Source organism: Tamandua tetradactyla, chromosome 11, assembly GCF_023851605.1.
Source record: "Tamandua tetradactyla isolate mTamTet1 chromosome 11, mTamTet1.pri, whole genome shotgun sequence".
Taxonomy (NCBI): Eukaryota; Metazoa; Chordata; class Mammalia; order Pilosa; family Myrmecophagidae; genus Tamandua; species Tamandua tetradactyla.
Window position 1 is genome coordinate 79,201,004 of NC_135337.1, and position 52,653 is coordinate 79,253,656.

A 52,653-nucleotide genomic window follows, 5' to 3' on the forward strand; every position below is an offset into this window, starting at 1 on the left:
CACACTTACACAAGCTTTGGTTAGGCATGGCTACCTACCATAACTTGCCAAATTCCTACCAAAACCATTCCAGCCAATCCTAAAGAATATCTAAGGCATTATATAAAATTCTACAAAGTTTCCATGTACGGGGGTAACTTTCCAGAAACCTACAACCTCCAGATGGGTCCCCGGACCAGATAAGTCCTGAATACAGAGGGGACAGCCCTTCCAGAACATCAGCTAGTTTCACCCCCCCATCCCATATTATCAACAGTCCCTTCCAACATGAAAAAGTTAGAATGGCCATAGCCCAAATACCCCTAAAGAGTGGGAGAAAGACCCAAGGTGATGGTGGAGTTATACAGAGAAGATAGGGTTTAACAAATGAGTTGATTGCTAAATCATTATATTGATTAGGGTAGCTAGAAATGCAAACCGAAAATTGTGGAATTGTAACCCTTACCCAACTCTGAAATCTGTTTGACAACTAATTGTTGCTATGTCCTTTGAAATTTACTGCTTTTTTGCACTGATGTTATTTTTCACAAAAAAGAAAAAAAGAGAGAGGAGGAGTATAACAGAGAAGATAGGATTTAACTAATAAGTCTACTGATGAATCATTATATTAATATTTCTATTTGTCTCCAGTGTCTTGGAACAGCCAGAAGAAAAAATGAAAAATCGTGCAACTATAATGAATACTGAACTTTAAAATTTGTTCTATAACTACTTGTTGAAATGTACTTGGAAATTTAATGCTTTTTTGTGCATATGTTTCTCACATACAAAAAAAAAGTTAAAAGGAAAAAAAAGCACGAGAGAGTCCTGGGGAAATCGATGTGCAAAGAATAAGTCCATTTACTTGAAAATAAACGAGGCAGAACAGAGCCCTGTGTTCCTGGAGGAAGAAATATTTATCCAGGAAAAGGTGCGATTTGGCTGTGGAGTTGAAGAGACCAGCTCAGTTACGAGGACGTCCAGCCAACCCTTAAGAGTCCACTCAGCTTGGCTCCCGTAGGGAAAAGCTCAAGAGCAGATCAAACCACACTGTAATATATTCGTTTCCTATACTGGCTGTGATGGATTATCATCATCCTGTCTGCTTAAAATAAGCCAGATGTAATCTTTGACAGTTAGTGAGGTCAGAAAGTCTGAAATGGGTCTCATGGGTTAAATCGAGGTGTGAGCGGGGCTGGTTCCTTCTGGAGGCTCCGGGGAGGAGCCGTGTCCTGGCATTTTCGAGCTTCTAAAGGCCACCCTCATTCCTTGGCTGGTGGCCTCCTCCTCCCTCTGCAAAGCCGGCAGTGGGGCATTTTCCAATCTGCTTCCATCATCGCGTCTTCCTTCTCTGACTCTGCTCCTCCCACCCCCCTCTTATAAGGACCCCTGTGATGACACTGGAATCTCCTCCCCACCAGATAATCCAGGATAATCCTTTGTCCCTCCTGCGAAGTCCCCATTTACCATGTCAGGTGCAGTATCTGTAGAATCCAGGGATTAGGATGCGGGCATATCTCTGGGCGCCGACCACAGAAAGATTCAGGGGTGATAAAAAAATCAAGGATGCAGTCATAATAAAAGTCAAGCTGTATATGTGTGTGGGTTGATAAGAGGAGTTCCTTGAAGCTTCCTGGGGCTGCCAAGCTGATTTCTGGACTTTGAGAAGTGGCTACAGGTATGACTGCTTTATACTGTGTGCCAGTTTGAAAATATTATGTACCCCAGAAAAGCCATATTTTAATACTGATTCAATCTTGTGGAGCAGCCATTTCTTTTAATCCTGATTCAATAGTGCAGGCTGGAAAATGTTGATTAGATTATCTCCACAGAGATGGGACACACCGAATTGTGGGTGTGACCTTTGATTAGATGGAGATGTGACCCCACCCATTGTAGGTGGGTCTTAAATAGTTTACTGGAATCCTTTAAAAGAGGAAAACTTTTGGAGAGAGTCAGAAAGGACAGAAACCTCAGAGCTGACAGAGACAGCAGAGACACAGATGTTTGGAGATGCTTGGAGCCCAGCAGATGTTACTGTGTGCTTTCACATGAGATGTTAAGCAAGTCAGAGCCTGGAGAGAGCCAAGGGAAACCAGGTCTGGAGAACCAAAGTGAGGACCCCCCATGGGAACAGAGGCTGAAAGCGACGGAGCCCAGGAGCAAGGGACCTGCAGATGCCAGTCGCATGACTTCTCAGCTGACAGAGGTGTTCCTGACCCATCAGCCTTCCTTGAATGAAGGTACTGTTCCCTGGATGCCTTAATTTTGACATTTTTATAGGCTTAGAACTGTAAACTTGTAACTTATTAAATTCCCCTTTTAAAAGCTGCTCCAGTTCTGATATATCACATTCCAGCAGCTTGCAAACTAACACACCATGTGATTGTGAAAACCTTGCGTCTGAAATTCCCTTTATCCATGGTATGGACAGATGAGTAAAAAACTGACAAAAAGTAAATAAAGAACTGTGGGGGGTATAAGGGGTAAAAAAAAATTGGGTAGATTGCAATATTAGTGGTCAATGAGAGGAATGGGTAAGGGGTATGGGATGCATGAGTTTTTCTTTTTTCAATTTCTTTTTCAGGAGTGATATAAATATTCTAAAAATGATCATGGTGATGACTACATAACAATGACGAAATTAAAAGAAAAAAAAAGAATCAAGGGGTTGAACAGTGGAGTTCAGTTCAACAGGGAAATGCCCTTTTCATGGGTTGAACTTTACCCCCCCCCCAAAAAAAAAGACATATATAAGCCCCTAATTGCCAGTGCCGTGTAAATGTGACCTTATTTGGAAACAGGGTTAATTCAGATGGAATTAAATTAAGACGTGGCCAAACTGGATTAGGGAGAGCCTTGACTTCATATGACCAGGGTCTTTACAATAAGAAGGAATTTTGGATACGGAAACATGCAGAAACAGAGGGAGAAGCCCACGTGGAGATGGAGGCAGAGGTTGGAGGGAGGTATCTGCAAGCCAAGGAAGGTAACTATCACGAACTGGGGGAGGCCGGCAAGTGCACCCGCCCTGGAGTGGACAGAGGGAGTGTGGGCTGCTGACATCTGGATTTGGACTTGTGGCCTCCCCAACTGTGGGGCAGCACATTTCTGTTGTTTTAAGCCAAGAAATCATGGACTCTTGTTCCAGCAGCCACAGAAACCCAGCCAGTCCCCCAGGTCTTTGTACCAGGTACTTTCCATCCCCTTCCTTCAATTTCTCCAAAGAACAGACAAAGATCTCTGGGCTCTCAACACTCTCCACCCTGCCTGCCTTTCCCTAAGTTGGGAAGAAGGAAGGAGGCTGCCAACCGAAGACGTGGCTCTGGCTACCAACTGGACAGCCTCTTAACATCTTCGTTCCTGACCAGCTCTCTCTCTCTCTACCATGCCATGGCCCTGTCCTGAGCACAGGATGTGGTTCCAAGGCCAGAAACATTGACAGGGTCCCAAGGGGATTCTCTGCACTTTAGGAGTCTCATGTCCCTTCCCCTGCCCCACTCCACAGGGCCAACATGTGTCTATGATGAGACTCCGCCCTTCAAGCCACCTGCCTCAGCAGGATGTGTGAAAGCTTTGTGCTGGGAATCTCAGGTTTGGGGCGAGAGTCGATGAAGCCACCCTCTGTGGTGCTGAGGATGTGACCCATGTTTTCATGTCTGTGTGGACATAACACGTGGGGGACACAATTCGGCCCATGACAGTCCACCCTCCAGCCCTCTTCCAAGGTTCATCTCTTTCCCATGCACGGAAGACTTCACCTCGTTCTGAAGCCCTTACCCATTCCAGTAGCATCTCCAAGTCCAAAATCTTGTCTAAACGCCAACCACCCAGAAAGTCCCAAATCTCAGTGTATTGTAGAGTTGAAGCTGGAAATTGCCAGTGGCTTTTTCTCACCTTAGAATGGAAAACGGTTGTCCAAGTCTCGTTCTCTAACTGAGGCAGCCCAGTGTGTTCCTGTAACACGTGATCTGAACTGTGTGGGCTTATATATGGCATGAATCCACTGATGGTCAATGTCCAGGACAGGAAGCCACATGCAGAAAGTAGGTTTGAAGTTGCCAGGGGTTGGGGGTGGGGACACAGGGTGAGGGGTGGGATGTCACCAGCCATGGGCACGGGGGCTTCTGTTAGGCATGAGTGATGAAAATGCTCTGGAATTAACAATCTTTTTAATGCACTAAAACCCACTGAATTGTACACTGTGAATGGATGAATTTTATGGAATGTGAATTATATCTCAATACAGGTGTTTTTAAAAAATTGTCTTTAAACTGTGCAGGTTTGAATACTTCTATGATGGCTAGGTTCTGGTGTCAACTGGGCCGAGTGATGATGCCCAGTTGTCTGGCCAGGCGAGCACTGGCTTGACCGTTGCTTCAAGGATATTTCGTGGCTGGTTGATAAACTGGAAGGCTGGTGTGTTAAATCATCCGTCAGTTGATCGTGTCTGTGGCTGATGACATCTGCAATCAACCCAGGCGTGTCTCCCACCAACAAGATAATGCAATTAGTGGAAAACGTTTTTAAGGAAGAAGGGAGACCTTTTCATTGCTTCTTAAGCCAGCGAGCCTCTCCTGTGGAGTTCGTCCAGACCCTTCATCAGAGCTGCCAACTTCACAGCCTGCCCTGCAAATTTTGGACTCTTCTGTTCCCACGGATGCATGAAGCATCTTTATAAATCACATATTTATAGATCTCTCCTGTTGGCTCTGTTTCTCTAGAGAACCTTGACTAATACAAAACCCCCTGCCTCCTTTTTTGCCATACATCCTCTGATGAGATATGGCACCTCTCTGAGGCTCCCTTACTTCCTTGGTGAACTGGCAATAAGAGCAGGAACATGATATCAACTAACAAATGTAAGAAAATCACCATTTGGCATTGGTCAGAGTTGTAGGTGTTCTGGCCAAGAATTCTCAATAGGCATTCAAACTAGAGGGTGAAAACTGAGGGGCGCCTTTGTGTCCTTGAACTACCGTGCAAAGTACCTCAAAATTTGAGTTAAGTCTTTAGGTTGGTTAATTCTATTGCATCAGTGTCAATTTCTAGCTTTTAGTGATTATTCTCTGATTAGGGTAGAGAGTGCCCTCATTTGCAAGAAATACACTTAGAATTATTTAGGGGTCAAGGGACTCACGTCAGCAACTGATTGTCAAATAGGTCAAGGAAATAAAATATATATATATATATATATATATATATATATATGGAGAGTGTTTGGGGCTGCACTGTGTTCCCCCAAAGATAAGTTTAGGTCCTAACCCCAGTATCTTGGAATGCGACCTTATTTGGAAATAGGGTCGCAACAGATGTTATTTAGTTAAAAATGTGGTTGGGTCTAAAATACAGTGATTGGCGTTCTTATGAGAGGGAAATTTGGATGCAGAGACACAGAGGGGAGAAGGCTGGGTAATGCGGAGGCAGAGGATGGAGTGACGTGGCTACAAGCCAAGGAAGCCAAGGAGAAACTGCCAGAAGCCAGGAGTGGCAGGCAGGGAACATTCCCTTCAGATTTCCGGCCTCCAGAATTGAGTGACAATAAATTTATTTTGCTTTGAGCCACCCAGTTTGTGTATCTTGTATGGCAGCTCTAGGAAACTGAGGGAGGAAGGGGAGGGAGAATAATGTTAAACACATTTGCAGAATATGTGAAGAGTTTAGGGGGTTCTTTGCAATATTCTTGGAACATTTTGGCAGGTCTGAAATTATGCCAAAAGAAAAACTAGAAAATGTTTATTTGTTACAAAATTTACATTTTGACTAGTGCATTTCCTAATATAACTTATGTAGATAGTATGATTGAACGCCATAAGTACTTGGAATCTCAGGTAGGACATGAGATTTTGTTGGTTTGTCCAGAGAGATGCCCCAATGAATCCCAGAGTGATTCGATCAGTGAGTGGAAAAGTATTCGCAAAGCCCCCTTCGGGGAACGGTGAGAATGGAGAGAAATTCAACTTCCCCAAGTTGAATTCTTGATTTTCTCACAAGCAGTGTGGACAACCAAAGCTATAGGCTGAGCCCCCAGTCTTGGGGTTTGTTCATATGAAACTTAACCCTACGAAGGATAGGTCAAGTCTACTTACAATTTAGGCCTAAGAGTCACCCCCAAGAGAGTCTCTTTTGTTGCTCAGATGTGGCCTCTCTCTCCAGCCAACACGACGAGCAGTCTCACCACCCTACCCCTGTCTACATGGGACACGACTCCCAGGGATGTGGACCTTCCTGGCAACGTGGCACAAAGACCCTGGAATGAGCTGAGACTCAGCATCAAGGGATTGAGAAAAACCCTAGAATGAGCTGAGAATTAACATCAAGGGATTGAGAGAACCTTCTCAACCAAAAGGGGGAAGAGTGAAATGAGACAAAGTGTCAATGGCTGACAGATTCCAAACAGAGTTGAGAGGTTATCCTGGAGATTATTCTTACACATTAAGTAGATATCACCTTGTTGTTCAAGATGTAGTGGAGAGGCTGGAGGGAACTGCCTGAAAATGTAGAGCTGTGTTCCAGTAGCCATGTTTCTTGAGGATGATCGAACAATGATATAGCTTTCACAATGTAACTGTGTGATTGTGAAAACCTTGTGTCTGATGCTCCTTATATCTACCATATCAACAGACGAGTAAAACACATGGAATAAAAATAAATAATAGGGGGAACAAATGTTAAAATAAATTTAGTTTGAAATGCTAGAGATCAATGAAAGCAAGGGGTAAGGGGTATGGTATGTATAATCTTTTTTTTTCTGTTATTGTTTTATTTCTTTTTCTGTTGTCTTTTTATTTCTTTTTCTAAATCGATGCAAATGTTCTAAGAAATGATAAATATGCAACTATGTGATGATATTAAGAATTACTGATTATATATATATGTAGAATGGAATGATATGTTAATATTTTTGTTTGTTAATTTTTAAAATTAATAAATAAAAATTTAAAAAAAAAAGAAAGAAAAACTAGAAACCAAGAAGTAAATGACACTTATTTAGTCCCGGACAATGGGCTATTTCTCTGTTATAACAGTGCAGGTGAGTTGGCCTGGGGGAAGCGCCCTCCTCAAGGCACACTCCAGCTGCGAATGTCCCTGCCCTTTCATCTTCCCTCTGCTCCCTGAATCTGGAGGCTGGCACAAGGCTTGGATTAGCGATTGCCTTGTGCATCCAGGGTGACTGGTGGTGAAGCCCCCCACCATTTCTCTTTACCCCTGGCCTCACTCAGTTCTTTTTTACTTTTTTTTTTTAGTTCTTTATTTTTTTCGCATGGGCAGGCAGGAATTGAACCCAGGTCTCCAGCATGGCAGGCGAGAACTCTGCCACTGAGCCAGCACAGCCTGCCTCCTGGCTCAGTTCTTTCTGCCCCTTCTTTAGGCCACAAGGGTGAAGAAAATAATTGATAAATCTCTGGACACTGACTGAATCACCAAAAGAAGCTGTGAATGTATCCCCCCTGTTCTCTGTTATTGGCCAAAGTTTTACCACAAAGAAAGAGGACACAAACTAGCACGTGAAGTGAGGGCTGCAAACTTTCTCTGGAAGGGACTGGGTTGGAAATATTTCAGGTTTGGTGGGCCAGTTGGCCTCTGGCACGACAACCAGCTCTGCCTTGGAGTGGGAAAACTGCATGGATGACAAACAGGAGTGGGTGTGTGCCAATAAAGCCTCATTGACAAAAGTAGGGAGCCTGTGGAGGGAGCACGGCCCTGTCCACACATGGATTTTCCACTTCTGGCCTCTACATGGGGAGACAGTCGGCTTCTGTTTCAGCTGCCCAGTCTGTGGTATTTCATATGCAGCCCCGGGGACAGGACCTGCCTTTGAAGTCTGCACCCACATCAGCACCTATGCGTGCCTCTGTCCTCGCTGGATGTCCTCATGCCTCCACCTAGTGCGCGGCAAACTCTGACACCACCTTTTGTCATTCAAAGCTGCCTCTTCCAGGAAGCCTTCGGTGACTGCCACATGACCCCCGACACGTGACCAGGGATGGGCAGGAATGAGGCGGAACCCACTCACAGTGCACCTGAAGCGGGTAGGCAGTGTTGCCCTGTTTGGGCCACACCCTGAAGGGTGCTGGGCCTCCCGGTGGGGTGGGAAGTAGGGGGGGACTGCCGGGCTCAGGAAGCTGCACAGCACGGATGTTGTGTGTGTGTGCTGCCATTTCTCTGCAGGCCGGGACCTGTGCTCCTGTGTGGCTGACAGTCCTCCCTCCCCCCACTTCTGCGGCTGGCTATAGTCTTTCCTGGGGACGATGGTCTGCAGCAGGGGGGCGGGTGGGACCCCAAACCCAAAAGGCCCCCAGCCTCCCAGAGAAGACACGGGCAGCCAATCATTCAATATGGCTTTATTTTCTCCTCCTGGCCACAGGCCACAGCCAGCACGAGCTCTGCACAGGCTGCCTGCTGGCTGGCCCAAGGAAAGAAGGAAGCCGGCTCGGAAACATGGGTGCCAGCAACGCGATGCAACCCAGACAGAAGTCCCCTGACCCTGTGGCCGGGCTGGCATTGTGACCAGCCTCTGGGCAGGCAGCTGTTAGGTCTGTGGGGCCACCAGGCAAGGCGGGTGGGGAGGTCAGAGAAGGGAGAGAGCAAAGGAGCCAGAGGGGGCCACCCTGTGTCCCCACCGAGCCTGGCCTGGCAATGACCTGGATGCCAAGATGGGCAGATGGTGCCGGGGGTGAGGGACAGGGCAGGGACAGGAGCTGGGAACACACGGTGAGTTCAAGCTGTCCCTGCCCTCTAGGCCCAACATCCCCATGGACAGCAGGGACCAGGCTGGGGGTGGCGGTGAGCAGCACTGGCCCAGGACGCAGTGGCCAGGCCAACAGTCCTGGTGGCTATGAGGACCTAGGGCCTTGGGGTCCCTTCTTGCCCTGCTGGCACTGAGCTAACGCTTAATTAACCATATTGCTAAAGAACCAATGATCCCGGTCACCCTATGGCCAAGGCCCCTCCCTCCAGCCCCCCCCCCCCCCCCGCCGGAGGAGGCTGCACCCCACAAAGGGCCTGGGGTGGCCAGAGATTCCTACCCCCTACCCAAAACCAAACCTACCCGGCTCCCATGCCCTCCTCGGGGTCCCGGGGTTGGGGCTGGGCAGGATCAGTGGCAGTGGAGGACATGGCCTGGGGGAGACAGTCTCCACTCAGTTACCAGGCGTGGGCCATCTTCCTCCATGCAGGTGCTGACTGGACGGAGAAAGACGGCGTGTGGGCTTTGGGAAGGGACAGAGCAGAGGCGAGGGGCGTGAGCAGGGAGGGAGGTGAGGAGCAACCTATCCCGGGGCCCCCGCAGAGTGGGCCTGGTCACGGCAGTCAGGCCCAGCTGGAGAAGGAGGTGCTATGCAGGGAACTTTCCCCTGGGCCGGAGCTGAGCTCACAGGCCAGAGAGAGATCAGGCAGCAAGGGCTGGGCCCAGGGTGCAGGGCAGGGGCTGGAGGGCCAAGCACAGCCTGACGCAGGGTCCTGCTGGCTGGAGCAGGAGGGCCAGGCAGCAGGTAGGCTCGGGGCGTCCCGCCGTGCTCTCTTTAGTCCAGTTTACATGGCTCGAGGGGGCTCAGCCCGAACCTCACGCCACAGGCTTTCTACTGAGCTTTCCTCAGGAAAAAATATAAGAGAGAATCCCCCAAATCCTAAATAGCAAACCAGACAACCTCTGTAATTCAGTGTTTCGGGAGCTGTGCAGAGAGTGAGGTGGCTGGCGCCTGCCAGGCATGTGTGTCCGGCAGAGGGGGGTCCCGGAGGTGTGACCGGGTCTTCTAGGCAGTGGGTGAGGCTGGTGGAGCAGGGAGGGGTGGCAGCACAGGCAGGGGGGCTCATGGCTCGGGGGGCCCCCGTCACTGAGTCTTGGCCTTCAGTAGCAGCCTCTGAACTGTCTTGTAGAGGAGGTCGAAGTGCTGGGGGACACAGGGGGGTGGGAGTAAGGGGCGGGTGCTGGAGGGGACACTGCTTGAGTTGGGCCTGGGTACTCGCAGCACCCAAGCCAGTCCACCCACCGCCCAGACTATATCAGCAGCCCCCAGGCCGGCCCACCCACCACGCAGACATCATCGGCAGCCCCCAGTGCGGCCTACCCACCGCCCAGACTATATCGGCAGCCCCCAGGCCAGCCCACCCACCACCCAGACATCATCGGCAGCCCCCAGTGCGGCCTACCCACCGCCCAGACTATATCAGCAGCCCCCAGGCCGGCACACCCACCACCCAGACCTCACCAGCAGCCCCCAGCCCATGTGCCTACTCACCTGGACAGCCGTGTAGGCCATTCCGAGGTAGGCACCGATGCAGACGGCCAGAAGCAGGTCAAAAATAGCTGGCTTGACTCTGGAGAGGGAGAGGGCCGCGGGCTCAAGGGGGGGGTGCGGGCTGGGAGACACAGCCCAGCTCACCACAGTCCCCTGGGCTAATGCCCGCACAGGATGGGGGTGGCTCAACTGGGAGCGCTGGGCTCCCAAGGGGACCCCAGATGGCTGCTCACCTGTATGCGTTCATCACCTGCTTCAGCTGGTCGTAGAAGACAAACTCGGGGTCTCTGGGGAGAGAGAGTGTTTTCAGGGGGCTTACACTGATGGAGGACCCAGCCGGCCACATCCTGTTCCCAGAGCTCGATTTCGAGGCCGAGGTGGATCCCATGGCCTCTAAACACAGGCCACGGCCCGGGAATGAGAGCCCTGCGTGTATGTTGGCACAAGGCCACCTGCTGTCTCTTCTGAGAAAGTAATGTTATTCTGAAATAACATCCCTCCTCATTTTTTGGAGTGTTAAATGTACTTCTAAAGATGAAATATGGTGACTATAGAAATTCTGCTGATCTGGAAGCATTTCTGTAGAGGAAGAGGGAACACAGCTGAGGAATCAGAGACCAGGGGACAGTGGCTGGAAGTCCACTCTGAGCCCCAGTTTCTTTTTCTATCAAAGATTTCTATCTCCTGAGAGAGCTATGAGTGCTCATGAGACGAGAAGAGGGTGGTGAGCCAGTGCAGGGGTGGGGTGGGGGGTACAAAGTGGTCTCAGGGACACATCTTGCCTGTAGGTGCCCAGTGGGCACCTCTTCCACCCTAGGTGCCTGAGGTGCTTGTTCAGCTCACCTGGGAGGTCAGGAATATAAAGTACAAAAACAAAACCAAAAACGAACCTTGGGGGGGTGCCCACACTGGGGAGGAACAACCCCAGGGTGGATAGGGGACCCGACCCCAGGATGAGACTCGGGTAAACTGAGGCCTGGAGCTTGAGAGAAAGGAACACTGAAGACGGGTGAGGTGTGTGGCATGACCTTATAAAATCCCGCACACCCAGTTAAATTTGAATTTCAGGTAAACAACGAATAATTCTTTTAGTATAAGCATATCCCAAATACCGTAGGGGATATACATATACTAAACCAAACCAAACACACAGAATTTGTTGTTGTTTTGAATTCAAATGTCACCAGGCATCTGCGGGTTTTTTAACCCCTTCCCGTGTTTTCATCCGCGGGATGGAGGCTTCCAGGAGACGCAGCGCAGACGCACGGTGTTCAGACTCCCCCGGTGAGGGGGAGCCGGGGAAGGGGTGGGCGGGGCCTCACCGCTTGTCGGCCTTGGCGTGGTGCTGCCGCACGTCCTTCAGGTAGCGGCCCAGGTAGTGCTCCAGCGTGCTGAGGAAGGTGCTGTCCTTGCCCAGCAGCTGTGCCGCACGGGGCTGGTGGGTGAGCCAGTCCATCACCGAGTCCAGCTGCTCCTGCTGGATCTGCTGCAGGGGAGGGCTGCTGCGGTCATAGCCCCCCACCCCCGGCCCCCACCCTCACCCCCACCCGGCCCCCTTACCATCTGCTCGGTGAAGACGGGCATGTCGGGAGGCGTTCCCTGGGGAAAGAGGAGGGCACAGCTCGGCGCGGCGGGCTGGGGCAGGGGTGGGGGGTGCTCGCGGCGGCGGCGGGGAGGGGGGGGCTCACCTTCTCGGTCAGGTTGTAGATGACACGTGTCAGGGCCTCGGCGATGATCCTTGTGTTTCGAGTCAGGGTTTTAGAGTCGACCCGAGACCTGCGAGGGGCGATGGCAAAAAAAAAAAAAAATGTCTTTCTTAAAGGGGACAGTTTGTTCGGTTCAACAACCCCAAAGCAAACAGTAAAAAGGGAGGAAAGCGACCGCTTCGTGGGTCACTTCCCTGGGCCTCAGGTTCCTCTTTAGAATAGGGGAGGGTCCTCCCTGCCCCTCCATCCCGGGCTGCCTTGAGCCCCCTGTGGGTGCATCTGCAGAGCGTGGAGGAGTGCGTGGGGCCAGCCTTCTCTGAGCTCAGGGTCCGAAGGGGCTCGGGCTCCACCAAGCCTGCAGCTGCCAGACATGGCTTTACTACTCAGAGCTGGGAGAACGGGGCTCACTTGAGTTAACTCAAAGACTCAAGTTTTGGGCCTGGAGAACGGGGCTCACTTGAGTTAACATAACAGGGCTGAACTGTGCCCCCCCCCCAGATGATATACTGACATGCTCACCCCCACCCCCACGAACTCGACCCTCTTTGGAAATGGGGTCTCTGAAGAGGTGAGTACTTAAAACAAGGCCAAACTGGAGAAGAGGGGCCTCATCAACTATGACAGGTGGCCTTACAGGAGGGAAATCTGGACAGAGACATCTAGGAAGAGGCGAGCTGAAGACAGAGGCAGAACTGGAGGCCACAAGCTACAAGCCAAGGAATCCCACGGATGGCTGGAAGATACCAGAAGCCAGGAGAGAGGCAGGGAAGGGATTTCTTCCCTGGAGACTCCAAAATCACACCTGAGACCCTGGGCAAGGAGGCCTGACCTTTGTCAGCAGGACACCCTGTTACACAATGTTGTGAAAAGGGTCGTTTTGCAGTTTTCACTGACTTGGGAAATTGTACTGTGATGGTGAAAAAAAAACAGGCAGAAAACAGCTCCCCAGCCTCATCTCAACCACGTACAGGAAGCCAGAAGCAACGCAAGACAGTGGCAGGGGACAAGCTGTCAGCAAGGAGGTCTTGGGGTGATGGGACGGCAAGAAAGCATCTTGTCCTAGAACAGGGGGTGGTAAACGATGGCCCACGGGCTAAGCTGCCTGGTTTTGTATGGCCCACGTGCTAAGAATGCTTTTTTTTTCTTGCATTTTTAAGTGGCTGAAAAAAAAATCAAAATAATAATCACAACACATGAAGATGTATATGAAACATCACATTTCAGTGTCTACCAATAAAGTTTTATTGGTACACAGCCACAAGCTTATATTCTCCTCTAACGCTGGAAACAAGTCCATAATATTCTCCACTCAACACTCCAGTTCAACATTGTGCTGGAAGCCCTAGCTAATGCAAGAAGACAAGAAAAGGAAGGAAGAAATAAAACTGCCTTTGTTCCCAGAAGACATGATTGTCTAAGTAGAAAATCCCAAAGACTCGACCAAATAATTCCTAGAACTAAAAGCCCTTATAATAAGGTCATAGGACTATAAGCCCTTATAGTAAGGTCATACGTTAAAGGTTAATATCCAAAACAAACTGTTGTCCAGTACACTAACAATGAACAGCTGGAACTTGAAATTTAAAAATGCAACACAGTGGGTGGGCCACAGTTGGTTCAGCAGGCAGAATTCTTGCCTTCCATGCCAGAGACTTGGGTTTGATTCCCGGTGTCTGCCCATGCAAAAAATAAAAAGAAAATAAAATACAACACCGTTTATATTAGCATCAAAGAAAAAGAAAGAAATAGTCATAAACCTAACAAAATAAATGCAAGGAAAACTAAAAAAACTCTAATGAAAAATCAAAGGTGTATTGACTTTTCAATACACCTGATGGAGAGGTATTCCACGTTCATGGATAGAAAGACGCAATTTGATTAAGATGTCAGATCCTCCCAATTTGGTTTACAGATTCAACGTCATTCCTGTCAAAAATCCCAGTGAGTTATTTTAAGGCTACCGACCAAACTGATTTTTAGAGTTTATAAGGAAAGACAAGGGTCCAGAAACAGCTAACACACTCCTGGAGAACCAAGCTAAAGGACTGATACTACCTGACTTTGAGACAGTGTGGTCCCAGCAAAAGAACAGAAAACAGGCTAAAGGAACAGAAAAGAGATGCTGGAAATTAACCCACATGTTTTTGGGACATTTTCAGGGTGTACAGATGAATTAAGCAGATAAGACAGAGTTCCCATCACCCCAATTTTCCCTATTATTAACATCTTGCAATAGCTTGGGACATTTGCCCAATATTGATCCATTTACCAGGAACTCAAGCCCAGAGTTTCCATCAGGGTCCCCTCTTTGCATTGTCCAGTTCTCTGGGTTTTAAAGAAGAGTGTCATGCCCCAGGCTCCCCCCTTCACCTCTTCCCCCGAGCCCTTGATCTTTTTACTGTCTGTATACTTTTTGCCTTGTCCAGAACATCACGTGATTGGAAACACACAACAGGCTGCCTTTGCAGACAGGCTTCTTTGCCTTAGCCACGTGCACTTAAGTTCCCTCCGTGTTTTTCTGTGGCTGGAGAACCCCTTCTTTTCATCCCTGAATACACTCCCTTGAATGGAAATGCTGTAGTTAGTTTATCTGTAGTTGCTTCACCTCTCAAGGAACATCTTGGTGGCTTCCAGTTTTGGGTAATTATGAACAAAGCTGCCCCCAAAGATGTGGGTTTTCATCTCCTTTGGGTCCATTCCTAGAAGCATAACTGCTGAATTGTATGGTAAGTTCTTGTTTGGCTTTGTAAGAAACTGCCAGACTGTCTTCCAAAGTGGCTGGATGGTTTTGCATTCCCACCAGCAATGAACACTGCCAGTATTTAGCACTGTTTTTTTTTTTTTTTTTAATATATTAAATTCTGATAGGCACACAGTGGTATCTCATTGTCATTTTAATTTGCAATTCCTAATGACATGTGATGTCGAGCCTTCTTCATGTATTTTCTTGCCATGTCTATATCTTCTTTGGTGAGGCATCCCCATTCAGATCCTTTGCACCTTTCTTTAAATTGTTGAGTTTATTGTATATTTTGGACACAAATCTTTTTTCAGATACATATTTTTTATTTTCTCCCAGCCTGTGGCTTGTCTTTTCATTCTCTTAACAGTCCCATTCACAGAGCAGAAACCTTTGATTTTAGTGAAGTCCAACTTACACATTTTTTTCTTTCATAGATTGTGATTCTGGGGTTGATTCTAGGAAGCCTTTGCCAAACCCAAGATCACTTAGATTTTCTCCTGTCATCTTCTAGAAGTTTCACAGTTTTCCTTTCCACACTTAGGTCTGTGGTCTATTCTGAGTTCATTTTTGTGAAAGGTAAAAAAACCCGCATCTAGATTCTTTTTTTTTCCCAAGTGGCTGCCCAGCTGTTCCAGCGCCACTTGTTGAAAAGACTTTTCTCCACTGAATTGCTTCTGCCCCTTTGTCAGGTTCCCTGGCAGCTGGCGGTGGCTGCTCTGCCCAGGCTGACTCTTGAAGAGAACCCGGCTCAGTACGGAGACAGCCTGGTGAGAGCTGCCCAGGCAGGACAGTGGGGACCCCACAGGCCCCCAAGGGGAGCAGAAGCAAGGAGCAGGCCCAGCAGGGGACAGAAACTCACCTCTAGAGATAGGCCCAGGTCCAGGGTGAGGCGGGCGAGGCACGCACACTGGATGCAAGATTTAAGGGGGAGCCCAAAAAACTCAGCCATTGAAGTAAATATTGTCAGGTGGCATATTAGTTTGTTAATGCTCCCGGAAACGTAGTATATCAGAAATAGATTGGCTTTTATAAATGGACTCTATTAAGTTACAAGTTTATAGTTCTAAGGACATAAAAGTGTCCAAACTAAGGCATCCAGAGACAGATAGATACCTTGACTCAAAAAATGCCGATCTGGGAAGACACGTGGCTGGCACCTGCTGGTCCTTTGGCTTCTGGTTTCAAACAGCTTCCCCAGGGGCGTTTTCTTTCTGCATCTCCAAACGTTTCTGTCTCTATCAGCTCTCTCTGTCGGCACTCCAAGCATCTCCAAATGTCTGCACCTCTGTGGGACCTGAGCAACTATTTTCTCCAAAATGTCTCTCATTTTAAAGGACTCCAGTAAACTGATCAAGACCCACCTTGAATGGGTGGAGTCACAGCTCCATCTAATCAAAAGGCCACACCACAGTTGAGTGGGACAATCTCCATGGAAACAATCTAATCAAAGGTTTCCAACCTACAATATTGAATCAGGATGAAAGGATATGGCTTTTCTGGGGTTCACAACACTTTCAAACCAGCACAGGTGGTGTTTTAAAAAACAAATAATCGGGTGGGCCACGGTGGCTCAGCAGGCAAGAATGTTTGCCTGCCATGCCAGAGGACCTGGGTTCGATTCCCGGTGCCTGCCCATGTAAAAAAACAAACAAACAAACAAACAAATAACGAATGCAGAAAACCCACAGGGAACAAAATGAGAAGATGGTAAATCCTGCCTGACCTAATCCCCCAGTAGCCTGACATGCCTCCCCTGTCTTCCCCTAATCCCGGCCCCACAGGGACCTGTCTTCATTTAGTTTGGGTGTCTTGCCAGCCACAATGCTTTGTACCCATTCTGATGGGTTTTTAAATGCTGCGCTGCCATGTCATTCATGCTGACCTGGGAGTTTTCTTGGTGCCCCCCTAAACCGTGAGCCCGAGCCTTGCCCCCCCTGACCAGGTCGCAGCCTGGTCCCGGCCCCACCTAAGCCTGCAGGAAAAGGGGCACAGCAAAGAGATCCCCACTTTGCTCTCTTGTCAAATGAGGGTCAGAGGAGAGCACATGTGTGTGTGTGGGGGGTGGTTCTAGAGGCACAGAAGGGGGGTTCCACCCCAGGGGTGTGGGCCCATGCACAAGGCTCAACTGCTGAGCCTTGGCGTCCTTGCCGCCCTCGTGCCCAGTGTGTGTGTGTTCCTGGCTGCCGTGACCCACTCTGAGCCCTTTGGCTGCAGCAGGCGGCATCACCATCTCCCACGAGTCTCATCACAAACTTGAGGCTTAACGGAATGGAAAACAGATTCTCCCGCAGCTCTGGAGCTTGGAAGTCTGAAATCAAGGTATCAGTGGGCCACATTCCCTCTGGAGGCTGACGGGCTCTGGAAGGGGTTGGCTAGCCGTCCATGATGGGTCTTGGGCCTATGACTGTGTCACTGTGGTCTTGGCCTCCACCCATGGCTGTCCAGTCTGTGCCCAAAGTTCCTTTTCTTATGAGGCCACAGTAATATGGGATCACAGCCACCCTAAGCCGTGGCTTCATCTTAATGCATCAGAGCTTTAAAGATCCTATTTCCAAATAAGGTCACACTCACGGGACTGGGGGTTAGGACTCAAGCATGTCTTTTTGGGGGGACATAATTATATCCAGAACATACGTGAACCCCCACTTCATTTTTTTCTGCCCTGTAGAGGACTGCCTGGAAACATTTTAAAGCTTAGTTAAATGATTTGAGGAGCCACTGGCCCGAGGACTCAGAAAACGGCGAGGGAAGCACTGGGGAAGGAGAAAATCCACCTGCTGGGCCTCACGGCCCAGGAGGAATGTTGGGGACGAAGCAGTCTCAGTCCAAGCGAGGCATGAGGTGGCAGTGGCCTGGAAATGCTCTATCCCCTTCGCTATGGGCTCTGACCCTGCTCCACTCTTACCCACCCACCTTTCCCCTGACTCTCCTTGGTTTGCTTGCCTCTCTCCTGGCTCACGCCCCTTGGTTCTGATATCATCTCCTTCAGGAGGCCCTCCCTGACTGCCCTGAGATTTGGCTGAGCTGTCTGTGCTCTGAAAATGCCCCTGCCCCATGCAGGCTGGGACGGTGGTTGTTAACTACAGCCCTCACCAGAGGTGAGAACCTCTTCCAAGAAACCCCTCCCCATCCCCAGCAAACCAGCATCAAGGAGCTGGGTCTGCCACCCGGTGTATGCCAGTAAGCGTGCACTGGGTGTGCAGAGTGTAGTCCCAGGTCCTGGGACACGGCAGTGGACACTACAACACAATCTGTCTCCTGACCCCATCAAGGGACAATACACAAGGTGGAAAAGTAAACCATAGGAAATTCAGGGTCATGGAGGGGAATGACACAAGGTGTGTGTGTGGTGGGGGCTGGGCATGTGGGCAACTTTAGGCAGGTGAGTGGAAGGGTGGGGAGGACTACTGAGGAAGTGTGTGAGGCCAAACTGCATGGGGGTGGGGTACATGAGCTTTCTGGGTGTGGGCGCAGCACATGCAAAAGCCCTGGGACAGAGACACTGGGTCTGAGGAACTGAATGGAATCTTAGTCACCTGGCCCTAAATCAGGGGCCACCAGGGGCTAGCAGTTCCACGTGAGGGGTGGGTCTCCCCAAGCTTCCATTTTGCTGTTCCTACAGAGGAAAGCTTGGGAACTGCCAGGCTCTAGCCCCAGGACCTGTCCCTCCCATGCTCATGGGCTTCTGAACTGCCCCCTCTTTGTCCCTAACTCCTCCAGCAGCTGCCCATCCCACCCCAGACCTCACCACTGGCCCCTTCCCTGCTGCCCACAATACTCCTCCCCTGGGGTTGGGTGCCTGGCAGGGAGTAGTGCCAGGATGTACTCACCGTACATCCATAATGCTGCTGCGCCGGCCATCACGGTGGCTCTCCAGATGGGAAAGCGTGAAGGCAGGCAGTCGGCGGATGGCGAAGCGCTCATGCTCCCAGGCCAGGATGTCCTCTGCCAGGTTAATCTTCTTGTGCAGCATGGAGAAACGCACAGCTGGAAACTGGTGGGCAGCCACCTGCAGATGGGTGGGCAGGCAGGGTCAGAGGGCCCGGGGGTCTGGTCACCCAGCCAGAGGGCTCAGCCAGGCCCCCGCCAGCACCTCATGCAGGCAGCTGCCCAGGTCCCCCTGGTGCACTCCATAAATACCTGCCGGTCAGGGAAGTGTTGTCAGGCCAGAGCCCAAAACTGGCTGGGCCCAACTTCCCCCAGAAGTTTCCTCACCACCTAAACCTCCTGCATCTGGAAAATGGGGAGTGAACCACCTGCCCCCCAGAAATGCTGCCTGGTATGGCTGGGGCAGAATGAAGACATCCCAGGGAACAAAGCTGGGTGTTGGGGTGCAAGAAAGAGTGAGGGGTTCGATACTCACAATGGACAAAAGGGGGTCGCAGCCCAAGTGTCCATGACAGACGAAGGAGAAACAAACATAACGGGGTACCCCTGCATGATGGACCATCACTCAGCCATAAATAGAAATGAAACTCTGATTCAGGCTATAACATGGGTGAGCCTCAAAGACCTCGTGTTGGGTGAAAGAAGCCGGACACGGAGGGAGGGATATCACAGGATCTCATTTACAAGAAATAACTGGAACAGACAAATTCATAGAGACAGAAGGGAGATGAGGGGTTAGCAGGGCTGAGGAGGTGGGAAGGGGGAGCCAAGGCTCCGTGGGTGCAGGGAGATGGAAACGTCTGGGTAATAGATGGAGGGGATGGGAGCACGACAGGATGGATGGAATTAGCACCACTGAACTGCACAACTGAAAGGGGTAAAAATGGGAAATGTTAGGTTGCGATCGCATTATCACAACAAAAATGTTTAAAGAAAGAGAGAGGAGCTGCGATCAGCCTACAGGGTTGGGTGTGTGGCCCCCGCCAGGCATGGCCCCCCAGCCCTTCCCCCCAGGAGGCACCTACCATCTCGAGCTCCCGCAGGAAGGCGTGCTGCAGTGTTCCCTCCCGGGGGGGCTTGGACACATGAAGGTACAAGCTGTTTCCCCGGCCCAACGTATCCAGGCAGAGGACAAAGGCCACGTTGTCCTGCAGCAAGCTGGAGTCTGCATGGGGGCAACGAGCGCTGGTCAGGGTGGGGGGCAGCAAGACAGAGAGAGCCCCCCACTGTAGCTCCCACCCCTCTACCCCTCCACCCCCCCAGAGCACTCACCTGTGTGGTCCAGGTTGTCTTCCAACCAGCGCTTGGTTCCCTGGTAGTTAAACTTGCCCCCTCCGGAAGCAAAGAACAGGAGATTGTACCTGGCAGGGGAGGACCAGGTGTGTTAGCTTTGACAGGTGTGCATCCTGGGATGGAGGAGAGACAAGGCCAGGTCGTAGAGCCCCCAGAAGACAGCAGCAAGCTTGGAAATATCCCCCCGCCCTCCCAAGGTGGGAAACCCTCACCAGCCCTTCACAAGGCACGTCCCCCACCTTGGCATGGCTGACATCAAAGCTGTGTCATACTCTGGGGTGGGGGCATCCTAGGCACTGGAAGGGTGCCGAGTTGCCTCCCAGGCTCCCCCCACTCGATGCCAGGTGAACCCACCACCCCCCATTCTGACAACCACAAAAGGCTCCAGACATTGCCAAGTGTTCCCTGGGGGGGGGGGGGGGGGGCCGAGTAGGCTGGCGAGAACCACAGCTTCAGGGGAACAGTCTCTGAGCTTCCTCAAACCCAGGAGGAGCTGTGCTAAAGGAAAACTGAACACCTGCTAAATACCCAGGAAAACAGAATGAAACTGCCCTTATAAGGAGGAAAGCTGTACTGCTTCGCCGGGGCAGGGGCAAAGCTAGAACTGTGATGGTGGATGGGTGGAGGCCCCACCGCCTGCCTGCCTCTCCACTTACTGCCCGGCCCCCTTCATCCTGCTGGCTTCCTGCACATTTCACAGCAGCTGAGGTACACGATGCAATGCCCAGGGGACCTCAGCCCCTGCCAGAAGCCCTCCATGGAGAGCCCTGGGACCCCAGCCTCTGCCCTGGGTGTTTCCAGGCTGCAGCTCACGGGCCCCCCTGCTAACCTGTCCAGTGTCAGCCACTCTCCGGCAGGCTGTAGGTGAGCGGAGTGGGTGGGGCTTAGACAGGATTCAATGGTTTGCCCCCCACTGAGATCAGCCTCTAGCCCGCTGGCCTGTGTCCTTGTGCCTGTACGTAAGGCCCCAGGAGCAGCAGGAGGTTGGCTGTTGCAGACTGAGGCTTGAACCCTGCCCCTGCCCTGGGGTGGCAGGTTAAGCCAGGAGGCCAGGGAAATTTCAATTCCAGATAAACAAACTTTTAAAATATAAGTATATTCCAATTATTGCACAGGATATCCTTAGCCTTAAAAAAAAGCAAGTTTTGTTTCGCTTATCTGAAATCCACATTTCACCGGGTGTCCTGCATTTTCATTTGCTAAATCTGGCCCCTCCACCCGCTACATGCTGGCTGAGTTTACATAAGTTTTTCCATCACTCTAAGCCAGCTGCCTCACCGGTAACGCAGAGGACACCACCAGCTGGTTGACCCCAAGTCGTTTCCAATCCCTTCTCGCTGTCTACCCTACACAGAGGCGACAAACGCTGACTGCCTTCCTGGACCTGGAGGAGCAGCTAATAGAGAGCCCCAGCCAATGAGACAAAAGCAGGCAGCTGCTGGGGGCAGGTGCATGAGGACGACCGTCTATCCCTTTTAAGACTCACCCCTCCTTCCCACCTGCACCCTGCCTGAACTTGGATGCAACAGCTGGAACTGGGCAGTTACTTTGTGGCCACAAGGACAAGGCACTGAAACCCTGAGATGTGTCCACACAGCCTGGACCTTTTTGAGCTGCTGAGCCAATACCTGCTGCCACCTGCCTCCAGCTCACTTGTCTCCTAGAGGACACCAGCTCTGTTAGTTGTTCTCAAACACGGGGGTGACGCTGCTGCCCAGGGAACACTGCACAGCATGTGGGGACATCTGGGGTGGTTATCATTGGGGGAGGGGGAGCACTGGGACTGAGTGGGTAGAAGCCAGGTGGTTGATAGATATCTGACAAGGCACAGGACGGGTCTCTCTAGAGGGCGATCCGGCCCAGGGTGCCAGCAGGGAAGGCGACATGCTGACAGCCAGCTGGGGGCCCCCGTTAAGTGCAGCCGCGAGTATTCCCGCCCCACTCACAGAAGCAAAGGAAGCACCAGCCACGCGGGGTGGCGGAACTCGGCAGGATGGAGCCTGCCAGGAGCTCAGCTCCCTTTACCCACAATGCCAGCATTTCTGCAGTTGTAAAGCCCCTAGGCCACCCCCGCCCCACTTACGCAGCATGAGTGCGCTTGTATGTGTAGAGTCTGGAGAAGAGCCGAGCGAGCTCCAGCAACACGGAGATGCCGCTTCCGTTGGAGTCTGCGCCGTGTGACAGCCACTGCAGACAGGGGCCAGGTGGGCAGGGAGAGGGGCCCGCGGTGAGTCTTCCTCGGGAGGCCCCACGGTGCTCCTGCCTGGTGACTCCTCCCACTCCCACCCAGCTGTCTGGACCCCCAGCCTGGCCACCCCCACAGCTGCCCTCGCCCCCCTCTGGCCTATCAGTTGTCAGCTCTGAGCTTTGGGGACGTGGCTGGGCTCACTCCTCTCTTCACAGAACCCCCCAACCTCTAACTGGGGGTGCCTGCTGCTGGCCTGCGCCTTGCACCATCGCACCCGCCTGCCACAGAGAAACCAACGCAGCCTTTCCCCCAGCCTGATCATCACTCTCCTCCCTCCTCAGGGTGCCAGGGAAGTCCATCTGAGTCTACAACGGAAACCACATGCCACCCAGGGGATGAGAACCGGTTCTGGGGAGAGGGAAAATCTCATAGATGCTACCCAGATTCCCAGGAGATGGGTGGTATGAAAACTGATGAGGAACAATGTTACACCAACTGATCAATGCCAGGAGCCGAAGGCCAGGTGTCATGTTACCGAACATACATAAATTTCCAGAAAAGACAACTCCACAGAGATGGGAAGCAGAAAAGGGGGTGCCTGGGGTTTGGGGGAATGGGGGAGGGGTGATCAGGGCAAAATGTCTGAGAGGCTGCTTGGGGGTGACAATGGAAGAAAGGCCAAGAAGCCCTGTTCTCAGCTGACCGCCCCGAGTCCACCTGTGGGTTCCGGCAGGCTCAGGAGCCCTCAAGAATAGAGGTTGTGTCCACCTCCCCAGCACAGGGCCCCGGACAGAGCACCCCCCGTAGCTCACGCCAGAATGCAGGACAACACCCCACCTCCCCCCAGCACCCTGCCCCCTCCCACCCCGACCCCCTCCCACCCCGAGAAAGCAAGACTTTCTCAACACAGAAAGTAGAGCGCTGGTTCGCTGGTGGGGACCCCAACCTTGCTGGGTCTGGTGCTCTAGGCAGCCTGGAACCCTGGGAAGGAACACAGCTTGTGTCAACTGCTGTGCAAAAGAGAAGCCATGTGGGAGGACCCAAGGCACTGCCCTCGGAAAGGGGTGGCCCTCGGCTGGTACAGGGAACCTGAGGCCCGATATGGGGGGCTCACAGTGTTTGAGCTATCTGCACAAACAGTGCAGCTCATGCCGAACGCCTGCTGTCCTCCCGGGGTCTAGATGGGTCTGTGCGAGGCAGAGGTGCCTATGTGACCAGTCCCAATAAAAACCCCAGGAACTGGGTCTCTAACGAGCTTCCCTGGGAGATGGCACCTCACACATGCTGTCCCCACACACTCCTGGGGGAACTGAGTGCATCCTATGTGCCCGCACGGGGAGAGGACTCTGGAAGCTTCTGCTTGTCTCCCCTGGACCCAGCCCCAAATGCCTGTCCCCTTTGCTGATTGTACTCTAGGGTCTCTGGGACCCTGACAGACACCGTGGGCTCAACTCCTGGCCTGGCTGCCTTTTTGTCATGAGACCGCCCCCCCCACCAAGAGACCCCACAACCCAGCTTAGCCTCAGGTCCAGCTATGCAACGGCCCCTTCCCCAGGGCCCTCAGCATGACCCGACACTGCACCACGGGCCCTTGGGGGAGGCTCACACCACGGACCTTGATGGGCTGGGGTCCAGGGAAGGGTGGTACGTACAGGGGCCACTCCGAAGGCGTCGTAGTGGGCCACGATGACGATGGTGGGCAGGTCCTCTCCACCCAGCCCTGTCAGCCGCCCCTGGAGAGAGAAAGGCTGTAAACAGCTTTGCTCGTGTCTGGGCACACCAGGGACCACCAGGGTCACCGCCAGGGCTCATCACTGCTGTCAGGAAGAAAGGGTGTGGGTGACGACTCTATGGAGGCGTCTGTACCTGACCCTCAGAGCCCCAAGGGAGCCCCCAGAGGAAGGGATGGAGTCCAGGAAATGGGAACCCCACCCCTGCTTTGGCCAGGACAGCTCCACCTTGTACATTTTCCTACCAGGGTCCTGTGTAAGCTGTGTCTGAGAAGGAGGTGTTTTCCCATGGGAAAAGGACCTTTACCCCAGCAGTCAGGACCCTTTGAGGTCCACCTGTCCTTTTCCCCATCTCTCTCATAAGGGGCCTGGCTTGAATTGTCTGCTCTATCCCAGGGGATGGCAAAATTTCTGTGAATGCTCAGAGAGTCAGTAATTTCAGCTTCGGCAGGCCAGGTGAGCTCTCGTGAATGCTCAGCTGGCCGGGGAGGATGACAGCAGCCAGAGGCAGTGCGTGCACAAAGTGGGAGAGGCTGTGTGCCAATAAAGCTTTATATATAAAAGCAGGTGGCTGGCCCCTGGGCCTAGTTTGCTAGCCCTGCTCTAGCCATGGGAATCTGGTAACTGCTCTTGCAGTAGGCTTTTTCACCTGGAAATCCTGCCCACCTGTCAAACGCTGAGCTCACAGTCTAACATCTCTGAGTCAAGACCACCTTGCTCAGCATGCCAAACAGAATTCTCTAGTGGGGCCCTGGGAGGCCTGGGGTCTGGTCTTATACATGCCCACTCCCCGGCTGTGGGACTGAGGCCAGGGCACGGTCCCCTTCCCTAGAAAGTGGCCCTGCTCACAGCACCTGGCTCATGGGCTCTCGCTAGAGTTAAACGACCAGATGGAAAAGACGCAATGGAGCCGCATCCTCCTCTCCTCCTTTCTGGGGCGCCTACTGGACACAGAGGCAGGACCCTGGGCACCGAGAAATCAAGGGGCCCTCTGTCCTAAAGCCGTCCAGCCCCGGGGTCTTTCCCGGTTTACTGCAGAGGGTTATGCTTTTCTTATTTTCACACCTGACAGCAAACTCTGAAGAAGCAGAGCCAGGTTTCTAGACACACGAGTAGCTGCTGGTGACTTGCTCTCCCGACCCACCCACAGGTAGCAGCCCATAGGAGGGGGCGGCCCAGGAGCCCTGGACACAGCGAGGGCAGGTGCGGGTGGGACCCAGGGGTGACAAAGGCCCGTTGCTTGGGCCTCCTGCCCGAGAACCAGGGCTGATCCCATAGTGGTCTAGCAGGCCCCCAGGAGTGTCATGAGAACAGGCCTGTGGTGTGCCAGCAGGACCCAGAGGACCCCACTGCCTCCCCACTCCTGGTTCCTGTGTGGACAACAGGCAGGGTACAGGACACGCGGCGGCGCAAATGCTTCTGGAACAAAAGGCTGGGGCTAGCAGGTCCAAACAGGCCCCGAAAGTGAGAAGGTTCTCGGCAGGCCCTCGGTGGCTCCGCCGGCTGCTGGCAAACCCAGGCTGGCCGTGCTTGTTTCCAACGAACCTCTGGGGAGCGGGAGGAAAAAGGACCCCGCTTGCCTGGTTTTCTATGCCCAAATCACTGACACATTTGATGCAGTTTTACAAAATTAATGATTGGCTTCACTTTAAACATCTCCATCCTCTTGTACAAAAGACTCAATCGTTGGGTGGTGTCCCCCCATCCTGAACCAGGCCCCCCTGGCCTGGACTCTGCTCAGTCACTGCATCCCCAGTCCCCAAGCCTCAGGCCCCCTACACACAGACCCACCTTGGGAGAGCCTTTCCTGACTTCCACCCACAGACCGGGGGCGAACGGCCACCTGGCCACAGCACCCAGCGCCTTGTAAAGCCCTCACATCACCACGTCCACTAGAACTGCCTATTTTGCCGCTCCAGCCCCCACCCCAAAAAGTGAGCTCTTTGGGGTGGGGTGGGTGGTAGCATCTTGGCCACCACTGCCTCCTTGGTGCCTGCAGAGTGGGGTCACCAAAGACACCAGAGTGGGGCGCTCATGCCTAACAGGGCAGGGGCTGTGTGGGTGAAAGGGAAATTCTGGTGATGGGTGGTGAAGAGGGCACCCTGACATTGCGAATGGGCCTGATCCCACTGAATGGGGGTGCCTGGGAGGGGGGGAATGTACGCTGCGTGTAGGTTGTCACACTAAGAGTGTGATGACAGGGAAACACAACTAGTAGTCCTGGATGGATCTAATATCAGGAGAAAAGGCCCGAAGGACAGCATTGGGAAACGTGAAAAAATTGGAATATAGACTGTAAGCTTTATGTTAAGTTCCCTGACCTTGATAACCTAAGTGAATATCCTTGTTCGTAGGAAGTGTGCCCTGCAGTAATGAGTGTTCGAGGAGCATGTGCATACAGCCTACTCCCAAACGCTCAGAAACAGGCAGATGGAGGGAAGGAGGGATGGATGGATGGAGAGACAGGGGTGTGGGGAAATGAATGTATAGAACGAAGGGTGGTGAATGGATGGATCAACGGATGGATGGATGGACACATGGACAGAGCGCTATAACAAATGCGGCAGGATGTTAAAAGTTGGGGCTCTGGGTATCTGGGACAGGGTGTGTGTTGGCATTCTCTGTGTTGGTTTCATATTATCTGTTACAACTTTCTTGTAATCTGAAACTAGTTTAAACGTAAAAGTTAAAGGCAAAAAACACTTGCAGGGAGGCACCCAATTCTCACCTAGCTGTGCCTGAAATGGTGCTCAGGAGTCTGGGGGTGGATGGCAGCTGCACTGCTCTAGGCCCACGTCCTGACCCCACCTGTGAGCCCTGAGAATCTGGCTGGGCAGAAGCCCAGTGAACATCAAAGGGGGTCTGGGGCAGCCCCACAGGGGAGCTAGCCTGCTTGTCCCCAGGTGCTCGCTGAGGCCCTGTGCATGCTGGCACCCAGGCCGGGCCATGAGAACACGATGGAGGCCAAGATGAGCATGCTCTTGGCTCTCATGACACTTGGGTCAGTAGGGAAGAAACAAACCATGCCCGAGTTGTGAAGGTTTCAGGAAGGCGCAATTAGTAAGGAGAATTACTAAGGGGAAAATAAAGTCAGATGACGGTTTGGGGGTGACAGGGGAGTGCCCAGCCACAGAAGGCCCCTCTGAGGACGAGGTGATGTGAAGTGATGAGAAGAGCAGCTGGGCTGGAGGGAGCACCCCATGTGAAGGGTGAGGGGTGGGGAGCAGTGCAAAGGCCCTGGGGCGGGATAAGGAAGCAGTGCATGTACCTGGGGCAGCAGGAAGTGGGCCAGAGGGTCTGACAGGCATCTGGCTGCCCCACAGAGTGGCTATACCACCACAGTGAGAAGTCAGGGCTTTTCTCAGATGCCACAGGAAGCTGCTGGAGGGTTTTGAGCCAGCTGGAGGGCAATGTCATCTGATTTTTCTTAAGAGCTTCCTCTAGTGGGAACAGGTGGTGGAGTAGGCGGTCCATGTACCAGGCGAGTTCTGTGCTTAGGGAGCCTTTGTGGATGGAAAGGGAGACCCAGGGCTCCTCCCCTGGGGCCCTGAGCCCTGAGGGCAGGACGGGGCACAGGCTCAGGGCGGGCGGGTACTCACCTCCACACTGGTGATGAGCCAGTCGCTCACCGCCTTGCTCTGGACGCCACTAGTGACCATCTGGAAGCCATTGGCGGTGGCTGTGTGCAGCAGCACTGAGGAGGGAGGAGGGTGGTCAGCCGGGTCAGGTGGGGGCTCCCAGACCACAGCTGGCCCCTTAACACCCCAACACCCCAGGCTGGAGGGCTCCAGGCTACGGGAAAACACCGGAAAGGAGCTAGAGGCCAGGGGGTCGGAGCAGGTTAAACCCACCTTGGCTCAGCCCGCCCAGAGCCCGAGGAAGCCCCTGGAGGTCAGATGCTAGTAACCTGGCAACCTCTCCCCGCAGGAGCCCATGGGCCTCACTTTCTAGATCCATCAGTGGGCGGAGCGATTCCGTGCCCGGGCCCAGTTTCCCGAGGATGCAGCTCACCATGAGGGCAGTTAGGAGGGCAGAAGACAAAAGCCCCCAAGGGACTGGTCATCGCAACAGTTTGTGACAACGGGACTTTCATAAGGCCAGTCCACGCTCCTCACTGCAACCCAAGGCCAAGAGAGCCTGAAAATCCCAAAGCTTTGCAACCTGCTTGTTGGCTTCGCTGACCTGGGCAGCCTGGAGGGTGCGAGTCACTCATTCCCCCGGGGTCACTACACATCTCACTGCAGAAATACCAAGTGGCTGCCCCAGGTCCCGCCGGGCCGGGTGGCATGTGTGAGCCGCGGCAAATGCTTTTCTAGTGCTTTCCCAAACCCAGAAGTCTAAACTCCAAAACCACTCTGGCTCCAGGGATTCTGGAAAAGGGTTTGTAGCTCCATATGCCAGAAAAAAAAACACGTGGCCGCTAAAAAGGAGGACGTTGTGACCCCGGCAAAGTCCCCCAGTCCAAGACCTGGTTTCCTTGTCGCTGAGATGCTTAGGAAAAACGTGGCTCAAGGCTTGGCAGCCTGCTACGGTCCAGCAGGCTGACGTCGATACTTAAGCCCACAGATAAACGAGAAGCCTCCCTTGTTCCAAAGCAGAGAAAGGGGACTGGGGCCTCCCTCTGGTCTCCTTTTAAAGTTTTATTGTTTTGTGGTCATAAAAGCGATGGCTACAAGAGGTAAGAAAATCCAGCCTCCAAAGCTTAAAGGAGGATGGGGATACACAGAGGTGGGGAAGACGGAGTTACTGCTTCATGGTTTAGGGGAAAGGAAAGCTTTGGTACTGGATGGTGTGACAGGGGTCTCCTCTGAGCTGCACACTCAAAAGGGGTGAGAACAGGAAATCTCATGCCTTCTATATGTGATCACAATACAACATTTAAAACTTTTTTTTTTTAAAGCGTAAAGGGAAAAAAAAAGTTACTCTAATCTTCCAATGCAAAGGTAATCAGCTTTGGGAGGCAGGTGAGTTCCCTTGCCATCTTTCTTTATGCTTTTCTTTCTAATGACCAAAGAGCCATTTTAACAGGCTTCTTCCCTTGATCAAAACATTGAAACCGTTACTTATTTGAGGACACGCTTCTCTTGAAATTAAGAGACGCCAGATCTTCAGCGACCGGCTATGAAGCTTTTTCTCAGTGTCGTTACAATACTTACTGCTCTACTAAATAACGGCCCTCCACATGCTATGTATTCATTTTGGACAAAGTCTGCCCTAACGTGTCACTGAGCACGTGTCATTTGGAGCCTGCTTCTTAGGTTCTAGGTGCACTTTAAAAGCATGATTGTTTTGTTCACGTAAGGTTTTATCATTGGGGGAAGCTGGGGGAAGAAACTTCCTGGGAAGTCTCTGTACTATTTTTGCAACTTCTTGTGAATCTTAAAATATCTCAAATTTAAAAGTTAATAAAAATAAATTAATCTTTGTGATTTATAGCTTGTCTTCACCACTAATTAATTATTGTAAACAAAGCACTTCCCAGGGCCATGAAAAAATTCTACCTAGATATCATTTTTTGACAGCTACTGAATATTCCAACAGGTAGAATGTCCCTTCTCCGTTCTCTCCCTGGCTGAATATTTAGGTATTTACAAAAATTCACTCCATTGCCACAATGCAGATGCCCACTCACCAGACTTTAATCTAGATTAGGGTTTGCCCAACATTTCTTGCAAAGAGCCAGAGAGCAAATATTTCCAGGCAGGCTGGCAGGTCTCTGTTGCAATCCTCAACAAAGTATGCTCTGGAATGAGAGTGCAAAAGCAGCCGCAAACAGGGAAATGAATGGGCCTAGCTGTGTGCCAATAAAACTTTATTGAAATTTTCATTACTCCAAAAAAAAAAAAACTATTGATTAAAAACAGGGGCCAACATGTTTCTTGAAGATTGTATAATGATACAGCTTTCACAATGTGACTGTGAGATTGTGAAAACCTTCTGTCTGAAGCTCCTTTTATCTACCTTGTCAACAGACAAGTAGAAGATATGGAATAAAAATAAATAATAGGGGGAACAAATGCTAAAATGAATTTAGTTTGAAATGCTAGCGATCAATGAAAGGGAGGGTTAAGGGGTATGGTTACGTATAATTTTTTTTTCTATTTTCTTTTTCTTTCTTTTTCTGTTGTCTTTTTACTTCTTTATCTGAATTGTGCAAATGTTCTAAGAAATGATCATGACGATGAATATGCAACTATGTGATGATATTGTGAATTACTGATATGTAAAACGGAATGATCATATGTTAAGAATGCTTGTGTTTCTTTCTTGTCATGCATTTTTAAAAAAATTTAAAAATTAATAAAAAAATTAAAACAACAACAACAAAAAAAACAGGGGCTGAGCTTACCCCACACCGAGAGTTCCTATAGTTGTTAATTTCGTCATGAGGAAATTTTAAAAGTCTTCTTTTTTTTTAAGGCTTAAACACATACTGCCAAGCTGTCTTCCCAAAAAGCTGGGTTGTCTGTCTGTCTAAGAATCCACCTGCTTTTTCTCTTTTTTCACGTCTGATATTTGATAGGTGAAAATGGCTTCTGTGGCTTCTTTAACCTGCTTTCCTTTGGTTACCTTTGCTGTCTCGCACTCAGCAGCTGGCCTGTTCTCCTGCGTTTCCCTCGAAAGGTGAACTTAGAGACCTGGGCTCATCACAACACCCACCCACCCTCTGGATGAGGGAAGTGGTTTTTCTCTTTCCCTAGGAACATCCCCAAGCCACACCAGGCCCCTGGGCATTTACTGAGCAGGTGGGGAGAAGTGAACAGACACCACTGTTGCTTTTTAAACCATCAGAGCCTGGTGAGGGCAGGACTTTCTCCACCACTTGCCAGGGAACCCCCCCCCCCCGCCACTGCCACAGCACCCCCACCCTGCAGCCCTGCGCCCACCTTCGGCGGCTGAGGCAGAGCCCTGGGAGGCGGACGCCGCCTGCGTCTGCTCGTAGATGGACAGCAGGGCCTTGTCCTCCACGGCGAAGTACACGGGCACGAGGGTCTCCATGGCCAGCATCTCCGGCTCGATCTCCATGAATTGCTGTGGACGCAGCACACTTTTAGGTGGCTTTCAGCATGGGGGTCCAGCAGGGGTGGACAGAGAGGGCGGGGGGGGGGAGCCAGGGAGGAGGCGGCCAACACGGCCAAGGCTGCAATGGCCGAGCTCCAGCAATGCTCCCCTCGTAGGAAGAAGGTGGAGTGGGAAGAGGACAGGACGTGGGACCTGCCAGGTCCCTGGGGGGGCAGAGTTGTCCTCGAATAAGGACCAGTGATCAAGCAGAAGAGGTGGCACCCCTACTTGCAAAAGGCAAAGGGTAGTAAGGCGATTTACCCAAAGCCCCCCAAGGGGACTCCCAACCCAATGCTCTTTTACAAGAGCTTCTGCAATGGAGGGGTGGGGAAGGCTGTACCATGGTGTGGGTTGGGGTGCTGGGAGGGGGCAGGGGCTCACCCGGATGATGTCCTGGGGCACGGCGGCCACGGCCTGGGGCAGGATGATGACCACGGCGCCGGCTGACTGTCGCAGCGCCCTCTGGTAGCGCTCGTAGGAGAAGTCTGCCAGCCGCATGAGGACGCAGCGGCGGCTCAGCACGTCGGCGTCCACCGTGCGGGCCTCTGTGTTGAGCACCGCGTTCCGTGTACCTGGGGTAGGGGGGACAATGTCCAGTGAGGAGCCAGGTCATCCGAGAGACACGCAGGCCTGGGGGAGTGGGGATCCTTGTCCCAGACCGCCTTCCCCTAGGGCTCTTCCTCCTGTCACCCCCATAGACAGTGACGGGCACCAGGGTTTACACCCCACGTTCATCCTTAAACCACGTGTGCTTTAAACCAAGGGCTCCCAGCACCGGCCAGAACTTCTGAGATTTTAACCCATGCCTTGACCCTTCTCCCCCAAAACATCCCCAGCTCTATGCCCATGCAGAAATTGGACATGCAATTCAAGAGCAAACTTTAAGGACTCGAGGGCCAATGTTCTCAGCTTTGCAGGCTGCATGGCCTGTCACAACTACTGGGATACGCCTTTGCAGTGCAAAACTGCCAGGTGACGTGGGGATGGACAGGCCTGGCTAGGTCAAGAAAACTGTATTTATAAAAATGCAGGTGGGAGGCTGGCCTGCAGGATGTACCTTGTGACCCCTGTGCTAGAAGGTTCTCAGCCTGGGAACAGCCCCCTGCAGCCTGGCCAAAGCCCCTGGGTTAAAACCCTGTGCCAAATCCCAACATCAGGACAGTCTCCCCTACCTGACCCTGGAGATTCAAACTTTTCAGAAATCGGGGGGCTGAGCATGCCAAGGCCCACCAAGCCATGGTGCGGGTTCTCTCTGGAGCAAGGTTGGTGGGGTCCTAGGACTCGGGACAATGGGGGAGAAAGCACCATTTTTCACTCATGGGCTGAGTGTATTCATTTTTGGAGCAGACCCCTGCAAGCCCAGATGACCATGCAGTTCTAGAAGCTTGTGAAACGCTCCTGGAGCACCTGGTTATGCTTCCCAAAATTGAATTTGGACATGATCATGGTGATGAATACACAACTATGTGATGATATTGTGAGCCACTGATTATATGGGGTGGGCTGTGGGGGCTCAGCAGGCAGAGTTCTCGCTTGCTATGACAGGGACCCGGGTTTGATTCCCAGTGCCAGCCCGTGCCAAAAAAACAACAAAAAAGAATGTTTGTATGCTAAGATGTATCAATAAACACATTTTTTAAAAATCGAATTTGGTTTATTTTTAATGCTGGTAAAAGATACGTAAGAATTATTTTAGCCATTTTCAGTGGACAATTATTTGACAATAAGTACCTTGAAAATACACTGCCACTTCCACTGCTATTTCCAGACTATTTTGATCATCCAAATCCAAACTCATTCTCATTTAGCATTAACTCCCCATTCCTCTCTCCCACCAACCCTGGTAACCACCATTCTGCTTCTGTCTCTATGAATTTCCTTGTTCTAAGTATTTCACATATAAGAGTTCATACATTATTTGTCCTTTTGTGTCTGATTTCTTTCATTCAACATGTCTCCAGGGTTTGACCACATTGTAGCAGGTGCCAGGGCTTTACTTCTTTTTGTAAACTTTCATTGTATGGAATATAATGTATAATATCCCAATTGTATACATTCTAATATAATGTAAGACATTGCACTGTACGGGAATACATTGCTGAATATCATTCCATCCTGCGGCTGGACCACATTGTTTCTCCATTCCTTGGTTGGTGGACACTTGGGTTACTTCCACTTTCGGCGATTGTAAATATGCCACTGTAATTATTGGTGTGCAAATATCCGTGTAAGTCCCTGCTTTCAATTCTCTGGAGTCTAGAGCTAAACTGGAATGCCAGGTCACATGGTAATTCTATGTTCAATTTTCTAAGGAACTGCCAAACAGTTTTTGGATTCCTACTGAGCACGTACAAGAGTTTAAATTTCTCCACAGCCTCACTGAAACTTGTTATTTTCAGTTTTTCCCCCCATAACAGTCACCCTAATGGGTGTGATGTGGGATCCCATTTTAGTTTTAGCGTGCCTTTATAATGATGGTGAGCACCTTTTCATACACTTACTTGTTATTTGGAGACCTTGTTTGGAGAAATGACTATTCGAATCTGTGATCCATTTCTTAATTTGCTTGTTTGTCTTTGGTTGAGCCGTAGGCATTCCTTATATATTATGGATGTTAAACTCTTGTCAGATGTATGGTCCTAAACTAATAATAACTGAGTCTGACTAGTACCAACCCAGTTTCAGTAGTATACATACTCTCTACTAAATATCTGTCCCTCCACCTTTTATCCTGTTACTGGCACAGCTTACATCTTACATGTAATCTGTTCATTAAGAGATTTAAAATCTTACTTTACACATTTGCCTATTAAGTTGTATGGAGCAGGACAGTTACAACCCCAAAGTACAGTAACACAGGATTTCATATTTACCTAGGAAATTACCTTTACCAAAGTTACTTCTTCTTGTGTCTTTGAGTTACTGCCTAGTGTCCTTGCATTTCAGCCTGAAGGAGAGGGTAGGTGGGCATGTAATGCCCCTACCTGGTAGTTTGGGAAGAGGGCTTTGGATCAACGTGACTGGCCAGCATCTGCGGGCCTGATGCCTCACAAGGCCCTGCATTCCAGGATCACATCACATGCCCACCTACCCTCTGCTTCTCTGCCTGGCTGCAGGCACCTGGCACTGATTCTGGGCATCACATCACCAAGCAGGGATCTCCAGGCCAGCAGGGGCAGCCCACGGTACTCAGCTCACCTCTGGGGCCCCAGCTTTGTTCTTTCATAACTCCCAATGCCCTCGGGGGAAAAAACCCAACTCTTCGCCTTACTGGGGCCTTGCTGCTCTCGCCCTGAGGGCTCTGGCCGCGCCCCTCTCCAGCTTAACCTGGCCCACCTCTGCCCTGGCTGCACCCCACGGTCCTCCCACCTCTGGCACCTCCTTACCCCAGGATGGGAGGCCTTCCTGACCCCCTGTACCTCTTCTTTAGAGCACTCTGTTCCCTTCTCAGATCTCAGAACCACCCCAAAATTGGGATGGTTGGCTGCTATTCACTCTCCCAGGTGGGCTAGGAGCTCTGGTGGGCAGGGAACTGGTCCCCACAGCACATGGAACATGAGCTCCAGTGCTAACGGGCTCTCAATAAACACCCACCAGGAGAAGGAATGAGCAAGAGCCTAAGTCTCCTAAATCTCTCCAGCACTTCCCAGAACACTCACACGCCAGGGTTTCCCACACAGCACAGCTGATATCAGAGCTGGATCACTCTGGAGCAGAGCTGTCCTGGGCACTGTGGGGTGCTGAGCAGCATTTTTTGGGCTCCCCCCTCAATGCCATCCCACAGTCATGACAACCAAAACTATCTCCAGACATCACCCTGTCTGTGTCTTGGGGTGGGGTGGGCACGGGTTGAGGAGCTCTGCTCAGTACCCCAGTGCACTTCCTGCCTCTCTCCTCAGAGCTCAAGAGAGACCTGGAGCTGCAGAGGGGACAAAAGGCTGGGAGCTTCCGGCTCGCTCCCTGTGTCACCCAGCTCACAGCCTGTGCACAGAGGGGGGCGGGCTGCAGCCAGTGCTCTGCGAAGACCTTCTCTCTCCTAGGCCTGCTCATTCTGAGGCATGGAACAGCAAGCCTTGGCCAACCCCAAGAGTCTCCTGGCAGCGGGCAGGATGCCGGCTGGGGGAGAGGCATGGAAAGCCCTGCGGAGCCCAGGAGGGTTAGAATCTGTATGCAACCTCTCAAAGGGGCCACGAGCCGGTGGCTGAGCTCAGGCATAGAGACACCGAGGGTCCTCCTGGGCTATTTAATGTCCCCCAGTAGGACTGCAGGAAATGGAGCTCGGGCGGCCCCCTGACTGCCAGGGACAGGAAAGGCCTGTCTCTTTAAGAATAACAAATCTCACCCATCAGCCTCCGGCTCTTAAAGGGACAGATTCCTGGGCAAGGATACTTCCTGGGTGGCCTGAGGGTTAAAAAGTGACCGCAGGTTATGGTCCAGGCAAGTGCCTTTCTCTCTGGCCTTGGAGGCGGCCCAGGGATTTTGGGAACGGGTCGGAATGGTGCCTGACACACACACCAGGCCCTCGCTGGCCTCACAAATGAACCAAGGTAACTCTTCCTCTTCACCGACAGCCTTCAGAGTCCCTCAGGTGGCAAACAGACCCCGAATCTTCCTGAAACCCAGGCCTATCTGACCTGCCTGTGTCGAGTGGCACATTCGCTGGGAAACACAAACCAAGCAGATGCTCACACGGGGATTCATCTCCAGTTTCCCATCACTCTTACAGCCCCAGAAGGCCACGCCCTGCTCAGTCAGGAAGGGACCAGGTCTCAGGAACTTGGCACAGAAGCCTGGGCCAAGTGCCACTAGGGTGGGACGGGCAACCCTCCAAGGGCCCTGAGACTACCCATCCCGTTGAGAGGGGGCATCCATGCTTACACCCGCCAATTGGGGCTGCCCAGCTCCCAGAGGCCCAATCCCAACTCACACCTGAAATGGCCTAGAAGTTAAAGGTCAAGAACGAATCCAAAATGTTTTGTGCATGAACAGCCCACCCCCGAGAACACAAGCAAACAGCCTTGGCACAAGGCGGGCTACACAGGGTCCCCAGGCCTCTAGTTTGGGACCACGCTGCCAGCACGTGAAGATACCATGCAGAAGAGCCTGCCACACTGCACCCAAGGTCCCGAAGGTGGAAAGCTGGGGAGAAATAAGGTTCGTTTAGTCACAAATGCAGGGCTCCTTGGCGGTGCCTATGCGAAGCTTTGGGCTCGGGGCCAGGAGCACGAGTCCCTGTCTCTGCTTTCCAGGAACAGACTGTCTAGAGAAGGGGGCTGGCAGGGAATGAGCCGATTTCTAAGAGGCACCTTGACAGGCTAGTTGAGAGGTGGGGACCCACAAGGACACCAGTCACAAGTGGGAACAGGGAGGGGGCTCAGCGGCACCTGAGAAGACATGGCAGGTACCAAGCTCCCAAACCTTTGATCATGGAGCAAGAGGGGGGACTGTCTGTCCCAGGCCTGGGGCTCGCTGCCCCTGCTCCCAACTACTACGGAACCAAACTTAACAGACCCCTCCCAGGCCAAGAGCCGGGCCAGGCCAAAGAGCCCCAGGAGGGTCAGGGAGGGAAGGAGAGCGTGGCAGTGACCTTGAGAAGGTCACTGAAGCCTTGAAATGCCAGGAATGCACACACCCATCCCGCCTGGCCTCAGTCTTCTGGGAGCAGTTCCAAGGTCGTCTCCTCCAGGGCCGGGCAGGGGCCTTCTGAGCCTCACGTTATACAGAAGAGAAACTGAGGCCCAGAGAAAGGAAGTGGCCGCCCAGCCTATCGGGGGTCACTGGGACTCAAGGCAAGGGCCGCCTGCCCTCTGTGGGGATCCCCAGGGAGGCCGTTTATACGGACCCTCTCTACAAGGCCTGTCACTCACTCAAACTCCACCCCGAGGGCAAAGCTGGCCTCCCCCAAGGGGTCCAGGACACAGTTACCGATCCATGAGGACAGACTCACACTTTCTGGTGCCCTCTGCCCTGGGCAGCCTCTGTGGCAGCCCATCTGGACAAGACGCCAGGGCAGGCAGGGTGGACAGTCAAAAAGACAGAAACAGGTCTTCAGGCTCAACAAGAGTTGGCAAATTTCTCCTAAATAAAGCGCTGGCTGAGCAGCATGTCAGTTTTCTGGCTGTACGGACTCTGGCATTGCAACACAGCTCTGCTGCTGCTGGTAAAACCAACACAAAAGGCACAGCAGCGAGTGGGTGTGGTTGTGTGCCAATAAAACTTTATTCATAAAAACAAGCAGTGGGCCACATTTGGCCCACAGGTTGCAGTTTGCCAAGCCCTGAATGACGGGGTGCTGGCTTTGTCTGCCTGGCTCAGGTCCTTGGGGTCCCCTCAGGAATTAAATGCAATGAGGTGGGTGTGTGACAAACGTTTCTTGTCGTCACTTATGAACAGAGAGTAACTGCCCTGGCTCACACTGAACCAGCCCTTCACAAAGGGAGGCCAGAGTCCACCTGGCAAGTTGGGGGAGGGATGTCAGTGTCAGGTGGCCTTGTACCTGGCTAATTACCCTCAGGCCCAGCTCACCCCTGAGCACAAACAGTGTTTCCTTCCGAGAGCTGGAGACATGCAGCCCGCCCTGGACCCTGTTTCTCAACAAGAGCAAGAAGGAAGTTGGGAAAGGAGAAAGATCAAACTGGGTCAGGGTTACAGCCAGGGGCGGTGACCGAGGACATGGGAGAATGCAATGGGCAGGCTCTCAGACACTGCCCCAGGGTTCCCAAGGGCTCTGGCACTGGGAAAGGTCAGCAAGCTCACACCACACATCCCAGCAAGACGAGGAAGCAAATTCCCGGCTCGGCCTCACTTACACAGCAGGGCTGAGGGCCTCCCTTCCTTGGCCTTGGCTTTGACAACACGCTCCTGGTTCTGAAATGCCTCCCACCCCCCAGCACTGATGACCCGACATCCTTTCCTAAGACGTGCTGCCAACAGGGACACAGCCCGGGGTAGGGACACGGAGGCCTGCATCCCAGCCAGGAAGCCACGCCACCTCACCTGGCTTCTTTGTAGGCAGGACATTTTCCTCCTTTGTCACAGACGGGACACACTAAAGCTGAGAGGCGTCAGGGTCCCACTCAGAGCCCCCACAGCTTATCCCCAGAGACCCTGATGTCTGTGGACAAAGCCAGTGGATACCAGATGCAGGAGAACTCTGGGTCTTTCATCAGGAAGGGTAAAGCCTGGGGGCCTGAAAGGGGCTCCTTGAGGAGGGTGTACCAGAGAAGACATCAATTCAGGAAAACGGAATTTGAAGGAAGCCCAGCCATAAGGGAGAGAAGTGAGGGAACACGGGAGCTGGGGAAGTGTAAGGAAACAGGCAAATGATCAGGAGGTTGAAGGGGGGGAAAAGATGATTCCAGAAGGCTCTCCAACAACACAAAAGGCAATTAAGAGGGTAGCTTTTGCAAATCAGAAAAGCAGTCACCCGAGAGAAGATGGAACTGCCCGTCTGCTTGGCAAATTCCAGCACCATTTCTTTGGCAGGTTTGACTGGCAAGGGAGAAAGAGCCCACGTGAGCTGCCAGCAGGACAGCGTCTGAACAGGCCAGAGGAAGCATCCAGGGTGCATCCAGGCCAGCCGCTGAATGCTCACCCAAGGGCTGTACTGAGGCTGGGTGTACTGAGAAGGGGTCAGGCAAGAGGCTCTTGGCAAGGCTCTATGGGGGTGTAAAAGGGAGAAGACGAGAACAAACTGTGACTCCGAAGGACACAGGGGACAGGTTGCCTCAGACGCTAGAACCCGGGCTGTCCAGATCAAAGGTCCCTTTGGGCAGCCAACAAAAACTCTAGACCGGTGCTGTCCGAGGTGGGATTCACTAGCCACGTGGGGCTACTTGACTGCATTCCAGTTCAATGACATTAAATTTCAGTTCCCCAGCTGTACCCGCCACAATCCCAGTGTGCGGTCTATGGCCGGCGGTTTCCATGTCAGATCTGTCCATCCTCAACTGTGCTGTCAACACCTTCCACCCAGGAAAATGCAAACAACACGTGTTCGCCACCAGAAGTGTTCTGGCCCTTCCATGGTTCAGAGCCCGGGACCTCAGATTTAGAACCTTCCCTTTAACTCAGGTTTTCCTGGTCCTGACGCAACTGACATGGGCCTCAATTGTTTTCTGGGGTGGGGGCCTCCCAGGCACTGTGGGGTGCTGAGCAGCCTCTCTGGGCTCCCCTCACCAAATGCCGGGAGCACTTCCTCCCTAGGCATGACAATCAAAAATGTCCCCAGACACGACCCAGTGTCCTCCAAAGGCAGACTCTCCCTGATTGAGAAACACCACTCTAGGTGGAAATGAAGTTGGGCAAAGAGGAGCCGAGGGCAGGTCCAGAGAAATCTGCACACACTGGGGGTTGCTCAGGGGCTGAGATGTTCCACCAAGAGGGCCCCTTCATGAGAACCTGGACGCAGAAACGAGGGAGAAAAGGAGGACTCAAGGAGGGGGCTGCTCCCTTATGGTCGGGCCTCAACCTGCAAGGAGTTGAGGGCAAAGCTGAAAGTAAGAAGAAAAGGGTCTCTGGAGGGACCAGAAGGTTCTGGAACACCTGGGCCTTGCTGGGGGGGGTCCCAGTTACAACTGCAGTCAGAGGGAGATATGGGAATTTTTTATGATGTAGGCACTAAATGAGAAGCCTGGCAGGGCTGGGGGGCAAGAAACTGTGCAGGATCCAGCCAGGGTGCTCTGGGATGCTAACCAGGATGGGTGGGTCCCTGAGGAAACAGGGCATGTCTGAGGCCCGGGGCAGTGGAGAAGGAGTTGAGCCTCAATCAAAGACAATGAAGAAACCTGGGGAGATGGAGCAACTCGGGTTCTGGGAAACTGGAGGTGTGGAGGTTGAACTGAGGGGGTGGGAATGCAACCAGGGAGAGGGACAGAGGTGGGGCCCCACAGCAAAGGTAGAGGTGGGGAATGTGGGCACTGGACAAAGAAGACAGGGACCCCTGGAGACCATAGGACATGGTGGCTTGGCCTGGCAGACACCAGAATAAAGAGGCTCCTAGCTTTGAATGAAGTGGGACAAAAATCTTGCGGGGTCAAGGATTTGAGGAGTGGTCCAGGGTAGGGGGCATGGGCACTGGAGGCCAAACCCGGAGGTTCTGGGCAGGTGCATTGCCCTGGCAAGACCCGGATACTTGGGGGGCTTCAAGAAGAAGAAATGGAAGCAAGGCAGAGAGCTGGTCCAAGCAAAGAGCGAAGACCTAGGGCTCGGAAAGAGGGAGGCGTTGGGCTCGGGTTCTGGGGCACCGAGCAGGAATCCGGGCTGTGGAAATGCTAGCAGATTCCTGGGGCGCTAGGCAGAGAGCACGGGACCTGGCCCCGGGGCTCTGAACAGCCCAGAGACGGGGTCGGGCTCTGAACAGCCCAGGGACGGGGTCGGGCTGGCAGCCGGGGTGGTGGGTCCAGGGAGCCCGGGTCGGGGGAGAATGGGGGTCGCCCCGGGGAGCACGCACCGTAGGGCTGGCCCTGCAGGTCGTACTGCTGCATGCGGTAGACCGTGAACTCGTGCGCGGCGTCGGCGGCGGGCAGCGGCGGCGCCACCAGCAGCAGCACGGCGGGCAGGAAGACGATGAAGCCTAGTGGCAGGCACGACGCCTTCAGCATATTCTCCAGCACCTCGCCCGCTTCCTCCAGCATCCTGGCCGGCGGCGGGGCCGCGCGAGGCGGCGGCGGGGACCGGACGGCGGTGGTGCGGCTCCCGCGGACTCACCTCGGCATGGGTTGCCGACGGGGTCCTGCAGGCACCGCGCCGGGCAGCCCGCGGCCCCTATAGGGTCCTGCGGGCACCGCCGCGGATCGCCCGGCCCGGCGGCGCAGCCTCCTGGAAGTTAACGCGCGCGGGGCCTCTCGGGAGTTGTAGGCCCAGTCTGTGACCCGCGCTGGAAATTGGTGACTTTTGGGCTAATCCTACTGACGTTTCACAGAAACGTCAACTTAGAAAATCAGAGACTTTTTAAAAACTACTTTCAGGGGAACTTCTAAAAACCCTGCCATTGTGGGGTGCTAGAGGCGGGGGAGACAGGGTCAGCAGGACAGGACGTGACCTTGCGACCTGGAAATTAATGGGAATGAAAGGAAGGCGGACCTGTCGGGGGGGGGGGTGTGTGCTATGTCTCCTGGGAATTGTAGTCCCATTGCACGAGCGCACAGTCTCACGGGAGCTGTAGTTATCCTGGCAGAAGTTTCTGAGAAATCATTTAAAACTCTCAAGGAAGGTAAAATTTATAAACCCCATGAGAGCAAATTCTTTTGTCAGATTTTTGCACTAATGTGTTCCCAGAATTTTACAGAAGATCCGGCACCCAGTGACTGACCTATACAATTTTTGAATGAATGAAAGAAGAATAGAGAAATCAGGGCAGACGTTTCCTGAAGGCGGGGCTGAACAGTGGGTTTTGGGACTTGTAGTCTATCATTAGCCTAGAAGCCGAAACAGTGGTTTATGGGACTTGTAGTCCGGAGCCCAGAGCTAGTGCAGAGGTCCACGACGTATATTTAAATTTATTTAGACTGGAGACATATTATTCGTTGCTCGTCTGCACTTGAAATTTAACTGCGCTAAATTTGATAAATCCGGAGGAAGCATCAGCTTGCATGCCCCTCCCCCTTGTACAGATGGGAAGACTGAGGCCGGCGGGTGGGTGGAGAAAGACAGCCGAATTGACCGTCCAGGCTCCAGTTTGATTGCCTCCGTGTCCCTCTCAGAAGGACTTGGGGCCTCCCTTTGCCCCCAAGAGAGAGGCTGCATTTGTGTTGGCTGACAGCTGACGTTTATGTCAGCTCCTCCCCCTCTCCCCTTGGAGCTGGATGATTTGAGGCCAGTCTACACCTCTCTGAGCCTGTTTCCGCGGTTATCAAAAGGGAATGATTAACAATCACGGCTCACCATCACCATCTACCAGCCCCTCCCCCTAGGACTCTGTAAGAACTTAATTAGAAAATCCAAGAGTAGGTACACACAGAAAGCACTCAATAATTGTTATTATGAGAAGGCGCCAAGGTCCTGCAGCCTCTGGACTGTTGCAACACCGTTCCCCCACCTCTTTTTAGCCTCCAAGGACCTGCACGTACCATTTACTGAATCGATGCTGTGCCTTTCTTAGGTGTTTACAATCTGTGGCTCCCACTGGAGTGTGACCTTTCCTAGGCCGTTTACTGTATTTTTTACAGAACAGAGCCACACGTGCAGTGGCCAAGTAAATGGATGAATGAAGAATGAGTGGATGAATGAGTAATGAAAATGCGACAAACCAGCTCAGCCCCTCCAGGCTCTGACCTCTGCTTCCAGCCATCCCCAGGCCTCCCCCCGGGGGGTTACAAGGCCGTAGAAGTGGGGAGTGATCTCGCAGGGCAGGGCTCAGGTCCCAGAACTGCTTTTGCTGCCTCCCCTCTTACGCCCTGGTTTTCCTGTCTGTAAAACAGGAGATTCAACTAGTCCTTCCCTAAAGAGATGAAACCCTGGCCTGAAATGGAACATTCTTTTTGAGTTTCCCAAAGAGGGAAGGAACTGGTGGTATTCATTCATTCACCCATCCAAGAGACAGGTAGAAGCAGGGATAAATTAGTTTTCCTGCCATCTTCATTCCTTTATCAGAGCTGGTGTGAATCGCAGCTCTGCCATTTATCAGCTGTGTGACCTTGGGTTAGTCAGCTAACCCCTCTGGGCCTCAGCTTCCCTATCTGTGAAATGGGGTTACTGGTGGTACCAACCTTGAAGGTGTCTCATGAAGATAAAATGAGTTAATACAAAAGTGCTTATGACAACCTATGCCATCCACCGATACATTAGGGCTCATTGTTATGATTATTCATTAAGATACACACATGCACAACAGTTCCATTTCATGAATGCTTTCTAGGTGAGGGCCTTTACATGCCTCATTGTCTACTCCTTGCAGCAACCCGGCAGGACAGGGGCTAGGAATATCCCCATTTTACAGACGAGGAGGCTGAGGCCCGTGGTACCTGGCAGAGCGGGAGAACAGAAACAGGTTCCAAACACCAGCAGAGGTGTACACCCCTGGACCAACCCCATTGGGATTCTTGGGGTTGGATCTGCTGCTCTCAGGGAAAAGGGCTGGGTGGGGGGATGGGCAGAGGAGGAAAGGAGAGAGATTTCCCAGGCTCATTGGAAGGTATGCCACTGGGTCTGTTCTCCCAGACTTCCAGGGCATTGAGCACAGAGTTGAGTCCCAGGGTTGAAGGAATGACCAGGACAAAAGCATGGTTTCCACTGTCCTGGAGCTCGCAGCCCAGAGGAATAGATGGATGCATAAGCACGATGACCAGAGCTGTGATGGCAGGGGCACAGGCAGCTGAGGGAGCCTGGGGGAGGACTAGGGAGGAGGGAAATCACGGGAAACTTCCTGGAGGCAGCAGTGCTAACACTGAGACCCACAAGATGGAACCCGCAGTGGAGTGAAGAATGAGGGAAGGCAGCTTTTCTGCTGCTGGCAACAAAGGTCAGTGCAAAATCCCGAGATACGATGAAGATGCAAATAGTTCAGCTCAGTATAGCAAAGCCTGGGGCAGGAAGGCATGTGGAGCAGCTCACTCAGTGCCCAGAATGCCAAGAGCTTTCCCAACTCACTTTAATCACCCCAAACTCCTAGACCCCCATCCTGCCTGCTGTCATCCCCGATAAACACTTTCGGAACAGGAATCTGGAAAATATAAGAACCATCCTGGCTTACTACACACCCTGGATAAGTGCTTGTAATGTTATCCAAGTCCTATCTGAGAACTTTCTGTGATCTAGAATGTTCTAGGCCTGTGCTGTCCAATGCAGTAGCTGTAAGCCACATGTTGCTGCTGCATACATGAAATGAAGCTGGCGTGATTGAGGAACTGAATTTTGTTTTCATCTCATTTTAATCGAAATAGCCATGCATGCCTAACAGCTACTACACTTGGCAGTGCAATCAAGAGTTCTCAATCAGCAGAAGACAAAACAAAGGGTCAGAGAATTGCTATCTCATGCTCAGGGGGACAGACAGAGCTGGATTCTGGGATCCTGTGCCCTGACTACCCTTGGCAAGGTGAATGCAGGGAACTGTTTGGTCCTGGGCTTATGGAGAGAAAGAGTTTCCCACCAGCTCAAGGAAATGACATTTACACCTGGGATGTCCAATATGGTACCCACATGCCCTGCGGTGGTTTGGAGCTGTTCCAGAAAAGGCCATGCTTTTTAATCCATTCCTGTTGTGGGTGCAGACCTGTTGTGGGTGAGTCCTTTTGGTTAGGTTATTTCAATTGAGATATAACCCAGCCCATTCAAAATGGGTCTCAATCCTTTTACTGGAGTCCTTTATGAGAGGATAAAGGACACACAGAAAAAGGCCAGAGAGCTCTAAGGAGCCCCAGAGAAGCTGAGAGACAAGGATATACCCACAAAAGCTAAGAGAGGAAACCACTGAAGACAGAAGCTGAAAGCAATGACACCTGGGACAAAGGACCAGCAGACGCCGACCATGTGCCTTCCCATGTGACAGAAGTGTCCCAGATGCCGACAGCCTTCAGAGAAAGTATCAGAGAAGGTATACTTTAATTTGGACATTTTTCATGGCCTTAGAACTGTGAATTTGTAAACCAATAAATCCCCATCATAAAGGCCAATCCATTTCTGGTATATTGCATTCTGGCAGCTTTAGTAAACCAAAACAAGCCCCATGGGGCTACTCAAAGGTAAATTAATTAAAGTTAAATAAAATTAAAACTTCAGTTCTTCTATCCCACTGGCCACCTTTCAAGGGCTCAGCAGCTGCACGAGGCTGGTGTCTCCCAAGCTGGATAGCTTAGGTGTAAAACATCTCCAACACAGGACGTTTTCTTAGACACACAGGATGCCAGGAACGGGTGGCAAGTCCTGGGCTTGTTCCAACAACTTTGAGCTGCAGGTCCCATTAATTAGCCCATTTTACAGATGGGGAGGAGTGAGGCAGTTAGTGCTGTAGAGAAAGCTGGAGGCATGATGGTAAATTCTGTGTGCCGACATGGCTCAGTCATGTTGTCCAGTTGTTGGGTCAAAGGCCAGCCTCGCTGTTGCATGGGGGTATTTCATAGGTGGGATTAACGTCTACAGTCCCTTGACTTTAAGTAAAAGAGATGCCCCTTCTCAGTATGGGTGGGCCTCATCCAGTCGGGTGGAGGGAGAACCGAGGGCTCTGGGAATCAGAAGGAATTCTGCCTCAAGACTGCACCCTCTGAGTTCCGAGCCTGAGGAACAGGACTCCAAACTTTATTACTTTTACTGGAATTTCCAGCCTTGGGCCTGCCCAACAAATTTGGATTCACCAGTCCCAAAGATCTGTGAGCCAATTCCCTGTGATAAATCTATCATCTGTCTGTCTGTCTGTCTGTCTGTCCATCCAGCCAGCCATTGCATCCATCATCTATCTATTCATCAATGAACCTATTTATCAACCCATTCATCCATCATCTATCTAGTTTATCCATCCATCCATCTTTCCAACCATCCATCATCTATCTAACCTATCTATTCATCTATCTCGCCATCCATCCATCCATCCACCCTTCTATCTATCACCTATCTATTTATTCATCCATCCGTCTAGCCATCCCATCCACCCGTCTTCTATTATCGTTATCTCCTCTGTTGCTTCAGTCTCTGGACAGCCCTGATACAAGAGGTGGGCCCCCAAACTGGGCCACAAAGGACACAGAGGCCAGGCTGCGGAGACTGATTCACGTTAGTTTGGGAAAAATCAGCTGGAAAACGTGGGGACCCAAGGGAGAGCGGGAAAGTCAGGGGAGGAGGGCGATGTCCGCCTGAGGTCCTGGTTGGGCAGGGAAGGGGAAGTGAGCTGTTAAGAAGCAGGTGTGGAGAGCGCAGTCCACTAGAACGCCACACCCTGCAGCCTTGCAACACTAAGACACACTCACCATCAACACACACTCAAGTATGCATGATCCAGCCACACACGTGTACATGCACACATGCACACCTTCAGACCAGGGGGCCTGCCACAAGCTGAGATGTCCATGCACAGGCAGACACTCATGCACACTCATGGGCACACACAGACAGGCCCACATACACACAAGGGCTGCATGCCCTGAGATGCCTATTTCAGCACACAGATGCACTCAGACACATCAGACACATCACACACACACAGAGACACACACACACACACACACACAGAGGTATCTATTCGTGACAGCGCTCACCCCCCACGCTCTGCCTCCGAACCACAGCCCGCAATGCAAAGCATAGACGCATCAGATCTCTGGGCAGGGGCACGCCTACCCCTGGACGGTCACCCCAGCACATGCACGTGAATAAGAGGGGGGCTGCCACCTCTCGTGCCATCATTGAAATTCCGGTTGCCAAGACTTCAACCCCGAAGTCTGCCCACTTCCGTGCAGCCTGGGAGCACCAGAATCTCACGGGAGCCGGGGGTGCAGGGAAAGCCACTTGCCTTCCCTCCGGAGCCTCTCTTCCTCCGACAGTCAGTCACCTCCTTCTCCAAGGAAACCACCGGAAGGAAGCCCGGCTCTGTGCAAGCGGCGCAAAGAGCCTGGGGCCGCCCAGCCGGCTGACCCTCTGCTCTCCATCCCCACGCCCCTTCCGGAGTCCCCAGGCCCCGGAGGCCACGCGTCCACCCCGGGGGTGGTCTCAGCCGCTCCTCACGCTGGAGATGCTGGACAGGGGCTCCCGCATCCGGAAGCTGAGCGAGCGGGAGCCGCGGAAGCTGTCCCTCGGCCTCAGCGAGCTGTCGGTGGTGGAGGCGCCCGACTGGGCCTCGGCGGCCCGGACCAGGCAGTCCCCGGGGCCTCGCAGGCCAAGCCGGAGGCAGCAGCAGCACACGAAGCCGAGCACGGCCCGGCACACCTCCCGGCTGCGGAAGGCGTAGATGACGGGGTTGACGGCTGAGTTGAGTACGGCGAGCGTCAGGATCCAGTCCATGCCGCGGAGGTACTCCTGGGCCCAGACGTTGGAGCCGAAGATGTCGGCCAGCAGCAGGCCGAACAGGGGCCCCCAGCACACCACGAAGGCCCCCAGGATGATGAGCACCGTCTTGAGCAGCCGGCGGGTCTTGCGGCCGGCGGGGGACCGCGGGACCTTCCTCCCCGTGGCCTGCACCACCCGGAAGATGGCGCCGTACAGCGCCAAGATGGCGGCCAAGATGGCGGCGAAGACCACCACGCAGAAGAGGACATACCCCTTGGAGTAAAGCGGCAGGAGGCTGGAGCAGCTCTGGAAGCTGCACACGCAGTTCCAGCCGAGCAGGGGCAGCAGCCCGAGCAGCGCGGCGAGCAGCCAGCACAGGCCGATGAAGCCGTACACGCGGCCCGTCTTGGCGGCCCTGCTCTCGGCCATGGGCCGCACCATGGTGGCGAAGCGCTCGCCGGCCGTGAAGAGCAGGCTGAAGGTGGAGGCCGCCAGCGCCATGAAGAGCAGGCCCTCGCGCAGGAACCACTGGGAGGGCGCCAGGCGGAAGGTGCGGCCCCCTGACAGCAGGACGTTGGCCAGGTAGGCCGAGCCCGTGAGCAGGTCGCTGAGCGTGATGTTGACAAGGCAGTAGTAGACCCAGCGGCGTGACCGCATGCGCGTCACGATGGCCACCAGGACCAGGAGGTTCTCCAGCACCACCAGGCAGCTGGCGGCCACGAAGAGGCCCCGGAGGGCCCCCAGGCCGCCATCCTCGGGCGCCCCGCGCCAGGCCAGGCGGCCCGAGTGGTTGTAGTGCAGCACGATGAGCCGGCTGTGCCCGCTGGCCGCCAGCTGCTGGCACGACTCCAGGGCCGCGGCCGCCGGGGACTCCGTGGCGTTCATCGCCGTCCCCGGGGCAGACTGAGGCCCCCGGTGGCTGGGCCCGGGGCAGGGTGGAGCCCGCTCGCCTTGCCCAGTGTTGGTTTCCTGTTGTTTGACATTTCCTGTTATGCTCAAGGTACCCCCAGGGTGGGGGTGAGGCCGGGGGCAGGGAGGTGCCGGCCTGCCAACCGTCGCCTCGCCACTGGGCTGGGGGGAGGAAGCCGCGGCCTCCAGGGAGGACCCCCGTTACGCCCGCCCCGGCTGCCCCCTTCTGGGTCCCCAGAGGCTGTCGAGGAGGGAGCGGGGAGTCCCCAGAATTGGCCCCCCCCCCCGGCGCGGTGCCTGGAACTCTCACCCCTCCGTGCCGGCGCAGGAGCTCGGCCCTCCAGGACCTATCGGCCCCACCGCTTCTAGATGCGTGCCGGGTACACAGTAGGTGCTTAATAGATGTTGGTAGGGCAGATGGCTGCACCTGCGCCCATGAGCCCCTCTTTGGGTACCTTGTCTAAGGTGCTGACTTACCCCCTGGACTCACGGCAAGGGAGCCCTGCCTGACTCCTCTTATGTTCACCTACAGAAGGGAAAACTGAGGCCAAGAGAGGCAGTGTCAGCTATGCCATGTCCCATGGGGAGCTCTTAAGCAGGTGCTCGCACAGTGGGAGAGGGGGTCATTCCAGAAGGGTTCTCCCCTCTCACACACAGGCTCTGGGCTTTGGGCTTATCTCATCTACCTCTTCTCCTTCCTCTTATCCTCCCCCAGGGGTGATGGGTTCCGAGGGAAAGTGAGGGTGAGACTGGCTGCCACCTCTCTGTCCCACCCCCCCACCCCCGTGCCTGGTTCAAACTGAGATGGCGGAGGGTCTGGAGCAGGGTGGGAGTACAGGGGGGAAAACAGGAGGCGGGGTGGGGGACGAGGAGGCCTGCACTGGGCAATCTGAGGGGGTGGACATGGCCCTGCTCTAGAGGGTCTGAGCAGGGAGACAAGTGACCGTTATCAAAAGGTGACAGAGGGCAGGGTCTCTGTCTTTCCCTCACCAGTGACTGCCGCATGGGGTGCAGTAGTTTGAAAATGGGCCAGCCCCACCATGCCTCTCGGTTGTTCCCCCCACCTTCCTCTCACCCCCCAGCCCCCCAGGAGGATACCACCAACCATGGAGGAGGGTCTTGCAGGGCCCCCACCTGCCGCCCTGCCCCTCCCCCACCCAGGACCCTTGGACCCAGAGCCTTCCAGGATGATGGTGCCCCTTGGCTATTGGGAGGTGGGGTGGCACCAGGCCGCCAGTGGGTGTCCATGAGGGTGCAGGTGCCCCCATGAGGGGCAGGGTGGGCAGCAGACGGGCCTGAGGGCAGCGTAATATCTGGGACCCTGACTGTGACCCCTCCCATTCTTTTCTGTTCATTCCTAGGGCAGGGCAGTGGCTACTGGGAAGGCCGTAGCTCCTGGGGATGTCGTCACTGGTGGTGACTAGGCAGAAAGGGATCTGACAGAGACAAGTGGCCGTGTGTGAGGCCAGGAGGGACAAATGGCTAAGTCTTGACCAGGCACCAGGGACACCTGGCAGGCACTCCACAGGGAGACTCACTGCTGTTCCCAGGCTCGTTCCCAACCCCAGACTGACTCTCAATTCTGGACTGAACCCTTATCCCAGGCTGAACCGTTGCTGAGCCCCCATCCTAGATGACTACCAATTCTGGACTGAGCCTCAATCCCAGGCTTGACCCTGACCCTGACTGAGCCCCAACCCTGGACTGAGCCTTGATCCTAGGCAGAACCCTGACCCTGAATGAACCTAACCCTAGACTGAGTCCCAATTTAGGACTGAGCCCTTATCCCAGGCTGGACCTATACTGAACTCACATCCTGGATGAGTACTGATTCTGGACTGAGCTCTGATCCTAGGCTGGACCCTGACTCCAGACCCAGATTACAAACTCAGGACTAAAGTCAAATGCCGTGGGAGAGCAGAGTTCGGCTTAACTGTTCCACAATTACTTCAACCAAGAGCCATCTGCCTCCTGTGTGAAAGGCTCTATGTACAATCTACCTTACTTAATCTTAAAATTATCCCCATGTTATAGAAAAACAATCCTCTTTCTAGGAATTTACCCTGAAGATATAGTTCTCATGGTACAGAAATACATGGGCAGAGGACTGTTCTTTAAAACGCTGCTTATAACGGCAAAGTATATGCCTGTACTCCACATGCCTGCACACAGTAAAGAAGCTGGAAAAACTTTGGTGTGTGCCCAATGGGAGTACTACACAGCTGTGAAAAAGAATGAGGACCATTTTTTGGAGCAGAATGAAGTGATTTATTGAGTTAAAAGGCACAAAAGAGTATATATGGTGTGCTACTTTTCACGTAATAAAGAGGGAGAAATAAAATATATCTGTGTTTGCTTATTTTTGCAAACGGAAACACAGGAAATAAAAGCTGGGAACAAATGAAATTGGTCACCTACAGAGGGTGAGTGAGATTGAAATTGGGAAGGGGAGAGAAACATGTTCTCTGCATCTTTTTCTGTGTACAGTTTTTAAACTATTAATGCTTTTTGTATTCAAAAATTAAATCACCAAGGATGGAGAAAAAAAAATCTTTGAAATCAAATATAGAGAAAACAAATGATACAAACTGTATTTCAGATGAAAAAACGTAACCGTGCAGATATTTGAAAAAGAGAACCATCCCATCGAACTTTTGAACACTACTGAGCCTGACGACAAGAACTGCAAAACCTATTAAACTTTAATTAGGGGGGTTGTCATTGGGAGGGACAGGAGTGTAGCAATTCTGAAACTATCATCTGTATCTTGGGACTGAGAGAAGTAGCACAGATATTGATATTATTAGCAACCAGAATTATATTGATATTATTAGCAGTCAGAAGTTTTGGAGGGCGGAGAAAAGAGGTACAAATTTGAAATGTGAGAATGCAAAAAAATAATCCTGTGGCACAGTGTAGGATTGAAAACATCAGAAAGAATTTATGATTTAAACAAAAACTTCCTAAGCTCTACCCATTGAGACCTCCCAATAGTACCCCAATCTTGGCTTCTAAATATCACTGAAACCTCAAAATAAAGGGACCTGGGAGAAATAGTCACTTCCAGGAGTGGGGCCAGCAGAGTACAAGATGAACTTGAGATATTGTGTTGTGACAGAAAGCAAGGCAGTGCTCATAGAATGACAGGGACTTGCCAAAGCAGGACACCGGAGCCAGCTTTAAAGGGACTGCTGGCCAAACCTGGACCAAGTTGAGCATCAAAAATGAGTGAATCTTGCTGTATGACCTGGCAGTTCTACTCCTAGGAATAGACCCAAGAGAAATGTCCATACAGAAACTTGTGTACACAAGTATTCACAGCAGCATTAGTCATGATAGCCAGAAAGTGGAAACAATTGAAATGCCCATCAGCTGGGGACAAAGTGTGGTCCATGCATACAATGGAATATTTTTTGGCCATTAAAAGGAATGAAGCTCTGAGACATGCAGCAACATGGATGGACCTTGAGCACGTGATGCTGAGTGAAAGAAGCCAGACACAAGAAACTGACCCATTTATATGAAACATCCATATAGGTGGAAACATAGATAAACTGATAGAAACAGAGTGTAGATTATTGGTTGCCAGAGGCTGGGAGTGGGAGGTGGCAGCGATGGCTAAGAGGTATGGGGCTTCTTTATGGGGTGATTGTGGTGATGGTTGCACAACTCTGTGAATAGAATAAAAACCATCGGATCATACAGTTCAAATGGATGAATTTTATGGTATGTGAATGATAGCTTGAGACGATTTTTTAAAGAACATGAGTTATGGGGGTGGTGCAAGGGTAGTTCAGTGGTAGAATTCTTGCCTGCCATGCAGGAGACCTGGGTTCGATTCCTGGCCCATGTACTTCCCCAAAACAAACAAGAAAACAAAAGAAAGAAAGAAAACAAACAAACATTCAATAAATAGTGCTGCAATAAGAGGATACTCACATGGAAAAAGAATGAAATGTGACCCCTGCCATATAGCATACAAAAAAAAAAAAAAAAAAAAAACCGTGGATGACAGTAATGAGTTCAACACATTGGAAAACAATAATCCATGAGTCCATGTTGATACTAACCAACAACCAAACAAGTAAATAAAGGAGGAGGAAAATCTCTCCTTTACAGTAGAATGCCAATTAATAGGAGTAGAAGAAACAATCGAGGTAGAAAATCACCACTTTCATCCAGCAGAGTAATGCCTGATGCAGGCAAGAATCAGTGGCTGCTAAACTTATTGGATGAAAGCTTTGGGGGGAGCAGGATGTTTACATGCTCTCCAAGTATCTTCCTACAGATTCCTTACCAGGTAAAAAGAGAAACATTATCTTAGAGGACAGAACTGTAAGCAGCATCTCACCATGAAGCAAGGTTATCACCAGCAGTGGGCCAGAAGGTATGGCCAGATGAATCAGTACCCTAACAAAAGGCATATTCTTCACCTTAACCCGTGTTCCCATGGGTATGACCCCATTTGTAAAGAGGACTCTTTGAAGATGTGTTATCAGTTAAGATATGCACTCATAATCAATAGGATCTTCAGAGACCCTCCTTGAGTGTGACTCACTGAGCCAGAGTGAAACTTCCATCCCTACTAAAGAAGTGTAATAAAGAGAGGAAATTCAGACTCAGAGGAGGCCACAGGAAGAAGGCAGAAGTCAGCAGAAACCAGAAAAGCAGGCACAAGGAGAGAGTGAGAGGAGCCATGAAGGAGGCGAGACACAGATCAAGGAACCCCAAGGATGGCAGCCAGCTGGTCCCAGAATGCTACAGATTCCGGGTGAAGGCATGGCCTTGGGAGACCTTGATTTTGAACTTCTGGCCTCCAAAACCATGAGACAACATATTCTTGTTGTTGACGCCAAGCCGTTGTCATATTTGTCATAGTGGTTCTGGCAGACTGAACCAGATGGTTATGGCGGGCCTCCCATGTGATACATTGAGAAGGACCCACTGTACTCCTGGGGTGTCCCTGCCGATGCAAACCTGCATTGGATTGTGAGGAAGCATC

General features: G+C 52.3%; 2 protein-coding genes across 3 annotated transcripts; both read right to left on the minus strand.

Moving 5' to 3' along the window:
* Window positions 1-8,307: 8,307 nt before the first annotated feature.
* NCLN (nicalin) lies at window positions 8,308-40,543 on the minus strand. 2 transcript variants are annotated; one of them, XM_077121198.1, is made up of 15 exons: window positions 40,282-40,543; window positions 31,212-31,402; window positions 30,656-30,800; window positions 27,368-27,462; window positions 23,691-23,771; window positions 21,934-22,037; window positions 19,830-19,918; window positions 19,583-19,722; window positions 18,500-18,678; window positions 11,909-11,996; window positions 11,781-11,819; window positions 11,543-11,703; window positions 10,454-10,507; window positions 10,221-10,299; window positions 8,308-9,872 (listed from the first exon to the last, which is right to left on the minus strand). In XM_077121198.1, exons 1-15 carry the CDS (start codon window positions 40,463-40,465, stop codon window positions 9,813-9,815), a joined length of 1,689 nt encoding a protein of 562 aa, XP_076977313.1. In that variant the 5' UTR covers window positions 40,466-40,543; the 3' UTR covers window positions 8,308-9,812. The 2 variants fall into 2 exon arrangements, with proteins under 2 accessions (XP_076977313.1, XP_076977311.1); XM_077121196.1 differs by having other exon boundaries at window positions 11,543-11,706.
* Window positions 40,544-43,170: 2,627 nt separating this feature from the next.
* On the minus strand, window positions 43,171-47,954 carry S1PR4 (sphingosine-1-phosphate receptor 4). Its single transcript, XM_077121199.1, has one exon. It carries the CDS (start codon window positions 47,625-47,627, stop codon window positions 46,467-46,469), a length of 1,161 nt encoding a protein of 386 aa, XP_076977314.1. The 5' UTR covers window positions 47,628-47,954; the 3' UTR covers window positions 43,171-46,466.
* Window positions 47,955-52,653: the final 4,699 nt, after the last annotated feature.

Excerpts from the sequence above, each read along its gene's own strand:
- S1PR4 (XM_077121199.1), bottom strand. The coding sequence starts at position 47,627 with ATGAACGCCACGGAGTCCCCGGCGGCCGCGGCCCTGGAGTCGTGCCAG.
- NCLN (XM_077121196.1), bottom strand. The coding sequence starts at position 40,465 with ATGCTGGAGGAAGCGGGCGAGGTGCTGGAGAATATGCTGAAGGCGTCG. Across the intron at positions 23,772-27,367 it reads GGCTCATCACCAGTGTGGAG|GGGCGGCTGACAGGGCTGGG; the intron begins GTGAGTACCCGC and ends TTCTCTCTCCAG. Across the intron at positions 10,300-10,453 it reads CAGGTGATGAACGCATACAG|AGTCAAGCCAGCTATTTTTG; the intron begins GTGAGCAGCCAT and ends CTCCCTCTCCAG.